The 72089-nt window shown below is 39.0% G+C and overlaps 2 protein-coding genes and 1 pseudogene across 2 annotated transcripts; 1 reads left to right on the plus strand and 2 right to left on the minus strand.

The window, feature by feature from the left end:
• Positions 1 to 37293: 37293 nt before the first annotated feature.
• Positions 37294 to 39980, minus strand: LOC113315495 (annotated as a pseudogene).
• A 4352-nt stretch (positions 39981 to 44332) lies between these two features.
• LOC113315496 (two-component response regulator ARR5-like) lies at positions 44333 to 45155 on the minus strand. The gene is made up of 3 exons (XM_026563769.1): positions 45041 to 45155; positions 44786 to 44943; positions 44333 to 44683 (listed from the first exon to the last, which is right to left on the minus strand). The coding sequence occupies exons 1-3, from the start codon at positions 45153 to 45155 to the stop codon at positions 44333 to 44335; spliced, it is 624 nt and encodes a 207-aa protein (XP_026419554.1).
• A 764-nt stretch (positions 45156 to 45919) lies between these two features.
• On the plus strand, positions 45920 to 46396 carry LOC113315497. The gene has a single exon (XM_026563770.1). The coding sequence runs from the start codon at positions 45920 to 45922 to the stop codon at positions 46394 to 46396; it is 477 nt and encodes a 158-aa protein (XP_026419555.1).
• Positions 46397 to 72089: the final 25693 nt, after the last annotated feature.

A 72089-nucleotide genomic window follows, 5' to 3' on the forward strand; every position in this document is an offset into this window, starting at 1 on the left:
GCCTCACCGCTATCACAAGGCGGCGCAGTCACGCATTCAACTCACAGAAACCATCATGAACTTCGCGGTGTGCTTAAGAAAGTAACCAATATCCTTCGAAAATTTTTCCTAATAAGCGCGTTACCCTATCGGTCTCGTTCTAATCAAATTTTAAGCTTGGGTTCGCGTTAGGTTTCGTTTTCCTAAGGCGGGCAAGAAGGGAGAGGTGATGAAATCCGAACCCTTATCTTGTATTGGCCAGGCCTTGCCCTTTACTAGGAATTTAAAAACAGTCCAAATTCGTCCTCAATCAATGAATCACCTTAAGGAATACAGTAACTCGCTTACAGGAGATTCGCGAGTGTTTCGATGGACTTACCCCCCGTACCAGACGGGGTATGAACCGTTGAAGTCGACTCGGTCCACGACTCCCATGTCATGTACGAACCCGAGGGGCCGAGACGATATAGTAATCGTCGTCCTTCCCTGCACACAATATAAATTTTTTTTTGTTTAATAATACCCTTCCGTAGGGTTAAAAAAAATAAAGTCCAATTGTTTAAAGTCCAAAGTCCAAAATAAATAAATAAAAAAAAATTACAGTTTTCCTCACACACTCTAAAAAAAATTAAGATTTAAAAATTAAAAATTAAATCCTAAAATTTTCCTTTTTTCTTCTCTTTTCGCTTTTCGCTTTAAGCTTTTTCCTCTCCAAGTCCTTAGTGCTCCACTTCGAACCTGTAAATAAAAGAAAAAAAGACAAAGTAAAAAGGAACAAATAATTAAAAAAAACCTAAAAAAAATAAAAATAAATCTATATACAAGTCCGCGTCGGCGGTGCCATTTTGTTGTAATTTTGAAAGTGGTAGTAAAAGTTCGTTGCTCGAACTTGTAAAGATTAAAAAATATAAATATATAAAATAAAATATTAACAATGGTGAGAGTTACTGGGTCTTAGGATTCGGACAAATTCATTTCTTAAATGGTTCAGAAATTAATTCTAAGCAATTATAATTCAAAACAAAATGAATATTAACTCTATTCTTTGCCAAAGTAGATTTTATAAAATATTATTTGTATTTCTTAAGCATGGCATATCAAAAATCCCTAGGACTAAGCATAAACCATCAAATGAAATCACAAATAATTAATTAAAATCTTAATTCAATTAAAATTGGTGCAAAAAGTAAATATAGAATTAAATAAAATTACCACATGGATGAATTAAGGCTTCCTTCATCGCCCCAGTGTTGGGGTTTAGCTCCTCATATTAATCATAATCTCAAAATACATGTATAAATCTCAAAAGTTGATTAAAGGGAGTAAAAAAATTGAGCAGAAAAATTGCAACAGAAATAACTGTTGCAAAGGCGCTGTTCAACTGTTACAAGAAGAACGATAAAAATGTTATGCTGTTGCAAGACCCAAACTACGACCCACACTACGACCCACCGCGTCTTAAACATTGTTCGAGAACGACTGTCTATGCAGGTCCGTTCTTCGTGTTCTTGGCCTTCATCAATGGCAGCAGCAGCAGAAACTCAACTCGTGATTTCTGCTTCCTGCGCTCTCCTCTCTTCTCCCAACTCTCGACAACCCCTCTACTTGACCCAAAGAACCTTTATATACTCACATGCATCATCAAATCCCCCGCAATAACTCGTGAAAATCCTTCTTTACTCGGAATATTTCTTTTTCTTATTTCGGAGAATAATTTCCAAAAATAACTTCTTCACGCTCCAAATCTCTTCCAACACGCTCCAAATCATGTTGTAATCACCCAGAGTGTTGCTGGAGCCATCAAACTCGATCGAAACACGTCCATAACTCTCCAAAACTCGTGTTTTTCTCCTCCCTGTACGTGTGTCTCTGTTTTGAGTTCGTGGATTCCCTAGCCAATTCTAGCCAAATTCGATCGGACCCGACACCCAAAATATCTTCCTTAGGATTAATCACATCTTCTTGCCAAGTCTCAGCCATTTAATCTCCCTATAACACGTTAAAAAATTCGATCAAACTTCTGCCAGTTCTCATGCATGTTTTCCCGCCAAAATTCAGTTTTTGAAATGAAGAAGATGGTGTCCCCTATCCAAACTGGGGGTGCGAATAACAATTAGGGTGGAAATAGTAATTTTTCTGGATTCCTCCGGCACATTTCTGGGACGCTTCCGGTGTATTTCTGAGGTGCCTCCGGTACATTATCCTGGGGTGTAAACCACTACTTTTCGAGCTCATTTCGCCGCAAAGGCTTATTTCTATAAAAACATCTACAAAAACACAAAATAACACAATAAGTACTTAATCGAGTCTAACAATACAAAATATTGAGAACGAAATAGACACATAAATGCGTCTATCAGCGCCTGTCAGTGGCATAGTAGCGGAGCGGTGCCTGTCAGTGGCGTAGGCAGAATGGCGCCTGCTAGTGGCATAGTGGCGGGATGGCGCCTGATGCAGCTGATGTGCTTTTGAAGTTGTAGTAAAAATGTGAGTCGAAATATAAGACTTGTGAAAGTAGATTCTAAAATTAAACAGCAAGGTGATGTGGATATTACGGAGAAACAGGGGTTAGGATTCCACCATTCATCAATATTTATGTGATTCAAAATTAATATAAATCATGCAATTTAAACAATTGGTTCAATTCTAAATTATTGCCAAAATCAGATTTCCAAAATATCAAATGTTAGTCGCAAGTATAACGCACCAAGAGTCTAAAAATAAGCATGCATTATCAAGAGAAAGCACATTTGATTAATAAAAACTATTTAATTCATTTTTTATCACTGCAATTAATAATATAAAAATATTGCATAAATTTATAAAATATAGATTACCACATAATTCTTGGGAGAATGACTTCCTCCGTCACCTCTGGGATTGGGCTTAGCTCGTCATTGTGTAAACTTGCTCAAAATGTTGATTCATGCTCAAAAATTGTTTACAATGATGAAATGGAGAGAAAAATGATGAAAATCGGGTGTTTGCAACGTTTATAATTGTTGCAAAACACTATAACAAAGAACGATAAAAGATTATTGTTGCTAACACTGTCGTTCTAAGACCCTCACCCTATTGTCGCTGTCACTGTTGAAGAACAACGGTCTTTGGCTGTCTGTTCTTCGTGTTCTTCAGCAGCAGCAGCAACAGAAAATGTTGTTTTATGCCACTTGATTTATTCGATCCTATGTTGCTCCTAACTCTCTCCAAACTATTCGAAAAACTCTCCTCCCCTTCTATGGAACCTTGTGACTCTATTTATACACCAAAATACCCAAAAATCACGCGTCAATTACACAAAATAATTCTCATTTACTCCCATGCATGGAAAAGATTAATTTCTATTTTTTGATTTTCCACGCGTTCTCATCTGTCAAACCTTCCTTATTTATCTTCTTCACGCTTCTATGTAGCGCAACACACTCCCATCTCATGCATTACACGCCTCAAATCATGCCAAACTCAATAAACCCTTGAAAGTGTGTGGCCACTGTTTCGGATTGAAACAAGTTATCCGGCGAATTCCAGCCCCAACGAACACCCAAACTAGCTTTTTCTATCCCCTAGGAACAAAACCAATTGATTTCAGCTCTTTAATCTCACTGAATCACCTCCGAACACCCGATTGAAAATCTTCCAGTTTTCTTCACCATTTTCTCACAAAAAATTTTTTTTTTTGAAATGTTGAAGATGAAGTGCCCCTGTCCAAAGTATGTGCGCCTTTAACAGACAGGTGCCCTGGGGGTGCCCTTATCCAAAATGAGAGTGCCTTTAGTAATTTTCTCCAGGGGTCCAAAAAGCAATTTTCGAGCAACTTTTTCCACGAGTGTATTTCTCCAAAAACACCTATACAAACACAAAAACACCATAATGAGAACAAAATCGAGTACCAACAATACAGAAAATTAAGGACAACTTAGACACAAAAATGTGTCTATCAAATACCCCCAAACTTATTATTTGCTAGTCCTCGAGCAAAACTAATCTTGAAAATAAAATCCTAACTCACTAGGTGTCCTTAGTGACCGAGTTAATCTCGGGAGGGTTTATCAGAGGTGCACCCACAAAACCTTTACTCCAGACACTAGCTATCTACGGAGAACCTTCAAATGGTACTAAAGAACCTCATTGGTTGGCATACTTATTGATTACGGGAGGAAGTACCCTGATGCCAAATTCCAATTGTTGTATACAAGTTTGCACTCAAGCATACTAAAATTTATATAGAAGTCACAGAGCTCTACTCATATAGTCGCATTATGGACATCATATTCGGAGTCAAACTAATCACATGAAAAGACCAAGAAGATGGATATAGAGAAAAATGTAGATAGTTTAAAGGTGAACGGTGTTTCCCATATCTATCTGAAGGCCTCTACCAAGATGAACCTATCCTAATAGACTGAGATACTGGTCTAACTAATATCAACACGACTTGCATATACAAGGGAACCAGTGGTCGACTTTATTGAATTTTTTTCCGGTTGGTCTAATGGTCTGGTCTTCTTTCATAATTTTTTTTTGAGTATCTCAATCACTCTATTTCACCCTAGCAATGGTAACAACTTGAATCGTGTGCCCACCAAATCACTTAAAAGAAAAGAAAAATAAAAATAGAAGGTGAAAAGGACTCAACGAGATATGGCGAAACTACCATGTTATTTCTAACACCTGAGCTTTGTGCTTTTATGAATAGACTCTTTAGATGTTTCCACCTAGTCAGAATTGTTCCTCAACTCCTACAACCAAGATGCTTCCATCCACTTAGATTGGTTAGTTCTATCCTTAATAGGCATAAATTTCTAAGCTCTGGAGTTTATTCATTTCAACTTAAAGCTAACAAAAAATTTCTTCCCCGCCACCAAACTTAAATTTAACATTGTCCTCAATGTTTCTAATGAAAGAGAATTACCAAAATAAAAGTAACACGAGGAAAAGATAAAGAGTGAAGTCGGAAAGATAGTACCTGAGTAACGCGTAACAATCCTTTTACGGAGATTAAAGAAGAAAATAGTATACAACATACAAACCGCCTTGATGGTCAATCAAGGGTAAACAGGGTCCTCCAGAGGGACCTCCTCAACATCATATGTAGGTAAGGGATCTAAAAAAGGGTTTCAATCTCTTACTGTTAACCTTCAAAGAACTACTACCATCTGGTGTCTTGATCTCAACAGTTCCATGAGGAAAGACAGTGCGAACAATAAAAGGACCCGTCCACCGAGAACATAACTTCCCAGGGAAAAGATGTAAACGGGTATCATACTAAAGAAATTTTTGACCTGGAGAAAACGACCTTCTTAAAATATTTCTATCATGCACAAGTTTCATTTTGTTCTTATAATCCTTAGCACTATCATACACATCTCTGCGAATCTCTTCCAACTCATTGAGATGGAGTTGCCTATGGGCTCCTGCCTTGTCAAGTGAAAAAATTAGCTGTTTAACAGCCCAATATGTTCTATGTTCTAACTCAACAGGTAAGTGACATGCCTTACCATACACAAGTCTATAAGGTGACATTCCAATGGGAGTCTTAAACGCAATACGGTAAGCCCATAAGGCATCAGTAAGCCTAGACGACCAGTCTTTTCGATTAGGATTAACTGTTTTCTCTGATATACGTTTTATCTCCCTATTGGAAACCTCAACCTGACCACTAGTATGTGGATGATACGGGGTGGCTACCTTGTGTGTAATACCATATTTCTTCATCAAAAGCCTAAAAGGTCAATTACAAAAGTGCGACCCTCCCTCACTAATTATAGCTCGCGGTGTACCAAAACGTGTAAGTATATTTTCTTTCAAGAACTCTATCACAACTGTATGGTCATTGTTTTTGTACGCAAACGCCTCAATCCACTTAGAGACATAGTCTACAACGACAAGGATGTATAAATTACCAAAATAATTAGGAAACGGACCCATAAAGTCAATATCCCACACATCAAAGACCTCAACAATTAAAATAGGTTTCAAGGGCATCATGTTCCTACGGGAAATGGTTCCTAATTTCTGGCAACGTTCACAAGTAACACAGTAACTGTGGGAGTCTTTAAACAACAAAGGCCAATAGAATCTACACTGTAATATTTTAGCATCAGCCTTCTTAGCATTAAAGTGACCCCCACAATCATGATCATGACAAAAGGAAATAATACTGGACTGGTCACTCTCAGATATACATCTCCTAATAATATGATCTGGACAATACTTAAACAAATAAGGATCATCCCAAAAGAAGCGCTTAACCTCGGCTAAAAACCTAGAATGATCTTGTTTACCCCAATGTTGGGGGGATTCGACCAGTAACTAGATAATTCATTATATTCTCATACCAAGGTGATTGGGTAACAAAGAACAGTTGTTCATCAGGAAAACTATCCCTTAAAGGAAGGGAGTCATTAGGGTAATTAACAACTAGCCTAGACAAGTGGTCTGCTACTACATTTTCTGCGCCCTTTTTGTCTCTAATGTCTGGAGAAAATTCTTGCAACAATAGGATCCATCTAATCAATCTAGGTTTGGTATCCTTCTTAAACAAAATGTATTTCAAAGCAGCATGATCAATATAGATTACTATCTTAGAACCTAAGAGATAGGGTCTAAACTTGTCTAGAGCAAACACGATGGTTAAAAGTTCTTAATCTGTAGTGGTTTAGTTCAACTGGGCCTCGTTCAGAGTTTTGCTAGCATAATAAATCACATGAAGTAATTTGTTTTCTCGCTGACCTAACACAAAAACAATAGCATAATCTGAAGCATCACACATGATCTCAAAGGGTGGGTTCCAGTTGGGTGCCTGGACTATGGGGGCAATAGTGAGTAAAGTCTTAATCTTCTCAAAAGCCTCTAAACAAGCATCATCAAAGACAAACTTAACATCTTTTGCAAGAAAATTGCAAAGAGGTCTAGAAATTAAGCTAAAATCCTTAATGAATCGACGATAAAACCTGCATGCCCTAAGAATGACTTAATAACTCTTACGGTTTTTGGGACCTTTAAAGTCTTAATAAGGTCAACTTTGGATTTATCTACCTCTATACCCTTAGAAGATAAGATATGCCCTAGGATAATTGCTGAACGAACCATGAAATGACATTTCTCCCAATTAAACACTAAATTCTTTTCCTCACACCTGGTCAACCCTAATGAAAAATGATGCAAGCATTCATCGAAAGACGAACCAAACAATGAGAAATCATCCATAAAGACCTCTAAGAACCGTTCTACCATGTCATAAATATGCTCATGATACAACGTTGAAAAGTCGTAGGGGCATTACAAAGCCCAAAAGGCATGCGTCTATACTCAAAGGTACCAAAGGGACAGGTAAAAATTGTTTTCTCCTGGTCTTATGGGGCAATAACGATCTGATTATAGCCAGAGTAGCCATTTAAGAAGCAATAGTGACTATGTCCAGCTAATCTATCTAGTATTTGGTCGATGAAGGGAAGGGGAAAGTGGTCCTTCCTAGTGACGTTGTTCAATTTCCTATAGTCAATACAAACACGCCAACACGTGGTCACTCGGGTCGGGATTAACTCATTATTCTCATTCAGGACTACAATAATTGATGTGATTTTGAGGTTGTAGTAAAAATGTGATTCGAACTTTAAGACTTGTGAAAGTAGATTCTAGACTTAATTTTAAAACTAAAAATACAGCAAAATTAAACAGCAAGGTGATGTGAATATTATGGATAAACAGGGGTTAGGATTCCACCATTCATCAATATTTATGTGATTCAAAATTAATATAAATCATGCAATTCAAACAATTGGTTCGATTTTAAATTATTGCCAAAATCAGATTTCCAAAATATCAAATGTTAGTCGCAAGTATAACGCATCAAGAGTCTAAAACTAAGCATGCATTACCAACAGAAAACACATTTGATTAATAAAAACCATTTAATTCATTTTTATCAATGCAATTAATAATATAAAAATATTGTATAAATTTATAAAATAGAGATTACCACATAATTCTTGGGAGAATGGCTTCCTCCGTCACCTATGGGATTGGGCTTAGCTCGTCATTGTGTAAACTTGCTCAAAATGTTGATTCATGCTCAAAAATTGTTTACAATTATGAAATGGAGAGAAAAATGATGAAAATCGGGTGTTTGCAACGTTTATAATTGTTGCAAACACACTATAACAAAGAACGATAAAAGACTATTGTTGCTAACACTGTCGTTATAAGACCCTCACCCTATTGTCGCTGTCACTGTTAAAGAACGACGGTCTTTGGTTGTCTGTTCTTCGTGTTCTTCAGCAGCAGCAGCAGAAAATGGTGTTTTATGCCACTTGATTTATTCGATCCTCTATTGCTCCTAAATCTCCCCAAACTCTTCGAAAAACTCTCCTCCCCTTCTATGGAACCTTGCGACTCTATTTATACACCAAATCCCCAAAAATCACGCGTCAATTACACAAAATAATTCTCATTTACTCCCATGCATGGAAAAGAACAAGTTCTATTGTTTGATCTTCCACGCGTTCTCAGCTGTCAAACTTCCTTATTTATCTTCTTCACGCTTCTCTGTAGCGCAACACACTCCCATCTCATACATTACACGCCTCAAATCGTGCCAAACTCAATAAACCCTTGAAAGTGTGTGGCCGCTGTTTCGGATTGAAACATGTTATCCAGCCAATTCCAGCCCTAACGAACACCCAAACTAGCTTTTTCTATCCCCTAGGAACAAACCCAATTGATTTCAGCTCTTTAATCTCACTGAATCACCTCCGAACACCCGATTGAAAATCTTCCAGTTTTTCACCATTTTCCCGCAAAAATTCATTTTGTTGAAATGTTGAAGATGAAGTGCCATGTACAAAGTACGTTCGCCTTTAACAGACGGATGCCCTGGTGGTGCCCTTATCCAAAATGAGGGTGCCTTTAGTAATTTTCTTCGGGGGTCCAAAAAGCACTTTTCGAGCAACTTTTTCCACACAAATGTATTTCTCCAAAAACACCTATACAAACACAAAAACACCATAATGAGAACAAAATCGAGTACCAACGATGCATAAAATTAAGGACGACTTAGACACAAAAATGTGTCTATCAAATACCCGCAGACTTATTATTTTCTAGTCCTCGAGCAAAACTAATCTTGAAAATAAAATCCTAACTCACTAGGTGTCCTTAGTGACCGAGTTAATCTCGGGAGGGTTTACCAGATGTGCACCCACAAAACCTTTACTCCAGACCCTATCTATCTATGCAGAACCTTGAAATGGCACTAAAGAACTTCCATGGTTGGCATACTTATTGATTACGGGAGGAAGTACCCTGATGCGAAATTACAATTGTTGTATACAAGTTTGCACTCAAGCATACTAAAATTCATATAGAAGTCACAGAGCTCTACTCATATATTCGCACTATGGACATCATATTCGGAGTCAAACTAATCACATGAAAAGACCAAGAAGATTGATATAGAGAAAAATGTAGATAGTTTAAAGGTAAACGGTGTTTCCCATATCTATCTGAAGGCCTATGCCAAGATGAACCTATCCTAATAGACTGAGATACTGGTCTAACTAATATCAACACGACTGTCATATATAAGGGAACCAGTGGTCGATAATTCTAACTTTAGGTCAACACGACTGGCTTGTATAAGGGTACCAGTGGTCGACTTTATTGAATTTTATTCTGGTTGGTTTAATGGTATGGTCTTTTCATAATTTTTTTTTTAAGTATCTCAATCACTCTATGTCACCCTAGCAATGGTAACAACTTGAATCGTGTGCCCACCAAATCACTTAAAAGAAAAGAAAAATAAGAACAGAAGGTGAAAATGACTCAACTGAGATATCACGAAACTACCATGTTATTTCTAACACCTGAGCTCTGTGCTTTTATGAATAGACTCTTTAAATGTTTCCATCTAGTTAGATTGGTTCCTCAACTCCTACAACCAAGATGCTTCCATCCACTTAGATTGGTTAGTGTTATCCTTAATAGGCATAAATTTCTAAGCTCTGCAGTTTATTTATTTCAACTTAAAGCTAACAAAAAATTTCTTCCCCACCCCAAACTTAAATTTAACATTGTCCTCAATGTTTCTTATGAAAGAGCATTACCAAAAGAAAAGTAACACGAGGAAAAGGTAAAGAGTGAAGTTGGAAAGATAGTACCCGAGTAACGCGTAGCAATCCTTCTACGGAGATTAAGTAAGAAAATATTATACAAGCATTATCATACAACGTTGAAAAATGATGCAAGCATTCATCGAAAGACGAACCAAACACTGAGAAATCATTCATAAAGACCTCTAAGAACCGTTCTACCATGTCAGAAAATATGCTCATCATACAACGTTGAAAAGTCGCAGGGGCATTACAATTCCCAAAAGGCACACGTCTATATGAAAAGGTACCAATGTGACAAGTAAAATGGTTTTCTCCTGGTCTTCTGGGACAATAACGATCTGATTATATCCAGAGTATCCATTTAAGAAGAATAGTGACTATGTCCATCTAATCTCTCTAGTATTTGGTCGATGAAGGGAAGGGGAAAGTGGTCCTTCCTAGTGACCTTGTTCAATTTACTATATTCAATACAAACACGCCAACCCGTGGTCACTCGTGTCGGGATTAACTCATTGTTATCATTCTGGACTACAGTATTACCGTGTTTCTTGAGGACAACCTGAATAGGGCTGACCCACTTACTGTCAGAAATGGGATAGATAATGCCATCATCTAACAACTTAAGAACCTTAGCTCGAACTACTTCCTTCATATTAGGGTTCAGTCGACGTTGTATCTCCCTAGAAGGTTTGGTGTCACTCTCTAAATAGATCTGATGCATACAAACAGTAGGACTTATACCCTTAATGTCTGTTATGGTCCATCCTAAAGCTTGCTTGCTATTTTTAAGGACGGTTACTAGCCTACTTTCCTGATCACCATCCAAGTCGGATGCTACAATTACAGGTAAAGTTTCATATGGGCCTAAAAACACATACTCCAGAGTATCTGACAATGGTTTAAGGTACAACTTAGGAGGCTCTTATAACGAAGGAACTAGGGTAGACTTAGAAACTGGTACTGGTTCGAACCCAGGTTTCCATCCATTACTAGTTTCTAACAAAGGGGACGAATCTAACAAAGCATTTACCTCATTAATCACATTATCATCATCAAAATGAATCCCAAAGTGAGCTAGGCATTTCTCTAATGGATCTTCTAACAAAGTGTTTGGTAATGACTCCTCAACTAATGTTCCTATCATGTTTACCTCTTCTATGTTCGAGTCATCTAGTTCAGAGGGTAGCTTACTAATATTAAAAATGTTCAGCTCAATAGTCATATTACCAAAAGACAAATTCATTATACCATTTCGATAATTAATGATAGCATTGGATGTAGCTAAAAATGGGCGACCTAAAATCAATGGTATTTGGTTATGTGGGTCAGGGACAGGTTGGGTATCTAGGATAAAAAAATCCACCGGATATATAAACTTGTCGACCTCAATAAGAACATCCTCAACAGACCTATCAGCTAACTGGGGTGTTATCTGGGTAGGTTTCATCTCACCAAGCCCTAGCTTAAGGTACACATGGTATGGAAGTAAGTTCACACTGGCTCCTAAGTCAAGTAATACTTTCTCAACACGGTATTTACCTATTTTAAAAGCAATGGTAGGGGACCCTGGGTCTTTATACTTAGCAGTAGCAGTATTCTGAATAATATAACTCACATGACTAGTTATGAAGGCTTTCTTCTGGACACTGAGCTTACGCTTTCGCGTACACAAGTCTTTAAGGAACTTGACATAAGAGGGAATTTGACTAATTGCATCTAATAGTGGAAGGTTGATAGTGACATGCTTAAACACTTCCAATATATCACTAAATTTGGACTCCCTCTTAGTTAGAACTAGCAGCTGTGGGAATGGGGCTCTGGGAACAAAGTTTGGCTTATCAGAGGCCTCATCGGTCTCCTTAGAAACTCTATCAGTCTCTTCAGCTTTTATTTCATAAGGGTGAACTACAACATGTTCACTATCAGGCATGGCAACCTAATTGTCTATTTCCCGAACACTCCTAAGGATTTTGATTGCAATCACATGATCAGATGATCTTCCTCCTATTTCATGAACTCCTCTAGGATTAGGTTGTGTATGACTAGGGAAACTCCCATTATCTCTCTCACTTAGAATCTTAGCCATTTGGCCAACTTGAACTTCTAACTTAGCAATAGCCTTGTTACTATGTTGAAAATTCTGATTGGTTTCCTCTCGAAAACTAGCCTGGTTCTTTAATAACATTTCTTGGGTCTGTGCGAACATCTCCTGGCTCTTTTTTAATATACTAAGAGATTCCTCTAAGCTAGTTATTCTATTCTCAGAAGGGTTCTGGAACTGGGCTTAACCTGAAGAGTTCTTATTATATCCAAAACCTGGGGGAAGCTGAGAATTACTAGACTGGCCTTGACTCTGTCCTTTAGACCAAGAGAAATTAGGATGGTTTCTCCAACCAAGGTTGTAGGTTTCTGAGTACGGGTCAAACTTCTGAAGGTTTTAAAACCTAGAGTTATTATATATAGCATGGGCTTGCTCTTCAATAGTTTGCCCTTCCCAAAAGTATTTGGGCTCACTCCACCGCTAGTGTGACTCAATTCTAAGGCTTCTAACCTTTTTGTTATAGCATCAATTTTGGCATCAGACTCATAAGATCCTTCTACCCTATTGACATTTCCTCTATTTGGAAGAATTGTTTTCTTGGGTTCCCTACTATTTTCCCATTGCTGGGTCTTTTCAGCGATTTCATTCAAAAATTTCATCGCCTGATCAACAATTTTATTTTGTTAACCACCAGTACATAAATACTAAACCATGGTAATTGTCGAATAATCTAAACCCTCATAAAGGATCTGAACTATCCTATCCGTATCTAAACCATGTTGAGGATATTGGGATAACAAGTCATTAAACCTTTTCAAATACCTATATAGAGATTCTCCCTCTTGTTGAGAAAAAGTACAGATCTGCGTCCTAATATAAGACATTTTGTGCCTAGGGAAAATTTTCTGTAAAAAGGCAGATGTAAGTTGGTCATAGGTTTCAATTGACTCAGAAGGAAAACTATATAGCCAAGATTTGGCTTTATCTCTTAAAGAAAAGGGGAATAACCTAAGTTTCAAAGCATCATCATCTAGGTTTCTAATTCGTAGGGTACTATAAATTTCCTCAAAATCCCTAATATGAAAATAGGGGTTTTCATTTTCTTTCCCTAAAAATATTGCGAGCATCTGTATGGTCCCAGGTTTTAATTCATAAGTTTCCTCAGTTACAGCTAACTTGATATCGGACGGACGAGAGGTCCTAGTTGGGTTCAAAAAATCTTTCAAAGTCGTCATTTCTGGTACTACCAAAGTAATAGGAGTGCTCTCTTCACTAAGTGTCAAGTTTTTAAAGTTAAAATTTCCAAAAACAGGGCTCTCAAAAGAAGAATCTTCGAGCTCCCCGCTTACACAAGAAGAACTACTAGGTTTTTCACTAATCAATCGACCTAGATTGTCTATTTTCCAAGCCCGTTCTCTAATGACCTCGGGCATACACTACAAAACAAAATTAAAAATAATAAAAATCCTAACAAGGAAGGTTGTTCTAACAAACACACAGCAGGCTGACTCCACCAAAGCAAACCTAAAGATTTCTAGAAAACAAAAAGCATGATGGTTCCACTTAGATTGTTTTCTAGACCAGCTTCTATTCCTTCAAAAGGGAATTCGTTACGATTTGAGCACACCTTTCTGGAATCAATCTGAGCTAATGTAAGTGAAACAGAGACAAGGGAAGCTCAATGGAGCTTTGATACCCAAGGTCTCACCGGCATTACAAGGCGGCACGTTTCAACTTACATCAACCATCATGAACTTTAAAGTATGCTTAAAATACTAACCAATATCTTTCGAAAGACTTTCCTATCAAGCTCGTTACCCTATTGGTCTCGTTCTATTCAACTTTTACGCTTGGATTCGCATTAGGTATCGTTTTCCTAAGGCGGCAAGAAGAGAACGGTGATGAAATACGAACCCTTATCTTGTATGGCCATTCCTTGCCCTTTACTAGGAAATTAAAGCAGCCGTTTCAGTCCTCAAGAAATATTCACCTTAAGGCAGACAGTAAACCCGCTGACAAGGGATTCATGAGTGATTAGAATTTTACCTCCCGTACCAGACGGGCGAAGAACCGCTGAAGTCGACTCGGGCCACCGACTCCAATGTTAGTGTGCGAACCCGAGGGGACGAGACGATATCGTAATCGTCGTCCTTCCCTGCAAACAATTTATATTTAAACTACCCTTCCTTAGTGTTTAAAAATAAGTCCCAAAGTCCAAAGTCCAAATTAAAGTGCAAAATATAAAAAAAATTACAAATATTTCCTACTACAATTCAAAAAATAATATTTAAATAATAATAATAATAATAACAATAAATAATAATAAAACTAAATCCTAAAAAAATAATCATTTGTCTCTTTTTTTTTCTTTTAGCTTTAAGCTTTGATTCCAAGTTTTTAGTATCCAACTTCAAACCTTAATACAAAGACACACCCAACGAAACATAAAAAGGAACAAATGAAAATAAATAATAAAAACCTAAAAATTCTACCAAAACACAAATCCGCGTCGGCGGCGCCAAAAATTGATGTGCTTTTGAAGTTGTAGTAAAAATGTGATTCGAACTCTAAGACTTCTGAAAGTAGATTATAGACTTAATTTTAAAACTAAAAATATAGCAAAATTAAACAGCAAGGTGATGTGAATATTATGGAGAAACAAGGGTTAGGATTCCACCATTCATCAAAATTTATGTGATTCAAAATTAATATAAATCATGCAATTTAAAAAATAGGTTCAATTCTAAATTATTGCCAAAATCACATTTCCAAAATATCAAATGTTAGTCGCAAGTATAACACATCAAGAGTCTAAAACTAAGCATGCATTATCAAGAGAAAACCCATTTGATTAATAAAACCATTTAATTCATTTTTTATCAATGCAATTAATAATATAAAAATATTGCATAAATTTATAAAATAGAGATTACCATATAATTCTTGGGAGAATGGCTTACTCCGTCACCCCTGGGATTGGGCTTAGCTCGTCATTGTGTAAACTTGCTCAAAATGTTGATTCATGCTCAAAAATTGTTTACAATGATGAAATGGAGAGAAAAATGATGAAAATCGGGTGTTTGCAACGTTTATAATTGTTGCAAAACACTATTACAAAGAGCGATAAAAGACCACTATTGCTAACACTGTCGTTCTTAGACCCTCACTCTATTGTCGTTGTCACTGTTGAAGAACGACGTTGTTTGATTGTTTGTTCTTCGTTTTCTTCGGCAGAAGCAGAAAATGGTGTTTTATGCCACTTGATTTTCTCGATCCTCTGTTGCTCCTAACTCTCTCCAAACTCTTCGACAAACTCTCCTCCCCTTCTATGGAACCTTGTGACTCTATTTATACACCAAAATCCCCAAAAATCACGCGTCAATTACACAAAATAATTCTCATTTACTCCCATGCATGGAAAAGAATAATTTCCATTTTTTTGATCTTCCACGCGTTCTCAGCTGTCAAACCTTCCTTATTTATCTTCTTCATGTTTCTCTGTAGCGCAACACACTCCCATCTCATGCATTACACGCCTCAAATCGTGCCAAACTCAATAAACCCGTGAAAGTGTGTGGACGCTGTTTTGGATTGAAACACGTTATCCATCCAATTCCAGTCCTAACGAACACCCAAACTAGCTTTGTCTATCCCCTAGGAACAAACCCAATTGATTTCATCTCTTTGATCTCATTGAATCACGTCCAAACACCCGATTGAAAATCTGCCAGTTTTCTTCACTATTTTCCTGCCAAAAATCATTTTTTTTGAAATGTTGAAGATGAAGTGCCCCTGTCCAGAGTACATGTGCCTTTAACAGTTAGGTGCCCTTATCCAAAATGAGCGTGCCTTTAGTAATTTTCTCTGGGGGTCCAAAAAACATTTTTCGAGCAACTTTTTCCACACAAGTGTGTTTCTCCAAAAACACCTATACAAACACAAAGACACCATAATAAGAACAAAACCGAGTACCAACAATACAGAAAATTGAGGACAACTTAGACAAAAAAATATGTCTATCAGTAGCCCGACCACTATATCTTGGCATATTAGCGTTAGGTCCACATATGACTCTAAAAATTTGGCTCTAGTTGACATATCAAACTTAATGCCCTATGTGGCATTATTTGGCGTGGGTCGGCGTAGCGGCCCTATCCAAATTAGGGTTTGGCATGTGAAAACACTAATTAGTGCATGCAGCTATGTGGCCGTGGTATGGTCGCATCTTGGAAAATATTGTCGTGGCCACATTAAAGAAACCATGGAAACACCATTATGTGGGAACGATTATGGACGCGAGGATAGCCATGGGTGACCATAATATGGTGCCATTTTTTGGGTCTTCTGGGTCCCACATGGCTTGTGGCATGTTGTGGGGCCGAAGTGGCATAATTTAGGCCATGAATAGGAATTAGGGTTTCGTTTTTATTCGACCAATGCAACTAAAATAAGAATCATATTCTGATCAAAATACCCTGTTAAAGTTTGTTATGGCGTTGGCCACGAATGAAAAGTGGGATATCACGAGGCTGCGTTGTTATGACATGTTGACACATCGCTGTCGCGGAATAGCATGGCACGCTAATTAGTATGTTGACGCGATTTGGAAGGTTGATTAGCTAATTGGCATGGCGTCCATACGGCTATTTGGCGCAGTTTGGCTTTACTTATTGTGTATGGAGGGTTTAGAGCGACCTGATTGGTCGATGGAAAAAGGGGGTCAGCAAGTGGGCCTGGCCACATTCCAAGTGCGTGTGGCGCATTTTTAGAGCGTCCTGATTGGTCGATATAAAAAGGGTGGCTGGCAAGAGCAACATGGAGCGTGGCTATGCGGACGCAGGTGGTGCCTGCTAGGGCGAACTGGACGGCCATGTGGCGCGGCCACGCCTACTCTTGTTGCTGCTCTTATTTTTCGCAGCTCCTTTTTATTTCTAGTTTCTGATTTTGGTAGGACTTTGCTCGTACTAGTCCATGGAGGATCAATTTCCTAGCTTCCCTAGCCTTAGTTTCGACCAGGAGGGTCCGAGATATTGCGCAGGGTGCAAAAAACCTAATTTTTGCAAATTAATTAGGTTAAAATTTGAATCTTGTGAGTTATCACAAAATTCATCAAATTTTGATGAATTTTGTGATAACTCACAAGATTCAAATTTTAACCTAGTTTGATGAATTTTGTGTGTTGACACAGATCCTTCTATTTTATTATCAGAGAGCAGTTAACGCGTCCTTTGATTGAGAACTTTCATGCAGACCTCAATCTTGATACTTCGGGAAATTCATGCTACTCAGCTGCGAGTGAACACTAATTGTCATGTCATATCAATATTAAGGGTTCATCCGGGGAACATAGCACGGGAAAGTATTCAATGAGTCTTACATTAATGAATAATATAGGCAGGGTGTCGAAATTTACAGAACATTTGGGATTGTTCCAACTTGCACCATTCTGGATAAATTTCTTGGGAATATACTGAATTTCTCAATAAATGTCTAAGTAAAGAGGTTGGGCACTCATCGCTTTTAAATGGCTCTGTCTCTTTGCAGCTCGGTGGTACATTAAATACAGGGTTTTACAAGTTTAGTCCTGAACTAAAAACCACCATCAACAGATAAGAGGCAAAATATAACAACAAAAAACTCAAAATGCGTGATTAAAAATGATACAATCTTTATTAAAAATATTGACAACCGTCATGGATTGATTATTTAAAAGATTTAGACATTTCCACATGATGTCCTGGCTGTGTTTCATTTGGTGTGGCTATGGCGCCGTTTGCACAAAACGTCGTTACGCCACGACCACATGCCATGGCCGCGTGCCACATGCTGCATGTCGTATGCACTAATTAGGGTTTGGCATTGATAGACACATTTATGTGTCTAATATGTCTCAATTGTATGTATTGTTAGTGCTAAATTTTGTATTTATTTTGTTATTTTATGTCTTTGTAGGTATTTTTAGAGAAATAAGCTCTTGCGGCGAAATTGGCTCGAAAAGTGGTGTTTTGCACCCCAGGATAAAGTTTTAAAGGCACCCTAGAATAGCACCCGGAGACGTTGTTAAAAACACCCAGAAAAATTACTATTTCCACCCCAATTGCTAAAGGGACACCCGTACAAGATTGGGGGGAGGACGCTTTCTTCTCAAATTCAAATAAAAAAATTTGGCGGGAAAATATTTGTTATCACTGGCAGTTGGGTCGATCGATTTTTGGAAGGGTTAGAGGTAGATTAAACCTCTGATTTTTGTTGGGTAGACGTGATATGGATATAGGAAGATATTCTGGTGGTTGGAATGATCCGGATTGGGCTAGATAATCGAGTTGAACAAAGCATGGACGTGGAATATTTTCTTGGGAAAAACTCGATATTCTGTTGGGTTTAAGTGTGGAAAATACGTGAAGATTTGTTACTTGCACGAGTTATACTTTGTACACGAGTTATCTTCAGCGTGTTTGGAGTGTGTTGTGTACCAGCAGACGCGTCAAGGGGAGGAAAATAAGAAAATATTTCCTTAAATGGCAGCCGAGGATATTATTGATTAATGGAGGATTATTTGCATTAACACGGGGATATTCGGGTGTTGTGAGGCTATATAAACTGTTGAGGAGCAAGAGAAAGGGGGTCGAGAGTTTTTCGAGCGTTTGGGAGAGCTAACATAGCCAAGGGAATGAAGGGAAGTCGAGTTGCAGATATTCACCATTTCTGCTGGTGAAGAAGAAGATGAAGAACATAAGACGCGCACTGGAAAGTCGTTGAAAACTGTCGCAGTTTCTCCACAGTTTGCAACACCTTTCCAGCGACTTCGCAACAATGTTTGTCACGCTTCCTGTTTATCGTTCTTTAACAGTGATTCTGTAACGCTGATAAGCGTTGCAGTTTTCCGATTTTCACCATTTTCACCATTGTAAACCATTTTTGAGCCATAATTAAATATTTTGAGAGTATGTTTATGATGATGAGATAAAACCCCAACACTGGGGCGATGGAGGAAGCCTTATTTCGGACTTGGGTAATTATATTTATTTTTTTTCATGATTTTTGCATTAATTTTAATTGAAATTATGATTTAAATTAATTAGTTGTCATTTGATTTGATGCGGCATGCTTAGCTTAGATGATTTGATGTCTCATGCTTAACATTTACACCTAATATTTTGAGAATCTATCTTGGAAATAAATTAGAGTCAATATATTTAATATATTTTTTGAGCTATAATTGATAAAAGAATTATTATTTGAACCTTAAGAAATGAATTTGGCGGAATCCTAAGCCCCGGTAACTCTACCCACGTTTTGTTAATATTGTGCATATAATTTTATTTATTAAATCTAAAAATTATTTCCTTCACAAGTCTGAAAAGAACCCCGTTTTAACCACTACAACAACATCATCGAAAAATATCATCAAATTTTTGGCGCCGCCGTCGCGGATTTGTGCATTTTTAGATTTTTTTATATTATTCTTTGTTCTTTTTTTACGTTTCTTTGGGTATTTGTTTGTGTGCTACAGGTTTTGAAGCTTGGATCGAAAAAAAGTTGTCAAGAAATTTGGCGATTTCATAAAGACTTGGAGCTAGAGCTTAAAGCAAAAGAAAAAAAAGAACGAAAAGAAGACGAAGGACTCTTTTTTTTTATTTTTTTTATTTAGATATTTTTTTTAGATATTATTTTTTTTTAGAAACTGTAATTAGGATTTTATTTTTGTAATTTTTGAACTTTCTATTTTTGGACATCTTTTGGACTTAATTATTTTTTTAAACCCTACGGAAGGGTTATATAATTAAAAAAAAATAATATAAACTGTGTGCAAGGAAGGACGACGATTACGATATCGTCTCGGCCCCTCGGGTTCACACACTGACACCGGAGTCATTGGCCCGAGTCGACTACGACGGTTCATCCCCCGTCTGGTACGAGAGGTAAGTCAAATCGAAACACCCGTGAATCTCCTGCAAGCGGGTTTACTGTCTGTCTTAAGGTGATTATTGATTGAGGACTGAACCGGTTGTTTTTAAATTCCTAGTAAAGGGCAAGGCCTGGCCAATACAAGATAAGGGTTCGGATTTCATCACCATTCCCTTCTTGCCCGCCTTAGGAAAACGAAACCGAACGCGAACCTAAGCTTTAAAATCTGGAATAGAACGAGACCGATAGGGTAACGAGCTTAATAGGAAACTCGTTCGAAAAATATTGGTTGTTCTTTAAGCACTCTTCAAAGTTCATGAAGGTTTGTGTAAGTTGAAACGTGCCGCCTTGAATGCCGGTGAGGCCTTGGGTATCAAAGCTCCATTGAACTTCCCTCGCCTCTGTTTCACTTACTTTAACTCGGATTGATTCCAGAGGGGTTTGCTTTTATTGTAACGAATTCCTTTTCGAAGGATTAGAAGCTAGTCTAGAAACAATCTAAGTGAAGACATCATGCTTTTTGTTTACTAGATTTTATAGGTTTGATTTGGTCGAGTCAGCCTTGTTTGTGATTGTGTAGAATTCCCTTGCAATTAAGAATGTCGAACTGGTATGATAGAAGCCAATACAATGAGTATCGACTTGAATTTGAATATGGACATCATAAGTTTTATGACCATGGTGGGAATAGTGGTTAGGGACGCCAACCTTTTCAAGGTTTTGGGTCATACCATGGTGAGCCCAATTACTATCCGCACGCGCATCAGTCATACGAGCAAGAAGATTATAATACTATTTCTTCGTCTTTAGAGGATACAATCAAACTATGAAAAGTAGTCCTTTTTATGATCCTTCAGTTCCTATTCCTTCTCTAGAAGAGTCTCTCAGGAATTTATCTGAGTCATCACGTCAGTTAGCTGAATCGGCGTATAAATTAGATAAGGTGAACAACGTAGTTATGGACGAAAGAACTGCATCAACGACTGAATCTTATTTGGAAGATATCCTCCATAGGTTAAGTGAAAACTTAGATCCAACCCTTAGGGAGCTTTCTTTAGAAGAGACCCTTGAGAGGATAGTTGAGTCGACACGTAGACTTGAGTTAGATATGAATGAAAGTATTGCTCAAAATGACTTGAATTTCCAAAATAGTGTTTCCAATTTTACCCTTGATATCAATAGTGAATATATGCCTAATTTAGAGGACGAGGTTAGAATAAAAGACACTACTTATTTAGATAAGGTTCAATCATCTTCGTACTATTATGATGATGAGGATAATAGTAATTAAAAAATCTGAAATATATAGGCATAGTGATCAGGAATCTATTAATCCAGTTGATCTTTATAATGATTATATTATTTCTAGTTCAAATACAAATAATTTCTATGATTATTCACCTATTCAAAAGGATGTGGATTTGACTAGAGATACCACCGTTTTAGACGATGTAGTTCATGATCGTTTAGCCTGCAGTGTCTTGGATAATCCATTTTTTGATGTGCTTATCAGTGAATCAGAGGAAGTAATTATGATAAACACCTTAGTTAATGAGCCTTTACTAGAAACTTTCGTTGATAATCCTTTATATGATTGTGATGATGGTTTAGTGGAAAGAGTTTACCCTGAGAATAATGTTTTAGAAACACTAGTCTTAGAAGACGATAAACTCGTAGAGATGAGTAAGGATGCACTACCTGATAATAGCTTAGAAGAATCAATTGACCATTTTCAGGAATCTGACGATCTAGAAATTAGGGAGATTGTGACTAGTCTATCTAGAGACACTGAAAACTCTAAGTTTGGGGGTGATTATCACCTTCCTAGTGCCTTACCTTTAACTCTCATAAAGTCCCTTTACTTAGGACTTGACATCTCTGCCTCGACCATTTTACAAGATTACCTTCATACTCGTTTTTCTGAACCTAATGATGTCCATGAAGAAGTTCAGTCGTTAGAAACCCATCCTCTGGTTGATGTGGTTTTCCCAGGCTATGATATCCAGATTGACTTTGTTTTCCCACCAAATAGTGTTCTTCCACATGTGGGAACGTTTATATTTCAAATGTGTCACTTATTAGTTCTGAGACTAAGCCTAAGTACTTTAGGTTAATAGAATCGACACATTTTCTCAAGAATGATCACTACTCTCATTGTGGTCAGTTATGTAAGTCAAATCTGATTGACTTAGAGGATCCACAATTATTTAGGTTATTATTGTGTGCTTCTAAGTTTTTATTTGAGTTTTTCCAGACTCTAGGACCTAATAATTTGGATCCCACCTATGAGAAAATGCATCCGAGGAAAATATTTTATTTAGACCCTTTCATAGAACCTGAACCTGAGCCACAATTAGCGATAGTTATCAGGAAACTAGGTAAGGGCATGCTAGTCTTGTTCATTTTCTTGGTTTACTGCAATTTCCTTTGGTCAGCTCTATTTGGTTTTGAAGACCCACAGTTATTCCGGCTACTGTTATACGGTTCGAGTTGACAGATCCTTTCCTATTCTGGCTGAAGACATTAAACTTAGCACTTCTTGGGAGGTAACCCAATCTCATGCAACACGGTAACATCTTTCCTTAACTCTTTTGCTTCAAATTGTAACAGTTTCTCCTTGTTCATGCTTTTAATATTATCTTTAGAACATTGAGGACAATGTTAGATTTAAGTTTGGGGGTATGGGAGAAACTTTTTAGTTGCAATTATTAAACTCCAGAGCCTAGAAATTTATGCCTATTAAGGTTTGCACTAACTAATCTAAGTGGATGGGAACATCTTGGTTATAGGAGTTGAGGAACCAATCTGATTAGATGGAAACATCTAAAGAGTCTATTCATAAAAGCACAGAGCTCAGGTGTTAGAATTAAAAAAACATGGTAGTTTCGCCATATCTCGTGATGGAAACATCTAAAGAATCCTGATCACTTTTTTTTTTCTCTTTCTTCTTTCTTTTGTTGTTACCAGTGCTAGGGTGAAATAGAGTGATTGGGATACCGAAAAAAAAATTTGAGACCACACCATCAGACCAACCGGAATAAATTCAATAAAGTCAACCACTGGAACCCTTGTATATGCCAGTTGTGTTGACCTAGAGTTAGGATTATCAACTACTGGTTCCCTTGTATATGCCAGTTGTGTTGATACTAGTCAGACCGGTATCTCAGTCCATTAGGATAGGTTCACCTTAGTCAACATCTACGTTTTCTTATCTTTATCCATCTTCTTAATTTTTCCATGTGATTGGTTGACTCCGGTTATGATGTCGAGAAACTATCTGGGTAGAGCTCTGTCACTTATATGAATTTTAGTATGCTTGAGTGCAAACTCGTGTACATCAATTGGAATTTCGCATCAGGGTACTTCCTCTTGTAGTCAAAAAGTATGCCAACCAAGGAGATTCCTTAGTGCCTTCCAAGGTTCTGCATAGATAGCCAGGGTTTGGAGTATAAGGTTTTGTGGGTACACCTCTGCTAAACCCTCCCGAGACTATAACTCGGTATTAGGGACACCTAGTGAGTTAGAAATTTATTTTCTGTATTAGTTTTTGCTCGAGGACTAGAAAATAATAAGTTTGGGGGTGTTGATAGACATATTTATGTGTCTAATATGTCTCAACTGTATGTATTGTTAGTGCTCAATTTTGTATTTATTTTGTTATTTTATGTCTTTGTAGGTATTTTAGCGAAATAAGCTCTTGCGGAGAAATTGGCTCGAAAAATGGTGTTTTGCACCCCAGGATAAAGTGTTAAAGGCACCCTAGAATAGCACCCGGAGGAGTTGCTAAAAACACCCAGAAAAATTACTATTTCCACCATAAAATTTACTATTTCCACCGCAATTGCTAAAGGGACACCCGTACAGGATTGGGGGGAGGACGCTTTCTTCTCAAATTCAAATAAAAATTTTGGTGGGAAAATATTTGTTATCACTGGCAGTTGGGTCGATCGATTTTTGGAAGGGTTAGAGGTAGATTAAACCTCTGATTTTTGTTGGGCAAACGTGATATGTAGGAAGATATTTTGGTGGTTGGAATGAACCGGATTGGGCTAGATAATCGAGTTGAACAAAGCAGGGACGTGGAATATTTTCTTGAGAAAAACTCGACATTCTGTTGGGTTTAAGTGTGGACAATACGTGAAGATTTTTTGGTTGCACGAGTTATCTTCAGCGTGTTTGGAGTGTGTTGTGTACCAGCAGACGCGTGAAGGGGAGGAAAATAAGAAAATATTTACTTAACTCGCAGCCGAGGATATTATTGATTAATGGAGGATTATTTGCATTAGCACGGGGATATTTGGGTGCTGTGAGGCTATATAAACTGTTGAGGAGCAAGAGAAAGGGGGTCGAGAGTTTGTCGAGCGTTTGGGAGAGCTAACAGAGCCAAGGGAATGAAGGGAAGTCGAGTTGCAGAGATTCACCTTTTCTGCTGGTGAAGAAGAAGATGAAGAACATAAGACGCACACTGGAAAGTCGTTGAAAACTGTCGCAGTTTCTCGACAGTTTGCAACACCTTTCCAACGGCTTAGCAACAGTGTTTGCCACGCTTCCTGTTTATCGTTCTTTAACAGTGATTCTGTAACGCTTATAAGCGTTGCAGTTTTCCGATTTTCACCATTGTAAACCATTTTTGAGCCATAATTAAATATTTTGAGAGTATGTTTACGATGATGAGATAAAACCCCAACAATGGGGCGATGGAGGAAGCCTTATTTCGGACTTGGGTAATTATATTTAATTCTTTTCATGACTTTTGCATTAATTTTAATTGAAATTATGATTTAAATTAATTAGTTGTCATTTGATTTGATGCGGCATGCTTAGCTTAAATGATTTGATGTCCCATGCTTAACATTTACACCTAATATTTTTAGAATCTATCTTGGCAATAAATTAGATTCAATATATTTAATATATTTTTCGAGCTATAATTGATAAAAGAATTATTATTTGAACCTTAAGAAATGAATTTTGCGGAATCCTAAGCCCTGGTAACTCTACCCACATTTTGTTAATATTGTGCATATAATTTTATTTATTAAATCTAAAAATTATTTCCTTCACAAGTCTGAAAAGAACCCCGTTTTAACCACTACAACAACATCATTTGAAAATGCATCAGGCATGCGGAATCGTACGGAGGAGGCTGAGCAGCAACTTTCACTACCATATCTCCAACTTGAAATGGATTTGGTGCTGCGCGGCTACTTGATTTTTAGATTCATTATTTTTGATTAAGACAACTTCCAAACTTTTGATAAAATATTTGAAAGTCCCAGCATCCTATTCACATCTCTTAGTGACAGCCCGGTTAATAATCGAATCGAGTCCCCAGACCTTGACGAGAGGAGGAGTGACTGGTTGTAGAAAGGGTTGTCCAATAAGACTTACTTGTGTTCGAAATTTGCGGATGAACGCCGTCGGTCTTTCTCTAGGCAATTAGGTTACATTGGATAGTTGTTGATACGGCAGCATATAATCTTCAGGTTTGGATGGCTTGATGGAAATCCTTTCAGGTATAAACACTGGCAGAAGACATACTCCTAACATTGATTTGTTATTATGCACCCACGAGCGCCCCAGAACCATATCATAATTTGGGAATTCTTTAAAAATATGAAATTTTTCGCGTGTTAGAACATCTCCTACCTTGATTTCGAGGTTAATGTACCCGTAAGCATTTTCTGATTCTCCTTTTGGGTTTTTGACCATAATTGAGCAGTGAACATCCTCATGATTTGAAACTCCCGTGGCTCTCAGAGTCTTGACGGTAACAATGTTGAAGTCAGAGGCCGCGTCAATCAGCTTGTTGTCGAACTCGACACCCTTTAGGTGGGCAGTGGACAACAGTCCCCAATTGCATTTTCCAACAATGTCTCCTAAGAGAGTTTGGGATTCGGGAGTAGCTTCTCCGACTGAAAAAAGCCGTTTGCCTGACACTACACGATTGAGAGCTGCAAACATATCTTGACGTTATACCGTGGAGAAATAAAGAACTTTGCACACACGTTGCATCATGGACTGCATGATTTTGTGGGTAGAGTCTCCATATAGCATGCAACTTCTGACTGGAAGAGGGTCTCTGTGAACTCCCTCAGTGCCTAGTTGAAGTTCTCCCGCGTCTATATTTTTCTTGAAAATGCTTATCAACTTATTTCATTCATTGGTTGGATGATTGACGAACCTGTGGTAACAGAAATACTTAGGATTCACCATTTCTTTCTCAGTTGGCGGACGCCTGATAGGAGGTAGTTTGATGGCGTCATCTTGAATCCACGCTTCCAGGAGTTCATTTACTTCTTCTCGGAAATGGGAAGTTTGGAGCAGCCTATCCAGCTTCTTGTTGCACAGGAGTTTTAGTCACGGCCTCCCGGGGTGGAGCCGCCTGACGGGGTGGTGCCGCGCGTTTGGGTTGTTGTTCCACTGCTGGAGCCTTCCTTTTCCCTCCTTCACTCACTACGCTTACAAAGGGGCCAGTGTTATATTGCTTGTTGATGAGGCGTCTGTTTTCTCGAGTTTCGCACGCATCTTCACTTCTGACTGGTCTGGTTCTTTCTAATAGTGCTGGTGTTGTTGTAGCCGACCGCTTAGCAGCTTCATGGAGTTCAGAGAATGTCTGGAAGTGTACATTCTACAGAAAAGCGCAATAAATGGGAACCATACCGTTAATGCATGACTCCACCAACTGTTGTGCAGTCACATTTTGGTCATGACAATTCAGTGCCTGAATCCTGAATCTTTTGACATAATCATTTGGATGCTCATTGTTTCGTTGGAAAATTCTTCCCAAGTATGAAAATGTGATTTGCTCAGAGACGACTTGTATAAAGCGGTTACCATCTCACACTAGTTGTATATGTTGTCTGGCGCGATGATGTTGTACCAGGTGTACGCTCTTCTAGTAAGTGACTTTGAAAATTCTTTCACGTGCGTTACCAGTACCATCATAAAGGGAGGATTGAGGAGAGGAATATCCCCTCGGGAAAGGAACTCTTTGCACATCATGAGGATAGGGAGGTTGATGCTGGTGCATGTCCACCGGGTTTTCTCTGTCTCGATTTCGGAGAAGTCGTTCCAAATCTTCACGTGTGATGAAATTGGATGGATGATTCCTTTCCAATGGACTTTCAGGAGAGCATCTTCATCTATGAAGTCGCGTCCTGCTAAGGTGATTGCATCAGGAGTATTAAAAGTATTCCTTAATGGCTCCATTTGGGGTTGGCGTAGTTCTTGTGGCAGCCGCTCCGTTAACGTATTGAGGAAAGTAAGTACCTCTTTTTGAGTTGAAGCCATGTCCGTCTGAGCCTTAGCAAGAAATTCTTGTCTTTCTATCAAATCAGCGATGGTAATAGGAGATTGGCTTCCTATGGTTGCTCCATCCTCTCATCCTGATGGAGAAGTGGTCGTGGCTCTGGTAACAATTGGGGGTGCCACACTTGAAGAAACATTGGGGATGGCGGCAGCGGCTCTGTCTTTGGTGATAGGAGGTGTCACGCCGGAGGGGATGTTTCCTGCACCGCTGGTGTTGGTGGTATAGGATGTAGTGCCACGAGATGCATTGATCGTGCTAGCGGGCGGTACATTGGTGTCACCGGCAGGAATGTTGACGCCAGTGTTGTTGTCAGCGCAAGTAACGTCGGTATTTGTTGCCGCTCCAAGCCTAAGATCCACCATCTTGAAATTCAGAAGGTTGAAAATAAAATTGAGAAATTGACTTTGCACTCGAGAGATTAATCTCCCACTGTAATCGGCAGTTGTTTTGGGGTAAAATCTGATTTTGCTGGTTTTGGTAAATTCGGGTGTGTTGATGAGAAACGAATCCAAACCCCCAAACAAATACACTGCACATGAGTACTTTATATTTGAGAGATCTATCTGTACAATCATGGCCTAAACCAAGAAATGGACGTTCCAGTCTTGCTTCAGTGACAAAGTGAAGGAGAAGGGTTGATCTTAGGGAGGGAAACGAAGAAAGTGTTTGAGATTAGAATGTTGAATTATGAAGGTGTGGTTATTTTAAGACTTGTATCAGAATGTGGAACTGGATTGCAGAATGTAAGCTATAAGTTTTCGGTGTTTTATGGATACTTTCGTTGATAACACTTGTTTTTTGTCGAGATAGGTCGAAAACCTATTTATACAAGTCATGATTGAGCAAGCCTGATCTCATAGGAGGTGTAGAAAGTTAAGTAGTGGAGAAGTGGAGTCGTGCAAAAAGTGGTGACCATCATGTTTCCATCACGAGGGAAGGCTGGTCATCTTTACACCCACTACTCACTTACTGCTCATTAATCGTACGCTCTTTCCTAACACGTTCTCGTAATGGGCGGGTTTCACGCCGCACGCAGTAAACTGTCAGACCAATACCCTGATGAGCATCCCCCAGTTTGTGGCATGTTTGACGTCTCGAGTGTTTTCGTGGAAAATGTGCAGCAGATTGATGATTGCTTCTTGTGTGCAAGACCTAGTTATTCTGGCCAATCGCATGTAATCTAAGCGACGGGTGATCATGTGTGGTGAGCTAAGTCATGAGACTTGCCGCAAGAAATAGCGTGTGACGCTATTAACTTAGTCTTGGTTAGTCACCTAAGATTAACATAGGCCGGTCAATTCTGTTTGCGAAGTTGGACGACTGAGATTCCAATCTATGGAAGGGGTGACAGTTGATTATGGCCACATCTCGTTGGCGCCTGCCAGTGGCATAGCGGCGGAATGGCGCCTTCCAGTGGCATAGTGGCGGAATGGTGCCTGACGTAGCCGCGACCACTATATATTGGGTTGGCGTTAGGTATGCATGTGACTCGACAGTATTGGCTCTGGTTACCGTATCAAACTTAATGCCCTAGGTGGCATTATTTGGCATGGGTCGGCATAGCGGCCCTATCCAAATTAGGGCTTGGCATGTCAAAACCCTAATTAGAGCATGCGGCTATCTGGACGTGGTATGGTGGCATCTTGGAAAATATTGCCTTGGCCATGTTAAAGAAATCATGGCAAGGCCATTATTTGGGGACGACCATGGATGCGGGGATATCCATGGGTGGCCATCATATAACGACATTTTTAGGGTCTTCTAGGTCCCACATGGCTTGTGGCATGTTGTGGGGACTAAGTGGCATAATTTAAGCCATGACAAGGAATTAGGGTTTCCTTTTGATTTGACCAATGCCACTAAAACAAGAGTCGTATTCTGATCAGAATATCCTGGTTAGAGTTTGTTATGGCATTGGCCACGAATGAACAGTGAGATAGCACACGGATGCGCTGTTATGGCATGTTGGCATACTGCTGCCGCGAAATAGCATGGTCTGCCAATTAGCATGTTGGCGCGATTTGGAAGGTTGATTGGCATGGCGGCCATACGACCATTTGGCGCAGTTTGTCTTTATTTAATGCGTGTGGCGGGTTTAGAGCGACCTAATTGGTCGATGGAAAAGGGGGCCGACAAGTGGGGATGGCCACATTCCAAGTGCATGTGGCGCATTTAGAGCATCCTGATTGGTCGATATGAAAAGGGTGGCCGGCAAGAGCAACATGGAGCGTAGCCATGCGGCCGCAGGTGACGCCTGTTAGGGAGAACTGGTGTTGTTGTTCCTATTTTTAATAACTCTTTTATTTATGGTTTTTCTGATTTTTGGTAGGACTTTGCTCCTACTAGTCCATGGCGGATCAATTGCCTAGCTTGCCTAGGTTTAGTTTCGACCAGCAGGGTCTGAGATATTGCGCTGGGAGCAAAAAACCTAATTTTTTGCAAATTAATTAGGTTTAAACTTGAATCTTGTGAGTTATCACAAAATTGATCAAATTTGATGAATTTTGTGTGTTGACACAAAATCCTTCTATTTTATTATCAGAGAGCAGTTAGCGCGTCTTCTGATTGAGCACTTTCATGCAGACCTCAATGATACTTCTGGAATTTCATGTTACTCAGCTGCGAGTGAACACTAATTGTCATGTTATATCAATATTAAGGGTTCAGCTGGGGAACATAGCACAGGAAATTATTCAACGAGCCTTACATCAACGAATAATACGGGAAGGGTGTCAAAATTTACAGAACATTTGGGATTGTTGCTACATGTACCATTCTGGATAAATTTCATGGAATATACTGAATTGCTCAATAAATGTCTAAGTAAAGGGGCTGGGCACTCATCACTTTTAAATGGCTCTGTCTCTTTGCAGAGCGTCGGTACATTAAATACAGGGTTTTAAATTTTTATCTCTGAACTAAAAACCACCATCAACATAGATATAATTGTCTTAATTAAAAAAATTAGATAAGTCTATGTTCGGTATCTTCATGGCCTGTTGTAATTTCCTTTTCCTTTGGGTTACACTTTTTGATTCAGATGACCCGCAGTTGTTCAGGTTACTTCTTTTTGATTCTATGAGGTGACTAAGACTTTCTTAGTCTGGATGAAGACTTTAAACTTAGCACTTGCTGGGAGGTAACCCATGTTATCGATACTCTGGTAATATAATTCCTCACTTCCTTTAGATAGTAACAATTTCTCCTTGTTCATGTTTTTAATTTCATCTGTAGAATATTGAGGACAATATTAGATTTAAGTGTAGGGGAGTGGTTATTAACGGTTCTAAAAAAATAATATATATATATATATATATATATATATATATATATATATATATATATATATTATGACCAACTGTGTAGCGGGTCTCTGTTTCTCTCTTATTAGTTGACCAGTTGTGTAGCGGGTCTTCTTCTGTTTTGCTCGAGGACTAGCAAAGTGTAAGTGTGGGGGAATTTGATAAGCACAAAAATGCGATGCATTTTCACCCATAAATATATTACCTGAGACTCATTTTTATCACTAATAAACTTGTTTGTAGGTATTTTTGGAAGAATAAGCTCTTGTGGAGAAATCGGCTCGAAAAGTTACACGGGGCACCCCGGGGGAGTTTTTCTATTTGGACCCCAGTTTTGGATAAGGGGTACTCCATTGGTAAGGGGCACCCAAATTACTATTGGCACCCCAGCAGCAGGATAAGGGAAACCTTCTTCTCAAATTCAAATTTCATATTTGGCGGGAAAATAGTGCAGAATTAAGGTTGAAGTTTTGATCGTGATTCAAAGAGATTCAAGGGATGATTTTTGTTGGTATGATCCTGTTATAGCATAACAGGTCTGGTATGGGCGTTATGATCGTTCAGATTTGGCTGCATAATCTTGATGGAGGAAACAAAGGTGTAGAGAGTTCACGGCGTGCTGCGGTATTTCCTGGATTCCGTTTGCCTGAGTTTTACACGGATTTGGTTGCTGATTTGACTTGGAATAATCCTTTTTAGTCAAAATATGATTGGTATGAGGCTTAGAAACGTAAAAAAATGGATGTGTACGTGGATTTTACAAAACAGATGAAGGAAGACATGTTCGGGATTCTCCGAGTTATTTTTGGAGATTTTGTGTGGTTTGAGAGTATTTGACGTCATCTGAGGCGTGTAAGAACGTGTTTGGAACGTGTTGGATACTAGCAGACGCATGCTAGGAGAAGACACGACGAGTTATTACCGTGCTGCTACAAAAAGAGAAAGGAAATACTACTGATGTAATAAAGAACATTTTGGAGTTTAATGCGAGATTTGAAGAAGCTTTTGGGTATAAATAGGTGTTTCTGGAGTTACACAGTGGATACTGAGAGTTTGGGGAGAAGTTCAGAGCATCACAGAGCCAGAAAAATCAGTTGCTAGATAATTGCTTTCTGCTGGTGTAGTGAAGAACGAAGAACATAAGACGCCACAGAACAGTCGCAGAGATACAGTGTCTGTGGCACTTTCTTTGAATCGTTCCCTTTAACACCTTTTGAGCAATGAAATCATATTTTGAGTGTGTTTCCAACCTAGTGAGGTAAACCTCTTCACTGTGACAACGGAGGAAGCCCAATTTCACGAATGCGGTAATTATATTAATTCTTTTTAAGACTAATTGCACAGTTATTAATTGAATTACGATTATCATTGAATAATTGTCATTTCAATTGATGGGTTATACTTGCTTAAAGGTTTTGATATCCATACTTTATATTTACAACCATTACTTTTGAAATCTACTTTAGGAAATGAATTAGATTCAATGAAACTTTATATTATGAGCTATTATTGTTTAGAATTGGTATTTGAACTGCATGAAATTGAAGTATGGTGGAATCCCGAGTCTCGGTCTCCCTTCATCCTATGACCATATTTTGTATATATATTTTCTTATTTTTAGTATTTTCTATATTTAAGCCTAAATCAATCTCAACAAAGTCCAAGTGAACGACAATCTTTTTACTACTATATAAAATTCCATCATAAGTCTGCTTAGAAATTAAGCATTCAATCTCCACCGTTAGATGATATTATCTTATCACGCACAAATGAAATGTACTATTATTTATATATGGGTTACCGTACCTAAACGTGCATATTGAGTTGGCTCAATAACAGTTAACCGAAGTTAGCCATATGAACACTTTTGTCTTAGCCGTATTCATCTAGCACTTCTAGATCAAAAATGAAGATCAATCAATCATGATAGATAATCAAATGAATCTAATTGTGTTTCAAATGTAGTTGGTCAATTGTTCACTATGTCATAGAAATATATATGAACAAATTGAATCAAAATCAGTTTGGTTCGTAATCGTACAAAGTACTTATACAAGAATCAATTCATGAACATTAAGCCACGGTTTACAAAGTTAGTTTGGATTCCTTCAATCATAAATGTTTTAATTCATGAGTATGAGAATCATACATAACCGATTCACCACTGTGTTCGCAAACTAGGTACGCGAACAACAACTCTGTACCTTGGCCTAGACAAGACGTTCGCAAACCTGGTTCACGAACAACTGTCCCGGACCCAACTTTGGTAAACTTGTTCGCATATTAGGTACGCAAACAAGAGTTTCAGAGCTTCTCATGTAAATCCGTTCGCATACTAGGTACGCAAACAAGAGTTCCGAACCTGGATCATCACAATATAGTTCGCATACTAGGTATGCATACCATGTTGTATCCAGACATGGGTAATTGTTCTAAAATCTCATTTCAATCATCGAAGCATCCTTGGAAGACGAAAATAGTAATCTCACACATATCATTAGCTTAAAGTACTTTTCAAGTGATCGAATGATCAATACGAAACTTCCTGAGCTAACATCAAATGACTGTCTCAAACTAATCATATAAGATGTTCAAGGTAATTTCACACGATCATATTTTGAATTAATATTTAGTTTCCAATAAATAGACTGTTTCCATCTAAACTCGTCAAGAGTACGATGAACATAGCTAAAGCAAAAAGCTTCCAACACATATTTCGAGAAATAGATAAGCGAGATAAACTCGGCTCCAAATATCATATGTGTATAGTGTAAAAGTCTATATAGCTATACTACTTAGTCTCATTAGAAGATAGAATAGAATAGACTTTTGTGAGATAGATAAGTTTTAGTCTCTACATACCTTTTGTTGATGAAGTTTCTCCAAGCTCCTCAGTAGATCTACTTCTCCAATTGGTGAACTCCGTGAAGTCTAAATCTCAACTACACATTCTATCCTAATCCGAGACATGGCTATAAGTAGAGTATAAATCAAGTATATATTTTTGATCAACTAAACTTGACAAACAAAATTGAGATAGCAACCTTGCGAGTTTGACCGAGTAGTGCTCTAATACCAACCACAAAAAAAGAAGAGAAAAAAGACCAATAACTAAACCAAACATAAAAACCCAACCAAATTAAAGGGGATCAGAAAACAGCTCCGTCCATCTGGTAATAACATCGCCAACCACAATACCAGACGTACAAGGGGAGTATTTAGCCCAGTTGTAGACTATAAGTTTAACCTCAATAATTAGATCGTCCACTTTTCCTTTTTTGTTGTCGAATATGCGAGCATTAAGTTCATTCCAAATGACCCAAAAAATTGCAGCAGGTAGACTCTTTCATACCTCCTTACCACGAGCAGACAAACAAGAAGTTGACCATGTCTTAGTGAGATCCATAGTAGACAGCGATAAGTTGAGATTCTTGTTAGCTTCCAGACAGAAATACCTCCAGAGTTGTTTAGTAAAACAACAATCCAAGAATAAATGAGCATTGGTTTCAGAAGAAACATTGCAGAGGCAACAAGAATTATTATAGAATTACCACTAGAAGTGACCATCGCAGATCTTCTTGAATATATATAATCTAAAGTAGGGAGCCTATTTAGAGTACACTGCCACAAAAAAAAACAATTTTATGGGGCCAATCTCGAGACCAAATCTTCTTGTAAGGAAAATCTTGTGCCTGAACATCAGCCATGGACTTGTGATAAGAAGATCTAACGGAAAAAACTCCAGATTTGTTATCAACCCAAATAATAAAGTGAGTTAAGTGACATTTGTTTATCATTATCGCCTGATTAGTGTATATTTTCACTATGGTCGAATCATTTAATTTTTGATTTTATGTTTTTTTAAAAGAAGTACATCAATGCCACGTATGCACGTGGTCATGCAATCCTTATCACGGTTTCTAGACTCGTATGAGTCACCACTGAAATATAAAAATTATTTCGTCTCGGATTATGAATTTACTTTTATCATGCTTATAACATACATTGTGAATTGATTGAGTCACGTAACAAATCTACCAAGATGACTTGTAAATCATTTTTTTTTCATTTTTGTGCATTCCGGGGAAGTATCTAGTCTAGTTAGTAGTTTTTATCATTGTCTTTAGACTCCTACAAGTGACCACTGGAATATGAAAATCTTTTGGATTGTGAATTGTGTTTTTACCGTAGCTCGGAAGATTCATTACGGATCAAATGAGTCACATAATGATTTTACCGAGCTAACTCATAAATTATTGTGTTCCTATTTCCGTGTTTAACCCAATTTTTCTTTTATCCTAGTGAGAATCGAACCTAAAACACCCTGCAACCTTATATTGGGGTCATATCCATTACACAACATACTATTTCATCTATATGTATCATATGTCATGTAATTATCATTTAATTATGCCTAGATACTAGCTGGGCGCCTAACGCCTTTTTGAATTGCCACTCCTATCCTATGAAATAGAAAACTGTCGGTACCACAATTTGAAATAGAAAACTGTCGGTACCACAATTTACGTCGTTGTTTTGCAAGACAGTTTTTAAGACTTTTCAAGAAAGCAGTCGTGTCTTCGCGAAGTTCGCCTAAAGTAGTGAATGCTAGGATACCAAAACTGTAGCCGTTAAACTCGCATGTGTCTAAATATTTGTTGCATTTTCGAAGATCAGCTATGATGATTGCTTGATCCGATGAGAAATATCCAAGATCACTCGTAAACGGAGAAACTCCTGTGACATCTAGGAAAGTATCCTTTCTATTATCTCAATTATAAACTAGCAACTCAGCCGTCAATAATGCGTTATTCCTGTCAGATACAAAACCTAGTGGTGCTTCCTTTCTAGCTGAAACTCCTGCACGGAAACGAATATCTACAAAGACATCCCTAACCAAATCGTGCCTGAATTTAAGTCTGACTTCGCTGGCAAAGTGGAGTGCGTTGTCTCCGTATATATCCATCTCTCTCTGGAAACTATTACAGCGACTACCAGCTGGAAAAAGAGGATTCCAAGACGATAGCTGAGCACACTTATGAATTGTCTAGGGACGAGAGTTTGGTTTAGGCCACTTATTGGCAAAACGAGTAAATAATCCTGAGCGTGTTTCTTGCGGTTGCATTGCCATAACACAACATCGCGGACAGACATCTGGAAGGCAGTGGGTAATTGCTTCTTTACTCCTTCAAAGTATGTTATCGTCAGTGTATGCATAGAATGCATGGGAGGGGGGCGTTAACTTCAAAGCTGAGTGTAGGAGTTTTAACACCACATACCGGCGTGTATGTCAGTAAAGCTTGCTGACAAGCAGAACTTGGACTCTCAGGATTGATGTTTCTTAATATGATGCTTTGTACAGACTGGGTTTGAAATTAGGACGCCAGGTAACAATAATTGGATGTATCCGACATAGTGTATATCCCTAGTCCGCCATCTTTGATAGGGAGAGTTGTTATCCGGTATTGTAAAGGGCCAAACCCTGCTCCATCCACTGTGATCAACAGTCGCAAGTATTGAAATAGGTGATGGTCGAAGTGGGATTTGGCTGGATCCAATGCTGGAGGGCAGGTTGTACGCATGGTGAAATATAATCTGGAAACCCCAAAATAATTACGCATCAACAACTCGCATTGAGGGTCTTAAGCTACTTAACTGTATTCATTAGCTGAATAGTTTTTTCCACCCTGCTCATAACCATATCTTTGCAAAATTTTAGGTCTAAGCTCACCGGACCACCTAACAATTTAATACCAGAAGAGGGTCTACCAATACTGCTAAGGAAAACTTGTGGGTCAAAGCTCCTAGGATTAGTTGAGGGCCAAAATACATCCGATTTGGTGATGTTGAGGTGAAGAACTCTACGGGCACTTTCAGATTGAATGATTTGCAGTGCACGAGAAACTTCCAAGGTGTCTCCAATGATGGTGCCGTCGTCCAAAAATAGAAAATTAATTATGATTTTTATTAAACTGAGGGTATATGTAAAATTCAACTTACAATTTGATTCTCAAAAATACAAAACGAATCATGTCACAATTCACGACGTAAATACGTTGCAAGTATATTTTTGGTAATAGTCAAATATTTTTAATCGTTTAGAATATAAATTTTTTTTACGTATTTTGTTCTTTTTCTCAGCCAGCATTATCCCATCAAACACCATAAATTCCGGTTTGGGATTGATAGGCATATCCGATTATAATGGCGCAAGCCTTGATAAATCCCAATGATTTATTGACAATCAAAACATAACAAAATAATCTTAAATATCATTCTGGCGTCATCATCAGTATTCTTATTTTTTGTGTTCTTGGTTGAATCTAGAGGTTAGAAACTTTGAATTCAATTATGTTATTAAGAGTCCTGAAGGCACAATTTAGTTAACTGATTATACTCGCAAATCACATATAGAAGATTCGAATTGTGGTCTAAGAAAATCGTAGAGCCTAAAAGTCAGAAAACAACTTTGTGTTAGTACCTCAATGCTTCAATTTTAGGTCAATTTTTACTTATGATCTCAAAAAGATTCTCTCCGTATGATCTCAAAAGATACTCAATTAGAAGAAAAAATACTCTCCAAATAAACATTTGGGTCGTCTAAAATAAAATTAAAGAAAAAAAAAGTTCATTTTTCTTTCATTTCACTGGAAACAATGGATTATCTAGTAGCAAACATGATTTAGAATGTTTACCCTCATAAATTTTCCCAAATTCCCAATTTGAGGGAGCTACATCATCAGACTGGATCATATTACCATCACTAATAGTAACTTGGAATGATAAAAAAATTTCCTACCAATTGCTCCCATGTTTGCCATTTTTGGCCCGAGTTTCTACTCATTGCTATCCAACTAGATGACTGCTGCTACGGTGAGACGACCGACCGAAAAAATTGACACAAAACTATTTGTACTCACAATTTAGTTCCGCCATAATGGCACGGAGTCGGACTTGTAAATTTGTAAAGCAAAAAGATATATCACTTTTCCTGAAACGGAATGAAAGTATCATTTTTCTTGAAACGGAATGAAAGTATGACTTTTCCTGAAACGGAATGAAAGTATCACTTTTCCTGAAACAAGGTGAAACTATCATTTTTCCTGAAACGGAGTGAAAGTATCGTTTTTCCTAAAATGGAGAATTAATTGATGCATAAACCAAAATATTGTTGCATAATGTATTATGCATCCTTTGTGGTGGTTTGCATAATGGCTATTCATTGAATTTTCGAAAATTGTGCCTAAAATGAAAATATCACTTTTCCTGAAACGGAGGGAGCACATCGTTTTATTAGTTGCAACGGAAAATAAATGATGCATAAACCAAAATGTAGCTACATAAAATATTATGCATCTTTTGTGGTGGTTTGCATAATGGTTTTGCATTCAATTTTCTAAAATTGTACTTAAAATGATAAACACTTCCGAATTTTTCATAAAAACTCTAAATTTGATACTGTTATTTGTACTCATTGTGTATATTTTTTTATAACCTTTCCAACCAGATAAAATTTGTAAAATTCCAAGGCACGGATTTTTATATACTCCCTCCGTTCTTTTTTAATAGGCCAGTTTTGTTTTTAGTGAAATTTAAGGAAATTAAGAGAACTAATCATTGAAAGTGGTCCTCATGACACTTGTCAATAAAAGAAGTGAAATGAAATGATCCCCGTGACACTTGTTAGCAAAAGAAGTAAAGTGAAGTGGTCCACATGACACTTGTCATCAAAATAAGTTAAGAAAAAAGTGGTCCCAAAAAATTAAATAACATTTGACTTTCCCAATTAGAAAACTGACCTATTTTTTGAAATTTTTATTTATAGAAACTGGTCTATTAAAAAAGAACGGAGGAAGTATGTTATATTAAAGTTTGTTTTCAATTATACCTTTAAAAAATAGGATACATAAGAGCATCCATAGTGGGTGATTAAACCCAAATATTTGGGAAAATAACCAGACATAGTGGGACGTACTATCGATTAAAAACCGACCATCGACTAAATCCAAGACTATATTTGATCTGGGACCAAGACTAAACCAAGATTTAGTCGAGAGGTCATATAATCCACGCCCCACCACCAGGCGGACGTATAGTCCACGTCCCACATCAGGCGGACGTAAAATCCATGCCCCACAACAGGCGTGTTTTATACCTCCGCCCCATATTATCTTTTTTTTATTATTATTTTTTATTTTGTATGGGCGTGCATTATACCTCCGCCCCATTTTTTTTTCATATTTGGAATACGCCCCACACAAGGCGGACGCATAGTCCACGCCCCACACCAGGCGAATGTATAGTGTACGCTCGACCAAATTTAGTCTTCCACCCGTAGCGTCACACATCAGACTAAACTCAAATTTGATCGTTCTGTTTGGTCTTTGATCTTTGGTTTTGATCGCACCATTGTGGATGCTCTAAGGAATTTTAATAAGTGGACTAAAAAGGAGGGCAGTCGTGTCATTTCAAATGGGACACCAAATTTTGGTTACCAACACCAATTCCAATCTTTTTGTGTCAAATTGGAGAAAAAAAAGTCATGTCCCACATTGACACAAAGTCACCATATATAGAGTCCTCCCTCGGTTCGCTCGGTGGGCCTAATTACCATCTAACCCTTTAATTGACATTCCATGAACCTCACGCATACCACCTACATTAAACACTGTCACAAGAATAAAGTAAGGATTACCCGCTAGTTCAAACTTAATACCGCCTTGTTTGATGCAACTTATACGATGAAACTGAAACTGGAACAATTCCGGATTGGTCTTCAGCAATTTTGAAGAACATGGGTTGGCTTAAATCAAAATGATGATTAGGAGGCCTGCACCATCCTTCACCACCAGGCGGGAAAAAAATTGTGGCAGTGACTTGAACTGAAACATCAGGATGGCACCATTTGGAATTGACACACCTGACTTCGTAACATGCACCACAACTTAATCCATCGGTGAATAAACCGGTACTGAGGGCTGTGGTTTCTACGCCATAACCTTGTTGCATTAGGTCACCATAGCCACAAGCTCACCCTGAAGTGACAGAAATTTAAAAATAAAATAAAAAAATTGTTAGTTCAGGAACCATGCATCCATTTTAAACTTATTTACGCAATGCGAAATCTGCAACGAGAGAGATGATCTTTTGATAATGAAATCAACAAAACAAAAATATATGAAAACAAGCTCACCCGTAGTTCCACCACCCTGCGCATCACCGTAAAATGTAGCATGTGCTGCCTCCCATTCACCATCACCAGTCCCAAATGAGAAAAGCAAAGACCCAATCACTATTATGTAGAAAAAACCATCGAAAGAAGCCATTCTTGTTCATATTTTATGTTTGTTCTTTCCTTAATTTCATTTCTATTAAGTAACGTGTATATAGCATATGAGAAAAGGGTTTATATAAGATTGCATAACGCAACAAAGGATTAAAATCCATTAAGAGCATTTAATTAAAACAAATAATGCTTATTAGGCAGGTTGTGATTAATATTCCTATCTTGCAAGATCCTGTTGTTAAATTTTCTCTGCTCATTTAATGTATTTACATGTTGGTTTTATTTATGAGGGGAAAAACAAGCATACAGGTTTGTATAGTACGCATTTGAGCGCGTTAATAAATTTAAATGCACGCACATTCGCAAATTCGTAAATGGATTTGCGTTTTATTTGTATTGGTTACAGGTTACCATATATTTGTATTCAAATAAACATTGATAGTGAGTTGTGTGTTCTTTGCAATGATGTCAGGGAGTCGGCTAATCATATGTTCGTTCATTATAAGTATTCTTTTGAGATTTGGAGTTATTTCATCAAATCTTTTAAGATAGCTTGGCCTATTCCTAGTACTTTGATCCAACTTTTTGAAGCTTGGTCCAATAATATCTTACAAGGAAGAGGTAAGGATGTTTGGAAAATCTTACATCATGGGGTTTGTTGGATTTTGTGGAAGGAGAGGAATGAAAGAGTTTTTGGAGGCCGTCACAAAAGTATTCAAGAAAATATCGATTTGGTTAAGCAATCGGTAGTCTTATGGTTTTGTGATAACAATACTTTCAAATTCATTGACCCAAGTTTAATTTGGAGTAATTGGGATACTCTAATGTATATGTAATCACATTATTTTAATCTTGGCTTGTTCCTTGCTTTCTCTTTCTTTTTAATATAAATATATATATATATATTCAAGTGCATGCACAACTATCACTTTTAGTTATAAGGACATTTGAAGGCCCGTATACGGTATATCCTTAACTCGAGTGGTGAATCCTGCTGGGAAATAACTCAATGGTCTTAAAATGGACCTTTGACATCGTGAAATGAGCTCAAAACCCTAAATTGTAAGCATTTTCAACCATGAAAAGACGGTCAAACTGATGTGGCATTCATGATGAACCCTCTCTCAATTTTTGTGTATGAAAGTTGATTTCATGATGAAGTTATAAATTAGTTAGGCCGCACAACTTTATCTCCATGTGTTTGCACCTAAAACTTCAAAAAAAAATTGGTGAAGATTACTATTGTAGAATTCGAGAAATGGGCTCTGTTGAATATTACAATCAATTTTATTTTTAGTGTTTTAATATAAGTAAACTTTTCAACATTGTCAAAAACTTGTTCTAATATTGGAGGACGTTTAGATATGTTCTCAAAAATAACTTTCCAGGTTCTAGAAACCGAAAAAAATTAAAAATAAGTTCCGCAATTTGAGATAAACTTCTTGACATGAAAAAATTAATTTTTTATGAATCAAACTTTAGTTACTTCTCGAGATTCAGAAGCACTTATACCTCGGGTATCCAAATATACTTCAAGGATTATAAGATGAAGAGCTTAACACTCGATCTCATTTAGAGTATGTTCGGATACCCATTCAGAAAATTTTATTGGAAAATGTACAAAACAGTCATAGTATTAGGACGTGATTTACAAAAACATCCTACTATTACAAACTATTAACAAAATGATCATACTTACGTTAAAAAGAGAGTTAAGTGGTGACTCACAGTTAAATATGTTAATGAAATTACTTATGTGTCCTTCATATTTATCCATCCATACACAATTTTACTTTTGTTTTCATTATAATTTTTTGACGGTGGTGCTATTTGTAGGTGGTGGTGGTGCCGTTTACATATCGTTACACCGCATTCAGGATCGTAAAACCGCATTAAGGTTCGTTACATCGCATTCAAGATCGTTACACCGCATTCACCCAAAGGGTTCACCGCTTCCCCTTCGGGGTTTAGCAGAGATTTTTAAGCTTCCACCACCATCACCAGCGTTTCATCACCACCACTTAAACCAATTAGTTAACTAAGAAGGATAATTTAAGGAAATTTATTTTGAAAAAGATAACACCGTTTTATTCAAAAGTATTAAATCAAATGGAAAAAGACTATTTTATAAGTTAATTATAAAAGTATTATCATTTGTGACCGAATTACAAAAAAAAATAGTATAACTATTCCGTAACTGGCCCAAATTTATTTTAAGGCGGTGTAAAATGATTTTTAGAAATTAAAAAAAAAAAAACACTTTTTACGGAACAAAATGTTTTCTTTCTGAGCTGAGAAATTGATTTCTGATTCACGTATATAAATATTGTATATATACTAGAGCTGGCAAACAAGCCAAAACCCGCGGGTTTGCCCGGCCCGACCCGTGAAAAACCCGCACCCGGCTCGGTTGGTGTCTAAACAAGCCGGGTTAGGGTTGGAGAAATGCCGGCTTGTGCGTAAACGGGTTAACCCGTCCCGGCCCGTAAATCCACAGGTACAACCCGTAAATCCGTCCATATTACCTTATTAATAAGTTTTATGTAATCCTGACCGTCAGATCATCTAGGTTTCATCTTATCCCTACGTTTAAGGTATAAATACACCAAAACGCTAGAAGACAATAATCATTTCCTTTCGTTTCTTCTTCCCCTTTCTTTTCTTTCTCTCCCCACACCCTACTGTCTTCTCCTGCGGCTGCGCCTCCTCACCATCTCCATTTTTCTTCTTCTGCTTTGGTTTTTTATTCTTCATCTCTGTATCTCCTACACATAGTTGGCACTTTAACTCCATGGTGATGATGATTTAAGGCAATAAATTGACAATTTTAAAACTAGGGTTTAGTAATATACTAATATTGGTTTTGCATGATTGATTGTGCGGATTAATTTGAGGAACTTGAACTTCTGTTTTATCAATTGTTGAATCAATTTCTGAATCTGGGTCAATTTTTATTTTCTTATTTAGATTTTGTATGTATCCTATTGCCTGATTCTATAGGGAACAGTAAGTAAGAAGCAATAATGGGTTTTGCTGCCCCTTGAAATGATGGGTTTTGTGGGAGTTTGAATGCTTGAATGATTGTCGAAGCATCACAGCTTTCTCATCTCTTTCACCACCAGATAAATCCATGTGAACGATATATGTATCGTATTTCGCCCACATAGATGTGAATAAGTGTAAGATAGTAATGAAGAAGAACCAAATGAGACACAATGAAGTTGAAGAACTAGGAGCAATAGCAGCAGCCATGGATGAAGAATGTAGTGAGAATGGTTGAAGTTTCAGCTCATATCTAGTGCTTATATAAGCACTGATCTACCAATCATTTTGTTCCTTTATTTGTGTTGTTGCTCAGAAGAAAACAAGTTTTCGCTTATCTTCTGTGACTTGGTATCTCATACTAATGTTGCCCAAAGCCGGAACACAGAAGATTGAGAATTAACGGACAATAGTTACTTCTGTTTTTGTGTTGATTTTTATCTCTGTTTCCCTCAATCTCTTTTTCAGGGTTCCGACTGATAAGCTATAATCTAGTGGATTTATCTGTTTTGGTGGTTTCGGTCATTCGCTGTTCTGGTAGTAAAGTCAGTCAAGACATATTGATACAACGGGTTCTGGTGGTTATACTTGAAGAGATAGAAGCCTGGAAGAACAATAAGAAGAACTTGATGATGATGATTGTCATGAGTCGTGATTAATGTGGGTTGTTTTGTGCAAGGTTAACTTAATTTATGTATCTTGTATTATTTTACGATTTTTATCCTTGTAATTTGATTTTTATTCTTGTAATTTGACATAAATTGACGTAATTTAGTTTTAATTTTAATTTTAATCAAACAAACTGGATAACCCGCAAACCCGCAAGCTTTATCTGTTACGGGTGCGGGTTGAAAAAATGACCACCCATGAAGAATATCAACCCGCAGGTTTTAGACCGTGTTAACCCGAACCCGTATAACCCGTAACAAGCCAGGCCCGGACCGCCCGCTTGCCGGCTCTAATATATACCTTCAAAAGCAAGGTTTTGTGAATTTAATTCCCAATTTTGCATGTGACATTTGTGTATTCTGTGGAAAAATAGAAATAGAAGAAGTTATCGAGACAGCAGACACCATAGACTTCATCAATTTTTGAAGTTCACAATTTGAAGTTTCTTCCCTTTTCACAAGCTAATCCTAACTTGAGATATCTCAATAGATATACGGACTTATCTTCATTTCGCTTTGGGTTCGATTACTTGAAAAATATGGAAAATGTGCAAGAAATTCAAATGAAACACTGCTAAATGTACAAGACAAAGAACAGGACTGTACTAAATTCAACAGACATGTCAAATAAGCACAAAATGCCCAATCAAAAAACCAAAAAAATCGTAGTGGAGATCGTCGATCAATCACTATCATTCATGGTCTTCCTCTGTCTTTTCGATGGAGAATCTGATGAAGTTACACAAGAGGATGGAGATGATTGAAGATCATCATCATTTTGATCATGAACAATCTCTTGATCATCAGTCTCATGAAATTTTATTTTAAGGGTAGTCTCTTCAAGATTATCAATAACTATTTCTTGATCGGAATCTCTAGTTGTCAAGTTGTTTTTCAATCTTTTGACATCGGATGATTTTACTGGTTTTACTAAGGATTCCTCTACTCCTTCTTCCAAACACCTAGTGATCCGAGGCAATACGTTTTCTGATGACATGATTACCACTGGGATTTCTTTGAATGTTTTTGATCCCTGTTCATACAAAATAAATAAATAAATCAGATTCTTGTTTTTGAATGTAAACAAAAAAAAAACAGAGGAAAAAACAGAGGAAATGAAGAAAAGGATATTTACCTTTATCTTTTTCATGAGTTCATATCCTGTCATTCCAGGCATCCAGTAATCAGTTATAGTCAAATTCACTTCTAGACCATCGAATCCAGCTGAGTTCTGATCATCTCCATCAAGTCCAGGGTATTGTAAAGCTCCTCTTCCACTATCCACAGTTGTTACTGTCAAAAAAAAAAGTTCCTATCAATATCAGTTTGGAAAAGAATGAGAAGATAACAAGATGAAAGAACAAAACCAACCAATCAATGAAATAATTACCTTTACAAGAAGAGATTTTGAGCAATCTTTCAATAACTTTACGATCAATAAGACTATCATCAATAGCAAGAACATGAAGTTCTTCACGAACAAAAACATCAGCAAAACCAGCCATTTGATGATGATTTACTAAACAGTCTTGATCAAATGAATACTCAAGAAACAGTGATTGAAGTTCGAGAGAAAATAATGTTGTTGTTGGAACTTGGGAATAAGAAGTGATCTGGTTGGGACTCCGGTCTTCTTGAATTTTGATATCTGTCTGTCTGACTCTGAAGGTTCTGATTGATATCTCAAATCATTTTCTGTCTGAAAATAAAATCTCATATCTTCTTCTACTTACTTTTCTTTTTGGTTAACTCAAGATTCTGAAATCCACTTTCTTCTGATTCGTAAATCCGCTGTTTTCATATTATTTCTCTCTCTTAACGTCTCGTCCCCGGGACGAAACGTTAAGGCTAAGTACTATGGGAGAGATAATTAGTTGTTAGATTGGTCATTAACGTCAGCCTGGTCGACCTCCTAAGTCCTATGGGATGGCGAATCTAGCAGAGAAAAGCCAAATCATTCAGCGTACAACGCTGAACCGTGTAGCGTTTGACTTGGTCATCTGTTTTGACAGCGCCGAACCAAACGGCATTCCAAAAAATCGATATCCTCCACAGAAGATCGACTTTTCCCCCGTTCTCACTTCCTAACCTATGTTTCATTTCTTCCCCGAAATTGCTCCTTCAATATCTTGAGTTGTAGGAATTTTTTTTCAAATTCCTTCCGCGGGTTTGTTCTTCATCGAATTTAGAGCAAGTTTGTGATTATGACCATGATTTTTGCCAAAAAACGGATGCTTGCGGTATTCCTGGTCATAGTCCATATATGAAAATGGTTGCCGTCATGAAACATTTTGCCAAAGGCATTGCACCGAATTCCTTAGATGATTACACACAAATGGGAGCCACCACTATCTACTATTATGCTATGAAGTTTATGGATGCAATTATTTGGATTTATAATGGTCGATACATGCGTCAACCTACCGCTCAAGATACAGAAAGGATTTTAGCAGAAAATGAAGCTCGGGGATTTCCTAGTATGCTTGGTAGTGTCGATTGTTTTCACTGCGCATGGAGAGCATGTCCAATGGACCAAGCAGGTTCCCACAGCGGCTACAAGCCATATCCCTCGGTTGTTTTGCAGGCGGTATCAACATATAATAGATGGATATGGCATTCCTATTTTGGGTTGGGTGGGCAGAACAATGATCTTAATGTCTTGCATGCTTCGGGTTTGTTCGGTAGACAACTTAATGGTGTAGCACCTCCTTGTCATTATCAAATCAATGGAAGGGACTACGATTAGGGGTACTACCTAGGAGATTGTGCATATCCCATGTATGGTTGCATCGTGCAAGCATACAAACCCGCCTCAAACAATAGAGAAGCTCTTTTCAATCAATACCAAGAAGCGAAAAGGAAGGACATAGAATGTGCATTTGGTGGTCTTAAAGGTAAGTTTGGCATTATATTGAAACCTTGTCGTTATTATAAAAATCGGACATGAAGGCAATTATGAGAGGGTGCTTGATAATGCACAACTTGTGTGCTGAGATGGAATATCGGAATGAGGATTGGGGGAGGATCACGGGAGATGAACCTCAACCGCCAATTCAAGGAAATATAAGGCTAGCTCCTCATGTATTGTACAACCCTGCGATTTAGGGACAACTTTGCTTGGAACTCACTACACACATACGGAACCGACACGGAGAAGGTTTGAGAGATGGTGATAATCCAAACATGGTTATGGATGATGCCTTCCCGGAAGTTGATGAGGGTACAACCGACGTGGACACCGATGAAGACCAATATGATCCTCAAGGAGATGGTAAATTTTATGAGAATGGAGAGTAAATTTCATATTTTAAGTAGAAATTTTATGAGAATGGAGCCACAATACCCCTTTATTTTAATCAAGCACGCTTTACATTAATAAGTAGACATTTTAATTAGTTCTTGTAAACTCCATACTACTCTTTTTATCACTTAAGTACGTTTACAATTACATTACATATTTAACCAGAACTTCATATGCATACGTCTTCATAATACTTCTTTGGTGATATTCCATATTTAACTAGATATGAAGTGACGTGAGTTTGGGCTGAAAATGTAGCCGTTTGACGGAACGCCGCACCAATCGGCGTCCAGCGCTAAACCAAACGGCGTTTGGCATAACAGCCGCGAGATCAAAAGTAAACGTTGAAGATCCAACTGCAGGAATGAAGCGACGCACCATTCGGCGTTCCGGCGCTGAACCAAACGGCACTGAGAAATCTCGGCCATCAGATCAAGAAGACCTTTGCATTTTCAACAACTCAGATTTTGTAGCCGTTTAAAACCACAACAGCTATATTTTCAGGCTTCCCTATAAATAGATGACTACTTCTCCTTCATCCCTCACACCAAAATCAATTGATTATCTTCTTCATTGATTTTCTTCTTCTTCTTCACATAATTTTGTTCATACAAAATTATGGCACACTTTAGTACAAAAGAAGAAGAGGCACTAATTTATGGTTGGGTCATAGCAAGCAACGATCCAATTCATGGAAAAGATAAAAAAGGTGCAATATTTTGGAATAAGATTATGGAAGAGTACAATAAAAGAAAGGGTCCCAATGGTGTCGAAAGAGATAGAAAAGCATTGCGAACAAAGTGCAAGACAATAAGAACCGAAGTGAAGAAATATATTTCATTTGTTAGGCCCTATTTCCGAAACAAACCTACGGGGATGACCGAGGAGGATTATGTAAGTACCTCAATTTTTTTAATGTTTTCTTTCTTCCATTTTGTTCTCTTTCTTTCTTTCTCTAAATTTTTCCTTTTATTTTTTCCCCAGTATCATCGTGGAAAACAGAATTATGAAGCATCGACTGGAAAAACTTGGAAGTACGGTTCGGTTTTCCAGATCCTGAAGACTTATCAACCCGATTACAACCCGGCGGTGAATAATGATGATGGTGTCGGTACTTCCACTCAACCTAGTCAACAAACTCAAGCTACTCAAGAAAATCAAGATGATAACATGAATGAAGATTTGCAAAATATGGCAAGGTTTGGTAGCACTTCATCTACTCATAATTCTGAAACCTCGGACATATCAAAGAGAAGACGCTATTTCGAACAAACCGATGATGTTAGAAGTGAAGGTAGAGATCAAGCAAAGAAAAAGGCTCGTGAGGCTAAAGCATCGCAGAAATCAGATGAAAAAATGGATAAACTCATCGAACTTCTTGAAAACGCACAAGCACAAAGAGAGGCCATGAAAAAGAGGAAGAGTATCTGAAGAAGAACATGGAAAGCTCTTCAATATAGGTACAAACGCAACAAAGATAATCGTACATGAAGATCCTACGACAACCCTTGGATGAATTACAAGAATGGGAGAAACCCGTCTACAAAATATGGAAGAACGAGATTTTAGCCCGTTATGGTTTGAACCCTATCCCCTAAACTAAAGTGATAATTTAAGTTATTTAGAAGTAGGATTTCAATTTCAATGTACTTTTTAATGTTTTAAGTTATTTAGAAGTAGAATTTCAATTTCAATGTAGTTTTTTATGTTTTAAGTTAGTAGGATTTCAATTTCAATGTACTTTTTAGTTTCTTCAAAGAACATTGTAACTTTGTTTTGCAATGTAATGGAAGATTACAAATTCTCAAATAGCTATATTTACTTTGACAAATTTCCAAATTGAAACAAAATACGATTGAAACAAATTCTCAAATCGGCTACATGTAGAAAAAAATAGTTGTTAGTAAAAAAAAAGGTCAAGCGCCGTATGGAGCAGCGTCGCCTACCAACGCCGAATGGAACGGCGTCCACCCAGGTGCCTAATCGTTCGGCGTTATTCTGTGGAGTATTCTTTCAAAGCCGAACTATCCGGCGTTTCTATTACTTTTTGAACGCCGCTCGGTTCAGCGTTTCAATTTCGCTGATTGTGTAACGGCGAGCAAATGCTAAGAGAGAGAAGTAGCCAAAAAGAGTGTTAACTTTTTCCCCACACTTTTTTCATGATTTGCAATACTTTTTGGCCAATTTAGCCATCCAAACTCTCTCATAGGACTTGGCCTAACTGCACCCCTAACCACTGCACTGGAGCTCATTTTTTGATATTGCTTGTACATATTTTAATTTTATTCTATCTTTACATTATTAGATTCACTAATTATTTTAGATTTGCATATTATTTACATAATATTTATTTTTTGTTTATGATATCTTACTATTTATAATATATTATATTTATATTTATATATAGATGTCCACGTCCTAGTATTTTCATTATTTGGTCGTGTCTGCGTTACCGCGTCCGAGTCCGTGCAACCCAGTCGTCCGTATCTTAGGGGGATTTTGGATTTTTCTCGTAGAAAAGATACATATTTTGTATTATCCCTTTTTAAATTTCTAATCGGTAAAATCCTTTTTAATCTGGATGTGCCGTGACCGACAAGTTAAGATAGCACGTGCAGTACGCGTGTGTGTCAGAATAAAATTGAAAAAATAGAAAAAACCTGAAATACTTGCCCGAAGTTGGAAACTGGACACGCGTTGTTAGATTATAGATTTCATCTCACGGTCATCAACGATTGATAGTGAAGGACGGGGAGAAATCCATTTGAACCTCGTTTAGTCTCTCTCACTCAGAACTTATTTCTTTCTCTATTCTGCCATTAAACCTAAAATTCATGGTCGCCTTTTGGGAATGTTGTTGGGTGTTTGTGAGACGATTGAGATTGGTGCAGGTATCAGGAAAGATGGGTTTATGTGAAATTCCAATTTGCATGGAAATTGGAGCTATAAAAGAGCTGAAATCTACCTACCTTCCGACCACCTCAAAATTGCACTACAATTGTTTGATAAAGAGCAACAAAAACGTTAGGAGATAAAGATGGGTTTTTTAATTGCAGGTGCGTTTATTTGATTGATGATTTTCCTATAGCAGGTGAGATTGAGATGTCGCTTAAATTATTTGATCAATTGAACGAAGAAAAAGTTTTTTCTGATGTGGTAACACTTATGCTAATGGAAAAGTTGGATATTTATGAATGAAGAAGATGTTTTGGGTCATTTTCACCAAGTCTGGTTTTGTGTCTCTTCATATCACAAAAACAGAGAGATATGGTGGAAGATGCAGATGGAGACTAAGAAGAAGAAGACTGATTTTGGATAAGGGGTCGTTTTCGTTGTTTTTAAGGTTTTATTATTTTATTCTGACACACATGTGCTATCGTAGCTGGGCAGTCACGGTATATCCAGGTTAAAGGGAGTTTTACCAAATAGAAATTTAAAAAGGGGTAATATAAAATGTGTATCTTTTTCGGGGGAAACACAAAGTTCCCCAAATTTAAAATTTTTTTCCCTCCGTTCTTTTTTTGTAGGCAGTTTTTATAAATAAAAGTTTCAAAAAAATAGACCAGTTTTCATATTGGGAAAATCAAATGTTATTTAATTTTTAGGGACCATTTTTCTCTTTAACTTCTTTTGATGACATGTTGTTTGCCCAGGGTGTTTGGTCGGGGCTTTGTGTTTTATTTTTAGAGCAAGCATTGTGGACTTCCCATGGGAGTGTACAGTGTATACCAAGGTTGTGAAATCGTGGCCTAGTAAAATCGAAGATTTATGATTGATTGTTGAATCACCATATATACCTGTAAAATTTCAATGAACTAAATGAAATAATGTGAAGTCTTTGATTTTGATGTACAAGTACTTTATATATAAAATTAGTTGAATTTTGGTGCACTCAAGTTCGAATCTCTACGACACGTAAATTTTTTCGAAAGAAACGATTTGAATCGAATCATACAAATTTCACAATCATGATGCATGCCCTTAGGTTTGAAAAACGACCGTTAAACCTATCACGGAAGATTATGCACTTTTTTTAATGAGGAATCGAATGTATGATTTGAAAATGGGTTTTGTTATCTTGTGGACCCATGCACAAGATAAGAACCAATCATTGACATTGGAAATGATAAAAAAACAATAAAAAATTATGAGAGATAATGTATTTTGCATTGGAGAAAGAAATTGTTCATATATTTTTTGAATTTAGAAGTGCAAACTTTACCTTCTCCAATGTAAAATACAACATCTCTCATAATTTTGCATTGTTTTTTATCATTTCAAAGGCCAATGATTGGCTCTTATCTTGTGCACCCATGTACAAGATAACAAAACCCAAGAAAAATTATGTAATTTTCTGACTTCAGAAAAAGGAGCGTTGGATCAAGCTTATATTGTGATGGAGCGTCTACGGGCAATACTGGTTTGGTAAGGTATGATTTTGTTGGTAGAGGTCGTGATCAGGAAAGGACCCAGGTATACTAAGATTACTTTTTTATATGGGCTATAGGTAATGGTAAAGCGGTAAAGCCTAACAGTGGATTAAAATTATTTCTTTTGTGGGGAGAAGGATTAGAGAGATGCCTGGGCTAAAGCCCTGGTTAGCCTCTCATAAGTCGTGCATGATCATGATGGTGCTTCCTTTGGTGCTTTTGTTGATGGGATAAAGGTAACTTCAGAAGAAGAAAAAAGTTAGCCAAGGTTATGGCATGATGTGCGCTGGGGAGTTGGCTATACTACATCACCATCACAATATTTACTTTGTTTCTCGTTTACATGCAGGACAGTTTTCATTTACAGTTCATATGTTGGGTTCATCCTTGTAATAATGGTACGAACTGAGTTGTAGATAGGAAAAAGTAAGATCTCAACAGGACCTTACCTCTTAGGATAATAATAATTGGTTTTTCCAAGAAGGGTGGTGTAACGTTAGAATAGCTTTGAGTTGTATAGATTTCGCCATAGTTACAAGCTTACTAAGAAATGTGAAAACAAATGGGTAAAGGGATATAGTTGTGTTGAACAGTTAGATTTTCTTGTATGCCTCCGATCTTTTTATGCTAGTTGTTTCATGTTTTGCTAAGTTTCTTTTTTAGGCAGGTTTTGGGTTTTGTTGTGTTTTCCAGTTTGCTCAATTGAGGCTGGTCATTGCCTGTGTTAGGCCAACGTTTTTGGTGTAATTTTGTAAGTATTCAGCAGTGAATTTTTTTTAGCAAAAAAGATATACTTAAATCAAAGTTTAAAAACAACTTTATTCTAGTAAATTCTTTTCAATTTTGTTTTAAAAACAAAATCTATATAAACAACGTGATAATTGCATTATTTAGAGTCGAGTTTATGGCTTTTAAATGAACTCAAATTCTTTTGGCAAATGATCAATCCTCCTCCTTACAGCCTTTATATGAACTCAAATTCTTTTCGTCAATGATCAATCTTCCTCCTTATATGAAATACGCTCTCGGAAAGAGCCACCCAACACTAGAAAGCAACTAGTGCAATTATCGGTTCGCTGAAATATGTTTAATTAGTCATATATAACTAATAATTTACTTTTTATATTTTCTTTCTTTATCTCAAGTATCTAATGATTTAGGTTAATAATTTAATTATACAAGAAGTTTAACGGGAATATGGCCACTAGGTGGGCGCTGACCTCCTTTTGAATGACTAACCTTATTCAATAGAAAAGGGAATTTCCTATTTTGACGTTTGTGTCATGGCTACAATAAAATACTTCATTCTCTTCAAAAAGTCTATAATGCTATCTCCGAGTTTATTCAACGTTGAAAAAGCTAAGGTGGTGAAACCATATCCTTGTGACCTGCATTTATCAAAATACTTGGTATATTTCCGAGCTACAACATTGGACACAACAAGTCTTGGAGGAAAAGCATGTTAACCACCACCTGCAAAGGGAGGAACCACAATAACATCCAAACATATATCAAGACCATTCTCCCAGTTATATACCAAAATATCTACTGGCTTGAGTTCCCCACCATTTTCCGAAAGGAAACAAAGAGCGACTTCTTTTCTTGTCGAAATTCCTGCACGGTAACACATGTCAGCTAGTGTATCTCGAGCGAGATCATGACAAAATTTAAGACCAACATCATGTGAGCAATGTAAGGCATGATCCACATAGATGTCCATCTCTTTATGGCAACAAGGACAGAAGCTACCCTCTTCGAAAAGGGGGATACCTAGCGTGCAACAAAGTACTGAACGAAATTGACGAGGCCCAATCTTTTGGTTTAACCCATATACTGGTACAACTAGCAAATAGTTTTGTGCGTGCTGGATTTTATTGCTCTTCCAGAGAATTGTATCGCGTAGAGACATGGGGTATCGAGTTAACATCTCCTTCTTTACCGCATCAAAGTATAGGACCGCCAGAGATTTCATTGGGAGAGGGGCAGTATAGTCAATCCAAGGTGTAGAAGGGTCGTTGCCACATACCTGTGTGTAAGACTCTATGGCATGTTGAAAATTAAGGCTACGACCACTGATATTTGAGTTGCGCGGAATGGTGTCTTGTAGAAACTGAGTTTGCATATAGGACGCCAGGTAACAGTAATGTATAGTATCCTACATGGTGTAAATACCCATACCTCTATCTTTGATGCGCAGGGAGACCAGACCAGACGTTGCTGCAATGGACCGAAACCAGGACCATTTCCAGTGATTAAATGTTGTATGAACTGGGACAGGTATTTGTCAAAAGTACGTTCAGCCTGTTTTAGAGATGTCGATGTTGTGGTACGCATGGTGAAGTATATGCGAGAAACCCCTCAGCAATTACGGAGGAGCAATAGTTCAATCTGGGGGTTTTCAAGTTTTTGAATGACGTCCATTAACTGGATAGTACGTTGAAAACGATCCATCACCAAGTTACTGCAGAAATTTTGATCAAGACTAATTGGACCACCACGCAGTTTGACTCCTTTTTTGGCCCGAAAATGTTCGCAAGAAAAACATCCATCTGCAAGTTGCGATTGTCAATGTTAGACCAAAAGATTTCAGTTTTGGATACATTGAGATGGAGTCCAAGTGTTGGGCCTACAGACTCGATGATGTTGAGAACCTTAGAAACCATCAAGGTATCTCCAACGATGGTACCTTCATCCAAATACCAAACTTGCAAGTCAAGTTCACATTGTTCACTAATTTGCAACATATGAGGATGCATAGTCAGAGAAAAAGGAATGGGTCAAAAGGATCTCCTTGCTGAACACCTAGTGTGGAAGACGAGATCGAAGTGCCATAATATAATCTGGCTGGAGATGCATAAAAAAATTTATGCATAATTAATTTAAATTACAATACTTTCTGGATTTAAAGGTGCAATTAACTTCTTTTTATTTATACTTCGAAGTCTAGTTAAACATCTACATGTGCAAATCTCAATGATAAGGATAAAAATGCCAAAATTCTTGGTTCGATCAATGACTATCGGTATCCATCAATATCTTGTCAGTAATCAGTATCACCGATACCACCTTATATCCATATACGTGAAGGGTCGTCACGACACCAATCCCCAACACAATGAACCACGAGTAGCAGGGACCGAAGTTGTTGGCGACTTGGATATTCTAGATTTTTTATAACTTCGATATTTTAGATTTCTGATATTATGAGATTTCTGATATTATGAGATTTCTGATATGGGATCATAGTATGATCCCGAATCATATCAGCCCGTTAATTATTTGTGTGAACACACAAATCACGAAGGCATCCGAATGCTCGCAACCAATCATCGTAATCTAGAGAGATTTGTGATGATGATATCCTAGTGTTGATTCCTTGGTTCAAAACCTTCGGGTTTATCATAGCCTCATCTAACAACTCCATGCGAGGCGTTTGCGCACGGGATATAGGTAAAAACAAAGAAAGCAAAACGTATAAGTAAAGATCCATGGGGTTAGACAAATATAAAGTGCTGAAATGTAAACAAGACCGAGGTTTACGTGGTTCGGCACTAAGGCCTACGTCCACGGGGTTTGTTGTTTTACTATATTCTTCACGGTTATACGAGTAGTCGAATGACTTTTGGGTTTACATGTTTCTTTCTTCTAAAGGATTTACTTACACTTGCAATCTCTCTCTCTCCTTCCCTTTCTGATTTTTCCGATCCCCCTTCCTCTTGGTGGAGAAGGGGTATTTATAAGGTTAGAATGTGGGACCCATCTCTGAAGGCCGTTGAAACCTTATCTTCTTGTGTTCTTGCGTCTATCACGCAGAGGTCTGCGTTTTCCCCTTGATCCCGCAGATATATCCTCGCTCGTTCCACAGGTTGATCGACACGTACACTGCTCAGAATGTTTAATGCGGGTAGTTGAGAGGTCTGCTCGTGTCAGACAAGTGTCTTCTGCCCCTGTCACGTCCGTGTCAGCTAACTTTCTCTCCACCGTTGATCTTAGCTTCTTTTGGGGATGAGATAAAGTAACTCCTCGGGGTTTATTCGGTGTTTCGCAGCGCATCATGTTTTGATGTCTTGGCCTGCATGCTTTCCACGTATCTTTTTATATACACGTGTCTGATAGTGAGATATATGTGTACACAATTTGCCCCTTTTCTTCGGGCTAGAATGTCTAATGGGTGCATTGAAGAAAAACCATCGTCGCATATTCTTCCCACTCCTAATAACTTCTCCTAAATACTCGGGCACGTCTTTTATTCGTGCATTAACTGCTTATGTAACAGGCACGTTTCCCATTCCTCCATTAATTTCCTTCTCTTTCTTTCGGGTATATTAAGGAGGGAAAGAAAATTAATTTCATTCTTCCTAAACATTCTCTCAGTTTTCATTCTTTGTTTTTCAGCCCTTAAATTCTCTGTCAGTCTTTATTGAACCTGTGACCTTAAATTCTCTCCACCTTAGCATTAATCACGCCTGCTTCCACTGTTTGTTTCTTCTGCTGTTGTTTTTGCTGGTAAGTTTTTCTTTTCTTTGTTTCCACTGTTTTACGCTGTGTTGATTTGTAAATTATCTGCTACTGTTGTTCCTTGTTTGTGATGAAGAACTTGTTTTAATGCTTGCATACTAGTTTGCCCCTGTTCTTCATCTTAAATCAAGGAGGCCACTGTTTTGCTTGTATTTGAGTTTTTCAGGGTGTGAATTTTATGGAATTTTGAGCATGTATACTAATTTTAGGGTTTCTGCGTTATCGTGTGTGGATTGCTATTGATGTGGTTTTTTTGATATTTGGTAATGTTTTTGAATTTGTGTGTAACTTGTTCATGATTTTAATCTTTTCGCAGCCATGTCTGACCGTCCGCGGCTTCCTTATCAGACTCCTGGTTCTGGCCTATCGAGATCTCCTCCCCGTAGAGAGTCTCAATATGATGTTCGTCGAAGTCGAGTTTCTTCTTGAGCGAAGGCCTCGTCTTCTAGGGAAGAGATTCCTTCGACAAATCCTTCTGGGTCCCGAAGAGTCTTCGATCGCGCAGCGTCTCGTGCTCGTGATGATATTAGGAGTACGCACGCTCCGCCTCGTGCTGTTGCTTTTGATGTTCCTCCTCTACGTTCTGTAGTGCCGAGCATCATCTGCCGTCCCCTCCAATTTTTAAAGGGAAGAATACGAAGGGTGTAGTTCCGAGGGCTGAATCTTCAAAGAATCCTCCTGTGAAGAGAAAAGCTTCCGAAGCGTTCATTAGTTCATCCGGCCCCGCCGAGGAGGATGAGGCTGCCCCCTTGATACGCAGTGTTCGGTTAGTAAGAAAAAAGTAACCTTCAAGCATATTGATCTCGAAATATTCAAGGAAAAGCATGAGCTTCAAGCCTTCGGGTTCGTTTCTATGCCCCTGAGGATGATATTACTTATGAGCTTATCTCAAAGTATGAGTTCGATGAATTTCATTTGTTAACGACGGTTGGAGCGTTCGAAGCTGGTCTTATGCTGCCGTTGTACAAATCAGGTGATTCCTTCTACTATGACGTGCTGCTAGTCGTGAAGGCTCTTCCACCAATACTCACAGCCGTTCCGTATCCCAACTATCGGGGAATTATCTCCGCGCCCTGAAGGAGTGCTATCTGCGGAGTAAGGGGGAGACGTCGATGACTTGCTACGTCCCAATCCCGCGGAGAAGGAATGGTATACTCCTGAGAATTTCAATAACTCCTTCGGTGATTACGTCAATAGTAGGAACCGCAAGCCGTGGAGTGTCAGCCTTCGGAATCTCGCTGCTCCTCGGGGCGAGATTCGTCTGTTAAATGAGGTCAGCGATGCCAAGCTGAAGTATGTTCCTGGCACGGAGGGGTCTAGTCATCGGAAACTTTTCCCAGCGCGCGAGAGGATCAAGCGCGACCATGACTACGAGTGGCACGCACCGTTATCGAAATAGTTGGTCCATGGGCTTACGGTTGGATTCCTGGTCCCCGCGGTTGGCGGCCTACCGAGAGTAGCAAGCCACGCGAGTCTCCTCCTGCTCGTTATGGGATTTCTGTCCCTGGCGTTTGAACTTTGCGGGTATGAATTTTCCTTATGCCCTTGACGTCGTAGAGGGAGACGAGGAGGAAGGTTCTGGTGCTATACTTCCACCGAAGATACCTCAACTGCTCAGGTACGCGGATTCTAGCTGCGCTTCTCCTTTTTAGAAATTCAACTGTTCGGGAAAAATAATTCTTTTTGTGTGTGTGTTGGTTTTCAGGTGTTGAAGAAGAAAAAGATTAAGCCGAAGCAGTCTTCTACCATTGTGATGGGCGAGGCTGAGGCCCAGAAGAAGTTACTAGTCCAGTGAACGAAGAGTTTGCTGAGGATGAGGAGATTACAGATGGGGAGGAACGTACTGGTACTTCCCCTATCAATGTCGAAGAAGAGGTCTTCGTGGGTCATGATGGTGATGAAGGGAGAAACAAAGCCGTGGTGGCTGATGACGTGTTATTGGTGACATTTCTGTCCCTGCTGGTGATGTCGCGGATACCCTTCCCACCTCTCAAGAATTTTCTTTTGATCGGATGTACTCCACAGGGGAGTTCTTTGACGATGTCCTCGATTTTCCGAGGACTTCTCTTTACTTTCCCCCAATGATAATTGGGATGTTCTTGGTGGTGATGGTAATGGAGACGCTACTGTTGAAGATGGTGGCGCGGAGGAGCATGCTGCGCATGTAGGTGCCGACATTTGTGCTGAAGGGGCCGTGTCAGAGAAGGGGAATCGGTCATTGATGCGCCTGCTGGTAATCTTCCACAGTCGCCGACGTCTGAGGGTGAGGACGCCAATGGATTGGTTCAAGGAAAAGAATCTTCTATTTGTCCCTCATCCCGCCCCTGTTGTTGCTGGGGAAAAGGAATCTACTGCGTATACCCGTCGCATGATGGAGATGTCTTCCAAGGCGCGGGTGTCTGAAGCCTGGGGAAAAAATTTGAGTGTTCCCGAAGCTACCCTTGTGCCGGAGCCTCCTACTTCCGTTGCAGATATGATGGCCATAGCCGACGGGTATCAATATGGCTTTCCGCAGCAGCGTGTCTTGGAGGTAAATTTTCGTACATACTTCTTCGTGACGATCGAATCTTCGGTGAAATAATTTTGTCGTCTTGATGTGTAGATGATGGAGTGAGCATTGTAACCACGTGCTGTATCAGTTCTTCAAAGCGAAATCTCTGAAGCTCGAGGCTAAGCTTCGTCACAGAGAAAAGGAATTATCTGCGGCTGAGGTGGATAATAGAAGAGCTGAAGAAAAGCCTCAAGGAGAAAGAAAGCTGGGTGAAGCAGAGGCCGGTCTTCTTCGTTCGAGCTTGTTGCTGTTCGCGCTGAGTTAGAGCAAACTCGCCAATTTCACTTTCACAGGTTTGGTTCTTTTTCCCTCGCAGTGTCGTCATTCCTCTATTTCTTAGTTGTTCTGTCTGAGTCTCCCCACCCTATCTCCAGTGGGTGGCGTCCCCGAGCTGATATGGCTTCGAAACGAAAGAGCACGGCAAAAATCTCGTATTAAGATCTTGTTGAGAAAATTAAGAATGAAGCCAAGAAATGGGATGCTCGGGCTGAGGTATGGCGCGCAAGGCATGTTCAGATGGTCGACATGCAAAATCTGTACAACCATGATCGTGCTTTATTTAATGGCACACTGCTGTGGACACGTGATAGTCTGCGGGAAGCCCGTGAGCGTACTTCCTTGCTGGAGTCTAGGATTCAGCTGCTGGAAGAAGAATTACAGAAGGCTCGATCCATTCCTCTTCAGGAGTTAAGGATAGTATGCTCTGTCTTGTCAGAGAAGAGATGATGCCCGTGCCGAAGTCTGCGCTCTCAGCAATGCTCTTGCCGCGTCCCGTGCCGAGTAGCTCGTCAGGCTGAGTCTGAGAGGAATCTTGAAGTGTGTATGTACAGACTTAGCAAAGGGGTCTCAGAGATAAATAAAGAGGTCGACCACCTTCGTCACATGGATTCGATGAAGCAGGTAGAATTAGATGCCTGTCAATTTACTCTCACCAACCTTCAACTAGACTATAAGAAATTATCCGCGGAATATGACCATCTTGATGAAGCGCGAGATGCGGTTGTTAATGAGTATGAAGAGGCTTCGGCTTGTGTCGAAGGTATAACCCTATTTCATCGAGTGTGACCGTGTTTTTTCTGCGCTAACTCCGTGGTGTTGTCTTTTTCAGAGCTCGAGGGACACCTTCGCGTCACAAATGAAAAACTTGAAAAGGCTCAATCTTCCTTAGCGCAGCAGGAAGAACAGACCAATCATTTCAAGAATTTAGCGGCAACCCGCGAGGAGGCCGTTGGTGCTGCTTCTAGAGAAGTGAATCGGCTATCTTCGTTATTATCCCAAGCCCAACAGCGGACAACAGTTATTAAGCACAAGGCTCGTTGTCAATTGGCTGAGGAGACGAACAAGATGCTGGAGAGGATAGAACTTGGCCTAAAGAACGAGCATGGTCTCGTGAAGAACTATCCTCGTCGTCCAGTTCCTTCTGCCTTGCCTGGCTCCTCGGGACCCTCTTCTGGTGGGAGCGTCCCTTCAAGTCTTCGGAACAATCCTGCCGATGGGGCATCATCTAGGTAGAGACCGCAGCATTTTGTAGAGACCGCGGCATCATTATCCTTCCCTTTTTGTAATCATGTAACAAGAATATTTTTTGCTAATATCATGTAAAAGGAATATTTTTTGATGTGTATCCTTGAATTGGCCTTTCACTTTTTGTAATCATCCTTTATGAAATGGATCCTTTTCTTGATATACCTGCAATGTTGGTTTGTTTTTATTTTAAGCATTTGTGAAAAAACAAAACAAAGTTTTTAAGTGTTTGGGTGCGATACTGAAGGAAGGTACCTTCGTGATCGTCTTGAGACCTGTCACCCCGCTGGCGAATCCTGGGCCAGAGGATTCCCAGACGGTGGGGGCCGGGCAACGTTCTAGGATATGGGTTAAAATATTTACACACCCATTCCGTCGACCCGTTGCCTTAAGATTGGTTGGGTATCTCTTTCTGCTGGGTGCCTTCCCCCTGGTCTTACACTTATGGACACTGATGGGGGAGCCCTGAGAGATTGTAGATTAACTACTTTCCCCAATATTGTCGATAGATTCCGTTGACTTGATAATTTGAAAGCTTGTTTGATTGATAGGTTGAGGCCTGCAATTCCTCTTCCAGAGATAGAAACATGTGGAGCGGTCAGGCTCCCTTCTTCTTCTGGTACACTCCAAGCAGATTCAAGTCTGCGTTGCTCCTATGGGAAGTATGGTTTGAGCCACTTAGCATTCCAAGGATGCCGGAGGACCTCGCCTTTTAGATTACGAAGGTAGTAGGAACCGTTACCCGCAACGTCGTGTATTATAAAGGTCCTCCCCACGTAGGTGCTAATTTTCCCCATTTCTTTTCTTGCTGATACCGTGGGATTGTTCTCAACACATACTGCCCCTCTACAAAATTCCGAAGCTTTACCTTTTTGTTGTACTCCCTTGCTAGTCTTCGTTGATAATTTTCCATTTTGTAATGCTGCTTCCCTTCTTCCTTCCAAGTCGTCCAACCTTTCTAACATCATATCTGTTGTGAGGTTTTTCTCCCAAGCTTCGGTCTTCGTGGTTGGCATGAGGATTTCCGTAGGGATGACTGCTTCAGCTCCATAAGTTAGAAGAAACGGGGATTCCCCGGTGGCGGATCTTCGTGTTGTCCTGTATGCCCATAACACATTGTGCAGTTGTTCGCACCATCTTCCCTTATGCTCGTCTAATTGTTTTTTGAGTATAAGGGCGAGGGTCTTGTTGGTAGCTTCCGCTTGTCCGTTGCTTTGAGGGTATATGGGGGTGGACTTGTTCTTTCTTATTTTGAAAGTATCGAAGAGCATGTCTATATTTTTCCCCTGTAATTGCTTGCCATTATCAGACAATTTCAGCGGGTATACGAATCTGCAAATGATGTTCTGGAATATGAAAGTAAACACATCCGCGTCTCTGATCCTGGCCAAGGCCTTAGCCTCCACCCATTTACTGAAGTAGTCCGTGGCTACTATCAAAAATCGTCTTTTCCCTGATCCTTCGATGAAAGGCCCGACGATGTCTACGCCCCATTTTGCAAATGGCCACGGGCTATCGACGGAGTTTAACATTGTCGCCGGCGCGTGGATCTTTTTGCGAAGCGCTGACATTCTTCACAGTCGGGACATCCTCGCGGCATCCTGTATCATTGTCGGCCAGTAATATCCTTGCGTTTTTGCTTTGTCAGCTAGTGATCTCATGCCGCTATGATTCCCCGCGTCACCATAATGGATATCTTTAGAATTCGATGCCCCTCTTTCCGGGACAAGCAACGTAGTAATGGTCCAAGGAAGGATTTCTTGTACAGGACCCCATCCCGAAGATCATATCTTCCCACTTTGGAGAGTATCTTCCTAGCTTGTTTCTGATCCGCAGGTAAGCTTCCTTTTCGAGAAAGGCATGGATGTCACTCTCCAGTCATCTTCGTTGCTGAAGTCTTCGTCTTGATTTGCTCTTGACAGGATATCTTCTTCGTCAAAGTCATTATGGATGTCTTCTCCTACCTGGTCTTCGATATTTTCTTCCACTGTATCTTGATTGGTAGCGAAGGAGAATTGAGATGCAATCGAAGGCTCGTATACCCTTGCTATTTTAATAGCTTCGACATTTTTATCCCTCAGCATGGATGATATATATGCTAGGGCATCCGCGTGCCTGAGGTCCCTTCTGCATAAGTGCCGGAACTTAATGTTCGGGATTTGTGATGCCAATGTTTGGACCAAGGCCATGTAAGCTGAGAGGGTGTCATCGTACACATTATACTCGAGCCCTATTTGCCGTATGACAAGCTGCGAATCACTTGTCAGCCTTACATCGGTTACCCCCATCTCTATTATTATACGGAGGGCATGTACGACAGCTTCGTATTCAACAATGTTGTTGGTATGCTCTTTGAATTCCAACCTAAGTGCCTGTATAATCCTTTCTCCGGTTGGGGTGATAATGACAATGCCTATTCCTGCTCCTTCCTTATTTTTGGATCCGTCGACGAAGACTTCCCATTGTCTTTGACTCGCAGGTTCGAGGATATCCATTGGATCCTTGTTTTCTTCCTCGGCTTCTGGTATTCCCTTAATCTCTTCGTCGTTGTCAAGGGGGAGGTCTGCTAAGAAATCCGCCAGAACTTGGGACTTCCGAGAATGTTGAATTTCATGAATGATGTTGAATTGGTCCAGATGGGTGTTCCATTTGGCTATTCGGCCCACTTTTCCCGTGCTTTTGAGGACTGCTTCCAATGGTGCTTTGCATGGGACCCTGACGAGGTGAGTTAGGAAGTAGGTTCTCAGTTTTTGGTAGCCCATACCAATGCGAGGATGAGCTGTTCAATCTTAGTATAGTTCTTTCCGCAGAATTGAGGGTCTTGCTGACGTAATAGATAGGTTGTTCTATCTTTGTATTGGTTTTGACCAATACTGCGCTGACTGCGTCTCTGTTGCTGCTATGTACAGTGCCAAAACCTCGTCAGGATCTGGCTTCTGCAGGATCGGGATTGAGGCTAGGTGTTCTTTGATTTTTTGGAATGCTTCCTCGCATTCAACGGTCCATTCGAACTTGCTCCCTTTTTTGAGAATATTGAAGAAATGTTTGCATTTGTCCGAGGAACGGGCAATAAATCTGCCCAACGCTGCTATGGATCCATTGAGTTTCTGTACTTCCTTTAAATTCTTTGGGGACGGCATCTCTTTACCGGGACGAAGTCCCTGTTTCTAGCGCCAAATTGTGAACACACAAATCACGAAGGCATCCGAATGCTCACAACCAATCATCGTAATCTAGAGAGATTTGTGATGATGATATCCTAGTGTTGATTCCTTGGCTCAAAACCTTCGGGTTTATCATAGCCTCATCTAACAACTCCATGCGAGGCGTTTGCGCACGGGATATAGGTAAAAACAAAGAAAGCAAAACGTATAAGTAAATATCCATGGGGTTAGACAAATATAAAGTGCTGAAATGTAAACAAGACTGAGGTTTACGTGGTTCGGCACTAAGGCCTACGTCCATGGGGTTTGTTGTTTTACTATATTCTTCACGGTTACACGAGTAGTCGAATGACTTTTGGGTTTACATGTTTCTCTCTTCTAAAGGATTTACTTACACTTGCAATCTCTCCTCTCTCTCCTTCCCTTTTGATTTTTCCGATCCCCCTTCCTCTTGGTGGAGAAGGGTATTTTAGGTTAAGTGAATGTGGGACCCATCTCTGAAGGCCGTTTGAAACCTTATCTTCTTGTGTTCTTGCGTCTATCACGCAGAGGTCTGCGTTTGCCCCTTGATCCCGCAGATATATCCTCGCTCGTTCCACAGGTGATCGATACGTACACTGCTCAGAATGTTTAATGCGGGTAGTTTGAGAGGTCTGCTCGTGTCAGACAGTGTCTCTGCCCCTGTCACGTCCGTGTCAGCTAACTTTCTCTCCACCGTTGATCTTAGCTTCTTTTGGGGATGAGATAAAGTAACTCCTCGGGGTTTATTCGGTGTTTCGCAGCGCATCATGTTTTGATGTCTTGGCCTGCATGCTTTCCACGTATCTTTTTATATACACGTGTCTGATAGTGAGATATATGTGTACACAATTTGCCCCTTTTCTTCGGGCTAGAATGTCTAATGGGTGCCTTGAAGAAAAACCATCGTCGCATATTCTTCTCACTCCTAATAACTTCTCCTAGATACTCGGGCACGTCTTTTATTCGTGCATTAACTGCTTATGTAACGGGCACGTTTCCCATTCCTCCATTAATTTCCTTCTCTTTCTTTCGGGTATATTAAGGAGGGAAAGAAAATTAATTTCATTCTTCCTAAACATTCTCTCAGTTTTCATTCTTTGTTTTTCAGCCCTTAAATTCTCTGTCAGTCTTTATTGAACCTGTGACCTTAAATTCTCTCCACCTTAGCATTAATCACGCCTGCTTCCACTGTTTGTTTCTTCTGCTGCTGTTTTGTACAGTGCCAAAACCTCGTCAGGATCTGGCTTCTGCAGGATCGGGATTGAGGCTAGGTGTTCTTTGATTTTTTGGAATGCTTCCTCGCATTCAACGGTCCATTCGAACCTGCTCCCTTTTTTGTGAATATTGAAGAAATGTTTGCATTTGTCCGAGGACCGGGCAATAAATCTGCCCAACGCTGCTATGGATCCATTGAGTTTCTGTACTTCCTTTAAATTCTTTGGGGACGGCATCTCTACTATGGCTTGAATCTTTGCTGGGTCTACCTCGATGCCCCTTTTTGTTACCAGATACCCGAGGAATTTCCCCGAGGTGACACCGAAAGTACATTTCTCCGGATTCACTTTCATGTGATGTTTTCTCATTGATTCGAAGATATTCCTCAGGTCCTGGTGGTGATCTTTACAAAGCTTGCTTTTGACGAGCATGTCGTCAACGTAGACTTTTAAGGTTCCTCCAATCCATGGCTTGAAGATAGCATCGACCATCCTTTGGTATGTTGCCCCTGCGTTTCGAAGTCCGAAGGGCATTCTAGTGTAGCAATGAAGGCCATGTGGGGTGTAGAACGCTGTGTGTGGCTGATCTTCTTCTTCCAGGGCCACTTGGTTGTAGCCAGAATGTCTATCCATGAATGACAGTTCTTCGTATCCTTCTACTGCTTCTACCAGCTGGTCTATGCTCGGCAGGGGATAGCTGTCCTTTGGACATGCCTTGTTGAGATTAGTAAAGTCGATGCAAATTCTAACCCCTCCATTTTTCTTAGGAAAAATGACCATGTTGGAGATCCAGGTAGGATACTTGACTTCCTTGATAAATCCTGCGTCTAGTAGTTTCCGAAGTTCTATTTCTACTGCCTCATGATACTCTGGAGCTACTTTTCGTATTTTCTGCCTGAACGGGGGCATGCCCGGTTTTATGCGTAGCTCGTGTTGGATTACTTTTGGTTCAATCCCCGGCATATCTCCTAGCTTCCAGGCGAACACATCCGCGTATTCCTTAAGTGATTTGGTTAAAGAATGTTCCCTTACTTCGTCCATTATGGTCCCTATTTTGATCATCTTCGGGTTTTCTCCCGTTCCTATGTTGATTTATTTTAAGGGCTCCACTGGTGTGAACACAGGCTTCGGGTTTCCGAGGACTGGGACGTTCTTTAACTGCTATTTAGCGTGTTTCTGTTCTTCGCTGGTTGTTGAAGTACTTGTCTCTGTGCTTAGGACATTATCATCTTTCGTCAAGCCCTTCCCTGTAGTTTCCTTGAGGAACATGTCTATGGCCTTCTCTTTCGCGGTTTCTTTATTTTTTATTCTTCGGATTTTTCGCTGCTCTTCTTGCTCGTTGTTGATATGATCCTGAGTGGCCTGGAACTCACTCGTAGTGACCCGATCTCCCTTGATTTCCATTACTCCCTCAGGTGTTGGAAATCTGAGATATTGGTGGTATGTTGCCGCAACTCCTTCGAGTTTATGTATCCATTTTCGTCCAATAATAGTGTTGTAGGGGGAAGGGGTGTCCACCACACTGAATCGGGTTTCCAGTTTCATGGGCCCTGCGTTAACCTGCAACACGATGTCTCCCAAAGGCTTCGTGGCTGCTCCATTGAATCCGTAGATGGTGTGATAAGAGGTCATTAACTGTTCATCATGGAGCTTCATCCGTTTGAATGCATCGTAAAATAGGACGTTTACGGAGCTTCCCCCGTCTATGAGGAACTTTTTGAGGTTACATCCAGCTACTGGTAGCGTTAGGACCAAGGGATCGTTATGGTCTTCCATATCTTCTTCGATATCCTCGGCATCGAAGATGATAGGAGATTCCATCCATTCTTCGTGCTCGTTGATGAGTGCTAAAAAGTGCATATTTCTATATATTTTTCTTGGCATTTAACTCATCTTTTGTGCATTAATTCTACATTTTATCCCATATTCTGTATTTTCATTGTTTTCAAGAATAAATATTTTTATTAATTAATTTTGTATTTTTAGGTAATAAATAAAGTTTGGATGAATAGCGGAGAAAAAAGAGCAGAAAGGTAGTGAAAAGTCGGGAGGAATTACACAAGGAAGCCGCGAAGAATGTTGTGCGCAAGACCAAAAGGCTAGAACTGGGCTTGAAGAGGAAGAATTGTCCTTAAAGAAGATATGGGCTTGGCATACCCAAGGCCCAAAACCCTCACCCAAATCCATTTCCTATATCCATACCCGTTTCCCTTTCTAGCCGTCAGATTGGATCATCTCAGCATCCTATGGTCGCTTCATCGTCGTGCATCGAAGTCTGAAGCTCCTGTCAAACACTACAGAACCTAACTCCATCTTGAGCCGTCAGTTTTGTTGTACTTCCGCATCCAACGGTCGCTCCTCGCTTCCTTCTGTCTCGCCGTTAGATCGATCCATCATCTTCCGCATCCAACGTCGCATCCTCGCCGTTAGATCAACAATTGTTAAACCCGCTCAACACCCGAGTACCAAATACCCTATACCCAAAACAAACGCACCCCAATCCATTTTCCATCGACTTATTCTCTTTCTCCCTCACCCTCTGCAACACCACCATATCCTGCCGCACCACCATTCCCACCACCTTCTCCTGCTGCCTCCACCAACTCGAGCAAAGCTCGAGTAAACAAACCCTCACACATCACCATCACTCTTCTATCCACCTATTATCAGCCTACATCTTCACCTTCTCCTCTCAGTGAAGAATTAGGTTAATATTAGTTGGAGTAGGGGTAAGGATTAGGGCACCAACTCGCACCAAAGAAGCATGGGAGGAAGCAGAAGAATGGGTCGAAGGCTATGAAGCAAATCATAGAAGTATGGGTAAGATTCAACAAACCCTAATTTCAACTGTATTTGGGTATTTTTGGGAATTGGGTGTATGAACCCTAATTATGTAAATTGGGTATAAATAGAAGGTGTTTGGTGCTGTTGTGGGAATACCTGGACTAGCCAGTGTGTCACCCAAGAGCACTGGAATAGCCAGTGTCTCAAGGGTTGTAGTTTAATGCTCTGTTTATGTTCAATGTTTCAATTCCAGTTATTTAATGTGTTAAACATGTTCTAGTTTAATATGCTTGGATTATCCAGAGCATCAGTAGAATAGTTTAGTTTTGTTATTTCCATGAACTGTTAGCTTTGAGGGTTATCAATCTTTTCAATTCCATGATTCTCAATTCAAATGCATTGTTAATTTTAGCTGTTCAGAACTCCAACATGTATTGAATTTGATTGTGTGATTGTTATAATTTACATCAAGCTCATGTTCATATTTATGTTATGTTTTGTTGTTATGATTTGTTCTTAGGATAATCTCATTTTCCCTAGCCCTGCTGTGTAATAATTTGACAAAATCCTTAGAATGTTAAACAAGTTTAGGAACACTTGAACTTAGTTTAAGCTGCAACTTCATGCTGAATTCACATACCTTTGACTAGTTGTACCTTAAAAAGACATCTAGTAATTTGGAAAGAACTATAGTTGTGCTTAACATTTCAATAAGAAAATGCATAGCATGAACTAGGGTGAAATCAAACCCCTTATTTCACTGATCTTATTAATCCACAACTTCTTTCATCTTCATTTAGTTTGTTGTTTCATGTCTTGTTAGTGTCTTGTTTAATTCTGTTAGTTCAATTCACCGTTAGTTTTCATATCCTTGTTTAGTTAGTTCACAGCTTAGAAAACAGTTTAGGAAACTTCAACTAACACACCCTAGTCCTTGTGGATTCGACCCGTATTTGCACAAGCTACAACCGACACCGTGCACTTGCGGTTATAACATGTAGGCTTCCTCTTGCTCTTATTTTCTGTCCCCTTTCAAAGCCTACCAAGTTTTTGGCGCCGCTGCCGGGGACTTGGCTGTGCTGTTTTGAAGATTTCTTAGCCTTTTTGGCGCCGCTGCCGGGGACTTGGCGTTGTGTGTTGATTTGTTCTTTGCTGTTTTGTTGCATTCACTTTCATCTTCATATTTGCATCATAGTTCATTGCATTTGCATCTTTCCCTGCATTGCATACTCATTTGCATATTGTTCACTTACATTCCTGCATCATAGCTTGCATCTTTACTCACTTTCTGCTTTGAGCCAGCAGGTACCTGCCTATCCTGCTGCTTTTGTTGTGGAGCTGCTGCTGCTGCTGCTCCTGTGCTTGTTGTACTCCTGCTCTCCTGCTGAGCTGCTGTGCTTGTGCTGCTGTGGTGCTCCTGCTTGTGCCATGCCAAGACTGCTGCTGAGCTGCTATGGCCCATGTTGTTGCCTGTTGCTGCTAACTGCTGCTGCCTTCTGCACCTGTTGCTCTGTTGTGGCCCTGCGAACCTGCAAAGCCTGCTGTTGTGCTGTTGCTGCTGCTGCTGATCTGCTCCTGCTGCTAGGCCTGAAGTGGTGCTGCTTCCATTCATAAGCCAAGCCCAACTGGGCCTCAACAAAGACAAAAGCTTAGGATGATCCAAAGCCCAACTGGGCTTTTGCAACCAAACTGAGCAGCTGGGCTGTGCTTAAGCAAGTAAGCCTAAACCCATTAAGAGAACCCAACCTGTGGGCTTCCATTTTTAATTTGTGGGCTTGTAATAATTTTTTCCATTTTTCTGTTGGGTTTGTAATTAATTTCTTGTGGGCTTGTTTGTTTAATTTCTTGTGGGCTTGTGGTTTTAGATTGATTTGGGCCTGTTGTTTGAATTAAAGAAAACTGAACTTTTGAAAGCCCAGTGGGGCCTCATATTTTAGTTAGTAGCTAGCCAAATCCCAACTAAATTTCTGGGACTGTGGGTTAACATCCATTTGAAAACTAAACATTTACACTGTGTGCTTGACCCAAAAACAGAAAACGTTTTCAAAGCCCAGTTGGGCCTCGACCTTTGGCTATTTAAGAGCCCAAATTTCAAATTGTTACCTAGGCTTGTTTCTGAACTGTGGGCCTGAACCAAAGTTCAAGTGGGCCAAAATTTCAAAATTCCAAAAACCAACAGTGAGCTTTACTCACCAGCAGTGGGCCTGTTTTTTCAAAAACGTAGCAGGGCTTCGCAAAACCCAACAGTGGGCTTGGTCTCCTTATCCCATTAAAAACCAAATGTTTTTATCCCATAAAAACCAAAATTTTCCAAATGTTTCCCTAAAAACCAAATTTTTTCTTTTTCCCATCAAAACCAAATGTCTCCCGACAAAACCAGATTTTTCCCAAAAATTCCAATCCCATTAAAAACCAAATTTTCTTGTAGATAGTTTCTTAGTTAAATCTTTTGTTTCTTTTGTATATATAGTGCTAATCCAATATGATCTCGGCTAAAAAAATGTTGGATTTTTGCCTTGAATAATGGAATTCTAATCTTGCTTTCGCCGAAATCGGGTATTCTCTTTCCTTTTTCTCTACTCAGCATAATCCTCTCCATATGTTGTATTATAATTCTTTACATCTTTTGAAACATTGAGGACAATGTTTAGTTTAGGTTTGGGGGTATAGAGTAGATACCACGATAACATGTTATAATTGAAAACAGAACTCCCTCTTTTTGAAAAAATTAAAAATTCCAAAAAAATTAAAAAAATCATAAAAATGGAGCTCATTTACCTTGAAATGTTGACTCTTGTGCATGTATGTAAACATAAGGATTCTTAGTCTAGATATTTAGGCACCCTGATTCTAGCACAATTCACATGTGATAAGAAACTTGCACGCGCACGATCTACCAATACATGTATAGCCTCGATCTTCAAGGTGTTTGATAGGAAGTTAGGTTGCCAATCACTTTAGAATACTGGATGAGACTTGACTAGCTTGTTCTTTGGTTGGCTGGGATAGAAGTTGGAGGATACGTTAAGAAAAGCAACCATAGAATTTGGATGCATTCGATAAGGGCCACCTCTTGCTAAGAGTCATGTAATTATGTTTTTCTTTTTGTTCATGTATCAAAAGTGTCACTATGTTGTAAAGATCAAAGTTACTTTTTCAAAAAAAAAAAAAAAATTAAGTATTTTTCAATTCCATCCTCTCTTGTTCCAAAAATAAAAGAGAGTAGTCAATGTAAATAAGAGTCATGTAAAGAGTCATCTTTTTGTTGTAAATAGTCTTGTAATAAGCAAGGAGGGTGCAGCCATCGATGTATAACGCGGGTAAACTGAAATATCACCAACTCATTGGGTGAACATTCACAATTCTCGTAAAGCCGGACAGCTAGCTTGGCTTAGAATTCGGTTCTTAGCCTAGAAACTATCTCTTGGTGATTAGTAGTCATAACAGCCGATCTTTCTTTACACATGTGTAGATACACTTTACACTCTTATCACATGTCTTTATTTGATTATCAGTGCTAGGATTGTGCCTTTGATAGCTAGATTGACATCTCCATTTTGCTGTGAGCTTAAACTGTCTTGCACATGTCACATTTCATGGAATCTGAGCTTATATTTTGGCCTAGAACTTTGTAGGTACGTTCTAAGCAAACCTTCACGAGACTTCACTCGTCCACTAGGGACACTTAGTGGTTTAAAAGGCTTAGTGCATATGCTAAATGCATTCGAGAGACCAGCGACAGTGGTATAGTTAGGATTTCCTTAGTTTTGTTATACTTGAGGACAAGTAAAATTCAGGTTTGGGGGTATTTGATGAGTGCTAAAAAGTGCATATTTCTACATATTTTTCTTGGCATTTAACTCATCTTTTGTGCATTAATTCTACATTTTATCCCATATTCTGTATTTTCATTGTTTTCAAGAATAAATATTTTTATTAATTAATTTTGTATTTTTAGGTAATAAATAAAGTTTGGATGAATAGCGGAGCAAAAAGAGCAGAAAAGTAGTGAAAAGTCGGGAGGAATTACACAAGGAAGCCGCGAAGAATGTTGTGCGCAAGACCAAAAGGCTAGAACTGGGCTTGAAGAGGAAGAATTGTCCTTAAAGAAGATATGGGCTTGGCATACCCAAGGCCCAAAACCCTCACCCAAATCCATTTCCTATATCCATACCCGTTTCCCTTTCTAGCCGTCAGATTGGATCATCTCAGCATCCTATGGTCGCTTCATCGTCGTGCATCGAAGTCTGAAGCTCCTGTCAAACACTACAGCACCTAACTCCATCTTGAGCCGTAAATTTTGTTGTACTTCCGTATCCAACGGTCGCTCCTCGCTTCCTTCTGTCTCGCCGTTAGATCGATCCATCATCTTCCGCATCCAACGTCGCATCCTCGTTGTTCATCAACAATTGCTAAACCCGCTCAACACCCGAGTACCAAATACCCTATACCCAAAACAAACGCACCCCAATCCATTTTCCATCGACTTCTTCTCTTTCTCCCTCACCCTCTGCAACACCACCATACCCTGCCGCACCACCATTCCCACCACCTTCTACTGCTGCCTCCACCAACTCGAGCAAATCTCGAGTAAACAAACCCTCACATATCACCATCACTCTTCTATCCACCTATTATCAGCCTACATCTTCACCTTCTCCTCTCAGTGAAGAATTAGGTTAATATTAGTTGGAGTAGGGGTAAGGATTAGGGCACCAATCGCACCAAAGAAGCATGGGAGGAAGCATAAGAATGGGTCGAAGGCTATGAAGCAAATCAGAGAAGTATGGGTAAGATTCAACAAACCCTAATTTCAACTGTATTTGGGTATTTTTGGGAATTGGGTGTATGAACCCTAATTATGTAAATTGGGTATAAATAGAAGGTGTTTGGTGCTGTTGTGGGCATACCTGGACTAGCCAGTGTGTCACC

This window comes from Papaver somniferum, chromosome 10 (assembly GCF_003573695.1).
Source record: "Papaver somniferum cultivar HN1 chromosome 10, ASM357369v1, whole genome shotgun sequence".
NCBI lineage: Eukaryota > Viridiplantae > Streptophyta > Magnoliopsida > Ranunculales > Papaveraceae > Papaver > Papaver somniferum.

Bases quoted from the DNA above. Each gene is read 5' to 3' on its own strand.
- LOC113315496 (XM_026563769.1), bottom strand. From the start codon at position 45,155: ATGGCTGGTTTTGCTGATGTTTTTGTTCGTGAAGAACTTCATGTTCTT. The intron at 44,944-45,040 runs GTAATTATTTCA...TTTTTTTGACAG, and splicing joins CAAAATCTCTTCTTGTAAAG to TAACAACTGTGGATAGTGGA. The intron at 44,684-44,785 runs GTAAATATCCTT...TTGTATGAACAG, and splicing joins AACTCATGAAAAAGATAAAG to GGATCAAAAACATTCAAAGA.
- LOC113315497 (XM_026563770.1), top strand. From the start codon at position 45,920: ATGGTTGCCGTCATGAAACATTTTGCCAAAGGCATTGCACCGAATTCC.